This window comes from Theropithecus gelada, chromosome 9, assembly GCF_003255815.1.
Source record: "Theropithecus gelada isolate Dixy chromosome 9, Tgel_1.0, whole genome shotgun sequence".
In the NCBI taxonomy this organism is placed as follows: domain Eukaryota; kingdom Metazoa; phylum Chordata; class Mammalia; order Primates; family Cercopithecidae; genus Theropithecus; species Theropithecus gelada.
In genome coordinates, this window is record NC_037677.1 from 81379770 (window position 1) to 81451858 (window position 72089).

Below are 72089 nucleotides of genomic sequence, written 5' to 3' on the forward strand. Positions count from 1 at the left end.
TTTCGTTTATGCCACATCAGAAGATTGATTCCCACGTAAGTTTTAGGACTTCTCTTGAGTAAAGAGGCTATTAACTCTACAATAGTATTGAAAGAGGATTCCTGGAAGCAGAAAGGTGATTTAATTTTCACTTAGGTAGGTATCTTAGTCTTTTAAGAAAAGCCTCTTATTAGAATTATATTAGTTTAAAAATCTTTATCCTGGATCTTTCTGTTATTTAGGTCCTAAGCAGGTTTTGACCTTCCTTTTTATTTGAAACATTAAAAATAGCAAAATCACAGCTTTGATCAGAAAAATTTTAATTGCTAAGGTAATGTTAACTCTGGAAACACCAAAATAATTGTACTTGGGGAAAATATAGATAGAAGTTGATTTTTCAAAAACAAACTTGAAAACTGACAATATTCCTTCTCTTAAAATTGCTGTCTTCTAAGTAGGAATTCAAGGCGTCAGTCACCTTCTGTCATGTAGTATGCAAAAAGCTTGCCTACCTATTCCTACTTTGCCAAGATTTTTTTTTTCATCATGAAAGGGTGTTGGATTTTGTCAAATGCATTTTCTGTATGTGGTTTTTGTCCTTTATTGTATTAATCCTTTGTATTTTATTGATAGATTTTCGTATGTGGGACCAGCCTTGCATTCCTGGGATGTATCCCACTTTGCCATGGTGTATCCATTCCTGTATGTTGCTGGATTTGTGTTGTTTATATTTTTGTGTCTATATTCATAACACATATTGTTCTGAAATTTTATTTTTGTAACATTTTTGATTTTGGTACTAGGGTAATACTGACCTTATAGAATCAATTGGGAAGCATTTCTTCCTCCTCCATATTTTGGAGGAGTTTGTGAAGAATTGATAAATTCTTAAATATTTAAATATTTGGTAGAAGTCACCATGAAAGATCTCAGGACCTGATCTTTTTTATGTGGAAAGTTTTTAAAATTAAATTAATCACTTTACTTGTTACATGTCAATTCAGATATTTTTATTTCTCTGTGAGTTTGTTTCAACAATCGGTGTTATTTTAAGTTTCCCAATTTGTTGATATAAACTTCTTATTCATACTATGCCCTTAAAATCCTTTATTTCTATAAGTTCTGTACTACTGTCCTTTTATTCCTGATTTTAATATTTTGAGTATTCTCTTTTCTCGTTCATTTTAGCTAAAGGGTTGTTACCTCTGTTGGTCTTTTCACAGGAACAATTTTTATTTTGATTATTTTCTCTATTGTTTTTCTATTATCTGTTTCATTTACTTCATTCTCTATTCTTTATTATCTATTTTTATTCTCTAATCCTTATTATTTCCTTCCTTCTGCTTGTTTTGGTTTTATATTTTCTTATTTATCTAGTTTCTTAAGGTGAATGATTAGTTTGAGATCTTCGTCTTTTAAAACATATGTAGTCGTTTATAGCTATAAATGTCTCTCTAAGCACTACTTCAATTATACCTTAGAAGGTTTGGTATGTTGTATCTTTATCACTTCCATCAATAACAAAATATTCTAAACATTTTCCTTGAGATGCCACTTCACATCCACTGGGATGGCTATAATAAAGAAGACATATACAGTTGAGCCTCGAACAACACAGGCTTGAGCTGTGTGAGTACACTTATATATGGATTTTCTACCACATCTGCCATACCTGAGACAGTAAGATCAATCCTTCCTCCTTCTCCCGCTCCTCAGCCCATTCAACATGAAGACAGTGAGGATGGAGATCTTTATGGTGATCTACTTCCACTTAATGAGTAGTAAATATATTCTCTCTTCCTTATGATTTTTTTATATAACATTTTCACTTCTCTAGCTTACTTTATTGTAAGAATATATAATACATATAAAATACGTGTTAATCGACTGTGTAAATGGCAAGGCTTTTGGTCAAGAGTAGGTTTTTAGTAGTTAAGTTCCAAGGGAGTCAAAAGTTACATGTGAATTTTCAACTGCACAGGGGGTGGCGCCCCCAACCACCACATTGTTCAAGGGTCAACTGTATTAACAAGTGTTGCTGAAGATACAAAGAAACTAGAATCCATATCTTGCTAGTGGGAATGTACAATGCCGTAGTCAATTTGGAAAACAATTTGAAAAGTTGCTCAAAATGTTAAACATAGGCCAGGTGCACTGGCTCACCTTTAATCCCAGCACTTTGGGAGGACAAGGCAGGAGGATTAGTCTGGGAAACATAGCAAGGCCTCATCTCTACAAAAATATAAATAAATCTTATCTGGGCATGGTGGTGTATACCGGCAGTCCAAGCTACTTGAGAGGCTGAGATAGGACAACAGCTTGAGCCCAGGAGTTGGAGGCTGCAGAGGGCCATGATTGCAACACTGCACTGTATCCTGGCAATAGAGTGAGACTCTCTCTGAAAAAAAAAAAAAAAAAAAAAAAAAGATTAAACATAGAATTACCACCATATGATACAGCAATTCAATTCCAAGGTACAGATTCAACAGTATTGAAAACACACATCCACACAAAAACTTGTACACAAGTTTTCATAGCAATATTAATCATAATAGCCCATAGTGAAAACAACCCAAAAATCTATTAAGTGGAAAATGGAAAAACAAATGTAGTTTATCTATTCAGCCATTAGAAGGAATGAAGTATTGATTCATTCTACAACATGGTTGAATCTTGAAAACATAATCCTATGTGAAAGAAGTCAGCCAGAAAGAGCCAGATCGTATGTTATTATATTTGTATGAAATATCAAGAATAGGTAAATCAATAGAGATAGAAAGTAGATCAGTGGTTTGCCAAGGGCTGAGGAAAAGGGTGAATGGGAATGACTGCTAATGGGTACAAGGTTTTTTTGGGGTGATAAAAATATGCTGGAATTAGATAGTGGTGATGACTGCATCATTTTATCAATATACTAAAAACAACAAAACTGTATGATGCAAATAAAACATCTACATTTTGACTTCAGAGGAAAAATGAACGTGGAGAATCACATGTAAGTGGTATGTAACGGGCCAAGTCTGTAGGTGATACAAGACTCCAGTTCACGCTCCATTGACTAGAACAAAGTCACATGGCCATCTCTAACATCAAAGAGTGCTAGAAAATGCAGTTGAGTTCATGAACAGCAAAAAAGAATTAGGTTTTAAAAAGACCCATCAGTTGGGCTCCGTGGCTCACATCTGTAATCCCAGCACTCTGGGAGGCTGAGGCGGGTAGATCATCGGAGGTCAGGAGTTCGAGACCAGCCTGGCCAACATGGTGAAACTCTGTTTCTACTAAAAATACAAAAATTAGCTGGGTGTGTTGGTATGTGCCTGTAATCCCAGCCTCTCAGGAGGCTGAGGCAGGAGTATTGCTTGAACCTGGGAGGCAGAGGTTGCAGTGAGCTGAGATCATGGCACTGCACTCCAGCCTGAGCAACAAGAGCTAAACTCAGTTGCCCCTCCCTCCCCCCAAAAAACCCTGTCATTTTAGTGAGTCTCTGTCATAAAAATCAAACATTTCCTAATATTCTTACCAATTTTCCCAGACTGTTAGCTCCACAGTGTCAAAAGTAAAAGTGGTTTTTGTTCACAAAGAATAATATGACTGGGGCTCTATCTCATTTTCTGTCTCTCAGCTCTTATTCTACCTGTTGCCTTCATTCTCAAAAAGGCTTTTTCAAAGCAGCCAGAAAGATGGTCCTGTTAATCTCCAGCCTGCACTTTCCTTACAATCTCTTTCCCTGGGTCCATGTAATGAATACCAGGAAACACTCCCAAAATACACCCAATCACTAAAATAATCATGGTGATCTACGAGCAATATACAGGCTGGACATGAACGCATATCCTTCTTTCATGTGGTAAAAGGGGGAGTAAATCAGCTGAACCACATAGAAACAATTCACAGAAAAGGGGGATTCATTTACTAGAATCAGATGGAAAGAGATTCTGGAGAATCAAAGACATCCAATGCCCAGTACATGGAAATCTGAATGGACTGTCCTGCCAGGATGAATACTGATGGAGTTCATTTCAGAGTCACAATAAAAAAATAAGCAATAAAGAAGAGCAATTAATTTAGACTAGATTGTGGAAGAGCTTGGGAATCATCATGCTTATATTTTGCACTGCTTTTTAAAGGAGTAATAACAGTGTGTGATCTAGTTTTGCTCTGTGTCCCCACCCAAATCTCATCTCGAATTATAATCTCCACATGTCAAGGGAGGAAGCTGGTGGGAGGTGATTAGATCATGAGGGCCATTTCTCCCATGCTGTTCTCATGATAGTGAGTTCATTCTCATCAGATCTCATGGTTTAAGTGTTTGGCAGTTCCCCTCTCCCCTCACTCTCTGTGCTGCCACCATATATGATGTACCTTGCTTCCCTTTTGCCTTCCACCATTATTGTAAGTTTCCTGAGAAAACTTTCAATTGACTTACAATTTCACAGTTACATGGAACTGTGAGTCAATTAAACCTTTTTTCTTTATAAATTCCCCAGTCTCAGGTAGTTCTTTATAGCAGTGTGAAAATGAACTAATACAGCGTGCAAGGTCTACAATGGGCAGATTCATACAGCAGTGGAAGCAGAACAGATGGCAACAAGGACCAGTGAGGGAGGATGAGCAGATGTGTCAGGGGCTACTGCAGAAGTCTACAGGTGAAGTAACAATGCCTGAGAAGAGCTTATGGATCTACAAATAAAGCAACAAAAACATATGTGAGATGTCGCAAATGAAAAATCAACATGACATTTTAACATTTGGATAAAAGAAAGAAGAAAAAATATTGGTAGAGAGACTTTGAGAAAAGTAATTAGAACTAGCTTGAATTGAGTTATGGGGTGGGGGATTTTTAACTTTCCCCCTTTTTATCAGGCACCTGAATGTTACTGTGATGTTACAAAATGAAGGGCCATCTAGGATGGGTAATTTTTACTTTTTGTAATTCCAGCGAATAGCTCTAGGATATTCCTGTTATATCCAGCAATTCCACATATATACAGCTTCTGAAACTCCTGGCTTGTTTCATATGTGAATTTTTTGTAACTTGGTAAATTCAAAGCTCTGAGATACAAGAAATCTGGAAAGTCAGGCAATATTAGCAATATCTGAAAATAACTTAAGACGCTGAAAGAAAAATATCAAAAGCCCTGGAATATTTTGGAATGTGGACTTACAGACTTACTTAAAAAGAGAAGAGCCTCGATAAGATTTATTATATATATATATATAATTTATATGATATAAATATTAAACAATGCTAGATTATATGTAACTACAACAACAGCAAGACAAAAAGCATTAAAAGATAAAATAAAACTTCATTTGGTAAAAGAAAGTACAGACCAAAAAGTATACCTAATTTAGGCCATGTTCTACCCTGGGATGGGTCCTTCCTACCTTCAGGCCAATGTTACAAATGCTGAGCCAGTCATGGCATCCCAATAGGACAGAAACTCCTTCCACGTAGGTGCTATTCAGATTCCCATGCAGCAGATGAGAAAACTGAGGCTCAGAGAAGTGAGGTCACTACTGAGGATGACCCATCTCGGGAAAGAGCAGTGCTGGCCAGGGGCAGGTGAGGTCACTTCTGGAGTTTCTGGAGGTCACTTCTGGACCCAGTTCCAGAGGAAGCAGGCCCTGACATGACTCCCAAATTGGCCAAGGAAATGATGATCCAGTGGTTTCCATTTCACTCTTCCCTCACTCTCCACCTGTTTGGGGCCTTATATCATCACTTTTGGCTCACACTTAGCTCCTCAGGGTCTTCCTAGCATCAGAAAGAACCCGGATTCCAGGGTCCATCTCTTACTCCAAAGTCACAATCAAAGAATCACATGATAAGGCTTGAGCCTATGATTCTGAAAGCACCTCCTGAGCTCAGAAGGCAGAGAGGATCTGCTCATCAGTGAACAGAACAGAGCCCACAACCTGCAGCCCACACTCCAGTAACCAGAGCTTGATCAAGGAACCTGCAAGGAGTGGATAAGATCAGGGGCCACAGCTAAACTCCCAGCTCCAACCTTTACATAGTACCAAGGACAAAGCCCAGAAAAATAAGCTGACACCTTAAAACCCAGGGGTCAGCAATCAGTGTCAAGCCAGTGCCCAGAGACAGAAGGCTGAGCCTGAAGCACAGCTAGTGTCCAATGCAAAGGATCCCACATGCAGAGCCTGAACTGTCTCTCCTGGGAACCAAGATCAGAGTCCAAGAATAATGCAGGGTCCATCCCAGAGGCAGCGAGTGGGACATCCTGTTACCACAGACATACGGGGACAGAGAATCAACTTGGGCTGTACAAAGCAAAGCCATGTTCACAGTTTCTCCTCCTATGGACAGTGGCTTTGGGCCCTGGGTTCTAGGAGCTGGGAGATGCCCTGCATTGTTAACAGGTGACTCCTTCTTGCTCTGTCATTTCTGGCTTTCTGCTAGTACCTGTTCTGTGCTAGGGCTGTACTGGCTGGGCACAGTGATGAGCAGCACTCAGCCCTGTGCTGAGGAGTTCACAGTTTGGTAGAGTGAGACCTCATCACTAGATGAAAATGGCTATAGGTTTTCCCAGCAGCACTCCCGGCAGATAATCACAACTGAACCTAGCATGAGTTTCCACAGAACTCTCCTCTTCTGTTGTGTCCACAAAGAAGCCCAGAGAGTGATCTGAGGAAACCTGGTCGACTGATAGCTACAGGCCGAGCCCTGTAAAGGAAGTTTAATCCTCTGGACTCCACCCAGGAGTCACTTAATTGGCCAGGAGGGAACTTCCCTCCCTGGCTGATCTGATAGGAACAGTGTAAGGTCTCATGCTGCCTCCATCTCAGGCCACCCTACTCCTCTATGCCCCCACTGTCAGTCCCAGTCCTGCTTGTCCCCATAGGCCCAGCTCAGCTCTGCATCCATGAGGAATCCTTACTCTGAATGATGACCAGGCCGAGCACATGCGGGGGCCCATCCTCAACACATCACCTTTGTTGTAACATTCCAAGAACTCTGAGAGGCAATTTCCACGTTAAGGAAGCCACTTTAGTGGACAGAATCTTGGTGCCTAATAAAGGAGTATCACTGACTCCAGGTGACCCAGCCTGAAAGTTCGGCAGCCCAGTGCAAATGTCAGTAGGTCCCACTCCACAGTGTACTCATTCAGAACAGCTTCCTTGACAACCCTAACCCTTTCCTCCAATCAGAAATACTTCAGCCACTGCCCAAGGTCCTGGGACTGCTCAACTCAGTCCATCAAACTGTAAGGCAGAAGCCTCAAGACCTGGGAGCCTAGCAACTTCTTTCTCTCCCAAAGGCGAAGTTTCTCTACTGTCTTCCCAGTTCCTGTAATCATTCCTGAGGACGAGGTTGATCTGCCTCACATGAGCATGTAGACACCACTAAATCACATCACACGCTGTCACCTGGCTTCCAGACACCTAGGTGTTCAAATGACAGGTCTCAGCACATGCAGCCTGAGACAGCATTGTGAAGTGGGGGTACCACTAGGAGAGGCCCACCAAGCCAGATGAAGAGCCTGGTGGTCCTGGGTCTGGTCCCCCTTGTAAAGAAGGCAAAGCTGAGGAATCACAGCCAGAGCTACCTTCCTGTGGCTTTCACAGCTAAGCCTCATCCAACCCCATTCAGGACCCTGCAAAGTCAGATCATCCAGGGCACCAGACCTGGATGGGATCAGAGTTCTCTGGGCCCTCCTGGAGTCATCACTATACACACTTCTCCCTCTAGTGAATCCTGAGGGTTAAGTCATTGCTATGTAGTGAACGTTTGTGTCTACCTAAAATTCGTATGTTGAAGCCTAAATTCGCAAGGTGATAGTATTAGGAGATGGGGCCTTTGGTAAGTAATTAGGTCATAAGGGTGGAGCCCTGATCAATGGGATTAGTGCCTTTATAAGAAGAGACAAGAAAGAGATAATCTCTTTCTGTCTCCACTATATGAGGATACAATGACAAAATGGCCATCTGCACACCAAGAGCAGTGCCCTCACCAAGCATCAGATTGGCCAGTGTCTTTTTTTAAGACTTCCCAGCCCCAAGAACTGTGAGAGATAATTGTCTGTTGTTTAAGCCACCCAGTCTGTGGTTTTCTGTTATAGCAGCCCAGACTGCCTAAGACAGCCATTCTCTAAATCAACTAAAAATGTATTGAGACAAACACCTTTCTTCTTTCTGAAAGGTAAAGTGAAGGTATAGGACATCCTGGAAGCTGAGCAGAGAAGCATGCAGCCATTCCATCCCAGAGGAAGCAGCACCCCATGCCTATGGGCTGAGAAGCAAACGCTACCTGCTAAATGTTCCATCACAATCAACAAATACAAGAGGATCCACTGCTAGAAACTGGAGTTGAATTTCTCTTTCCCTTGTTCTTTACCTCAGATCTGCAACCTCCTGTCTGGTGAGGATAAGATTTTGTTCAGCTTCCCAAGCTCTCAACCAATTACCATTAGCTTTTAGTTCTAAGGACAGAATCTGTCCCTGAGAAGAAGAAATGGTATTTCCAGCTTTTATTTGATATCTTGCAATGTCTTCTGTAGATCTCTAGTTCATTTTTATGACTCATCAGGTCTTTGGCTTCAAAACTTCCCACCTCTTGCTGTTAGTCATAATCTACTCTGACAGTAATAACCAAGACACGGACTCCATTTCTTTCTGCTGACAGAGTTCACTCATTTCATTTCCTCTCTCCTCTAAGATGTGGATCTGACCTTTTGATTCAGGCTTCTTCAGTTTCAGCCCCTTTCAGAGGACTTGTCAGTTCAGCTTTTCTGTACTCTTCTACAGCAATGTTGGCATAGAATTGAATTTTCCTCTATTTTCAATGTTTAAATGTCCAACTGCCTTACAAAATCCTTCAGTTTCCTCTAGGATCCTTTTGCCTGGTTATCAATGTGATCTCCATTCTCTGATTGGACATGATCACCAATGTTCTCCTCTCCCAGGGAGGTTGCCAGTTCTTTGGTTTTGAGCTCACAATCCTGCAGAAACTTGAACTTACTCTTCACATGAGTGCTGGATCTTTATGTGGAAATGACGAGACTTTTTTCAGTTTTCTGTGACAGGTTCAAGTATATGTGTATTGGCGTTTTCCACTTGTGTTGTGATGAATTGGATTTCTTCGTCTAGAGCCTGTATCTTTCTTTTAGGATCAGACACTGATTATCCTTGATCTGAACACTGAGGCTTCTCATAACCCATAGTTGACTAGGATGTGAATGCAATTCTGTATTATTCACAGAGCTCAATTTGCCCAGAATACAAAGCATGTCTGGATTTTCATATTCTCTGATCATAGGCTGACGTTTCATGAGATACAGAGTGGTTGCCAGTCCTCAAGAGTTTACCTGTGGTGGAGGAATGCAAAATACTCACAAATCATCCACCTTTCTGAAATATGTGTCCTGAAGGAGGGGAAAGAAGCCATGAGAAAGAAGAAGGTATAGTATCCCAGGCAGTGGGCCAGACTGCACTGAGGCAGAAGCAGGAACAGAGTTTGCCATGTCGAAGAAGTGAAAGAACAAAGGCAGAGCAGTAGGCCTGCGAAGGAAGAAGCAGAGGTTTTCTGCAAGAAAAGGATGTGAGGGGAGTTTCGGAACTCACAGCAGACCAGTCACACTCTAGTGGTGACATAAAAAGGCAGGTGTTGGCAGTTGGAGCCACAGTCACACAGAATATTAATTGGGCTGAGGGGAAAATAATGGCTTTAAAAGCTAGCAGACTTTAGGTCCTATTTGCAGTTCTTCCTTCATCTGAGAAATGGGGATATTGACTCTGACCCCCACAGGATGCCTGGAGAGATTAAATGCCATGCAGTCTGCAATTGGCTTCCTCCAGACTTCACCTCCTGCACCTTTTTCCCCTTGCTGATTTTGCTTTGCACCTTTTCAGTATAATAAATTATAGCCAGGGCTAGGTGCGGTGACTCATGCCTGTAATCCCAGCACTTTGGGAGGCCAAGGTGGGTGGATCACCTGAGGTCAGGAGTCTGAGACCATCCTAGCCAACATGGTGAAGCCCCGTATCTACTAAAAATACAAAAAATAACCAGGAGTGACTATTTTTGTGGTGGCACATGTCTGTAATCCCAGCTACTTGTGAGGCTGAGGCAGGAGAATTGCTTGAACCTGGGAGGCAGAGGTTGCAGTGAGCCATGATTAAGCCACTGCACTCCAGCCTGGGCAAGAGAGTGAGACTCTGTCTCATATAAATAAATAAGTAAACAAATTATAACCACAGGCATGACTATAGGCTAAGTCCCAGGAGTCCTCCTAGTGAATCATGGAACCTGGGAAGGGCCTTGTCACCACGACACAGATGACATACTGTATGCCAACTCAAGGTGTTGTGTGAATTAAGTGAGGTATTACCTACAAAGCAACTAGCACACAGAAGCACACATTAGTTACTCAACAAATGCCTGTTCTGTCTCCCTCCCTTTGTCCTTCTACATCTTTCTAAGTTTTCTCTCATAGCTCATTACTCTTTTCTTCATTAACAAATGTTTGCTATGGTCCCACATGTTCCAGGCAGTGTGAAAGATACAGGACAGGAAGACCACAGTGAGCCTGACCCTCTCTCCTCATCTCACAGTCCAATGTGTGAGGTTGTCTGTCTCCATTTCTGTGTTTGTATCTGGGCTGGCCTGAGACATCAGGGATGGGCAAGTTTCTGCATCTCTTCAAGATGTGCCTGTGGGTCCTCGATCCTCCCAGGACAAATCTTTGGCCAGACCCATGTTTCCTAGGGCAGTTTCTCAGGAGAAAGTGTCTAGGCAGGCCCAGCTCCCTGTGTATCTGCAAGAGCCTCTTTTATGCTTTACAAGATGCAAGACCTGCTGCCTTTGTTCCCAGCCTGGCATGAAGAATCTGGCTAAAATCCTAACCCTACAGCCAAGAGCAACAACCTCCAGAAGGAGTGACCTCAAATGAAGCACCAGCCAGCAGAGCACAGAGACACCTGACCTGGAGCAGATCCAGTGACTTGTTGTTCAGGGCATACAATATAGACTCCTGCCTATCCAGAGGGTAGAGAGCACAATGTCGAATGCAGCCCAGAGTTCATCCAAGTAGCACAAGCCCTGATCAAGGCCTTGGTGTCCTGATTCCCAAGGTCTAAGTTCAGAGATCAGAGCAAAGAGACCAGGAGCTCTGATCTCCTAACCTTCAGGCATGATCTCAGAGAACCAAGCCCAGAGACAGATGGATTGAGCCTAGACAGTCAGGACAGGGACCAGACCCCAAATTTAGAACTCAAGTTTCAAAGAAAACATTTAGGTCAAGGCCCTGGGGTCAGCCTAGAGAGCAGCTCCCAGAACGAGGAGACCAGAGTCCAGGCCCAGAATCTACATCCCAGAGTTCATATCTTGGAAAGGGAGGAGGGGAGATACAGCACTGCTGTTTGTGAGATGCCTGGCACCCTGAGAAGTTCAGGAGACCTGAGTCTGGATTGAGTCTTTCAAATGCCAAGATCTTTACTAATTTGCAATGCTTTTCTTTCTCCTTGAAATGTACTTCCTCCTATTTCCATACTTTGGGATCCTTCCTATTCCCCAGCGAGGTTTTCCCTGACCACACAATCTTCAGTGATCTCTCCATTATTATCTCTTTCAGTCCCTCATTTGTCATCTTTGTTGCAACAATTGTATTAATATACATTTGTGTCATCTTTCCCCATTATACTGGGAGCTCACAAAGGCAATTATGTTTTCTGTTGTCTCCTCAGGTTCCCTCCCAGAGCCTAACACATAGTAACTTTCCAGAATTAATGTGTAGAATGAGAAGACAGGTGTCAGGTGGCAAGGGGGCGGGCGGGGGACAGGCAACCCCTGATCTCTTAGGGTATCCCTTGGCCCCCTGCAGTCCTAAGCATGGCCACAAGATGGCAGGGCTGACCCATACTTTCCCTGCGGGACACAGCAAAGTTTGTTCTTCCCTCAAGTGCCTTGGGCCTTCAGGGCCCGGATAACCCCCATCCCTCAGCATGGCCCTGGAAGCCATACAGAGCCGCCTGAGAGGAATAATCCTCCCTCTCCACCATTCTATCGCTGTTTAAACAGGGGAGTCAACTTGGGGCCAAGTATTTCCGGGTGAGTCTGACCTCGTTATTCTAGGTCTGCATGTGTCTGTCCGCACCTATGTCAGAAAGCAATCCGTCTTAGTTCTCTTTCTGTGACAAGAATTTTTTTCTTGTTTTCTCAGTGGATAGAGCCTCCCGATTAGCACTCTTACATACTTACCATTACTAAATGCTCTCCTTCCTCCCATTTACAGCTGAATAACTGAGGCTCAACAAGATGAGGGCATTTGTCTAAGTCACAATCCTCAGGTCAGTATGGAGTGGAATGAAAATGAGATATGTGTACATTTGTCTGTGATGCCTTCCTGACCCCCTCACTTGTGGGGTCTGGCGGCTGGGTACCCGACTGTATGCAGAGGGGAAAGGCAGCTAGTCTGTAGCCCAGCCAGCCCTGTGGAACCAGCCTTTCCTTGACCCTTCTGGTAGAGAAGGTCTTCCTTAACCCTCCCCGACCGTCCCCCCACCTCCAATTCAATAGGCAGTTCATTCTCAATCAGTTCAACTCACTCTCCTCCAGGATCTCTACTTTTCTGTCCAGGACAGACTCACCTGTAACTCCATCTTCCTATTCTGGAGAGGTGGTTGTGGGGATTGGTTGGGTTCCTCTGAGGTAAGTGGGTCTCTTAAAGCTGCACTGGGCTGGGGGCCAATGTGTTGTGCCTGGGGAGGGAGGGAAGGAGGGGAAGAGGGAGGGAAGGAGGGGAAGAGGGAGGGAAGGAGGGGAAGAGGGAGGGAAGGGGGGAGGAGGGAAGCAGGGAGTGGACAAGGGAGACGGGGATGGGAAGAGGGAGGAAGGGAGAGAGGGGAGAAGGTGAGAAGAGGAGGAGGGAGGCAGGGAGGGGAGGAGGAAAGGACAGAAGGAGGGAGGCAGGGAGAGAAGGAAGAGAAGCAAGGAGGAAAGGAAGGAGGGAAAGAGGAAAGGAGGGAAGGAAGAAACAGGGAGCCCAGCCTCAAGCCTCGGGGCCCAGAGCCGGCAAGGCCCACCCTTCTGCCTTCCTTTGCTGCTCAGCTTTCCCGTGAGGCCGGGCTGGAGGGACTCTTCATGTTACATCTGCAGACAGAGGGAGCACACAGGGCCTGTGGACTTACCGTGCACACGACGATGCGGACACACCTACTGTGCCAGGGCATCAAAGGACTCTTAGCTCCCAATTTACCCTTCGAAGCATGCTCTGTGATAAACCACAGAACTCCTTTCAGCGTTTTTCGAGTGAGCACGATGCAAAGCTTTTTCAGTAGAGGGCGCTAGAGAGACCTCTAGAAAGGTCTAGAGGTCTAGAAAGAAAAAGGGGGCTCCTGCAGTTTCGGGAGGCCCTCTCGGGGGTCGGCCTGGCGGATGAGAACATCTGGAGGCACCGCGGTTGGAACACACAATCTGGCCGCGAATCCGGGAGCTTGCCGTCGCGCCCTGACCTCGCCACCAACCCCCTGCAGCCCTTGCGGCAGGGACTCCGGGACCGAAGCTTCCTGCTGCACCTCTGTTGTGCTGCCTCTGCTCGTCCCTCTTCCCCTAGGTGTGTCTCCCGCAATCTTAGGGAAGCAGTGGTCCCCCCGACAGGGTCGTCGCGCTCCGGGCCTTCTGCTGCACCTGCGCCCCACTACCGCTGCGCGACCACTGCGGCCACCACCTGCGGCTTGCCTGGCCCACCTGTGCTCCGGAGGAGGGCTGATGCCTGCTTGTCCCAGAACTGCAGAGAAGCTCTGGTCCAAAAACCAGCACAGCCACCCAGTGGGTTCAACTACCCTTTCTCCAGTGAGGTCTGAACCACAGAGAATGTCTTACATTCTATAGTTACTTTTTAATCAGGGTTTGATAATTATTTATATTAAACTACCCCTGGTTTGAACACTGTGTGATGTCTGTTTCCTGATTGGCTCCAGAGTGTTAAACCTTTTCATCCTCGCAAAGCTACAGGTGAGTTCATTTAGTCACAGGTGGGGAGACAGACTTTAAGAAATGGCACAGACTCACATTCAGATACTCCCCCCCACACACACATACACAAGTATGTGTACACAAGGGCCTGCACACGCACACACCTAGATGCGTAGAGGGTGAATTTTTGTCCGAGTGTACGGTGTGGGATATTAGGTAAACTAATGATGCAATTAATCCGTTAATAACGCAATTAATCTACCATTAATCTACAGCTGAGCTTTCTGTGTCTGGTCCCAGGGAGGTACAAAAGAGCAGGAAGGGTACCAGGAAAGCTGCCTCATGATATTGGAGGCTCTTTGGGGTCACTTACGGTTTTTTCCCGCTTGTATCTAGGCTTGGCTGTTGCATGCAGCTGATCACAAGAATCAAGTGAGATGGTGTTGGGAAGAAGAGTGTTTCTGCCCAACTCCCTACATTTCTGATACTGCCGTAAATACCTAGATTTTTAACTGTCACAGGGAAGGGGGTTTGGTTGTCTAATTGGTTAGAGCCCAAGCACTCACTGAGCCATGGCTTTCGGTGATCCTCAAAATGTGAGCACCTCTCTGGGGTATCCTCCCTGTGTCCCCCATTTCCGGCCTGGGGAGCTGCCATCTCTGTCTCTTCCACTCCTCCTTGCTGGTATCTGTGTGACTGGGTTGGTTTAGATGCAGGAGTACCATCTCTCCAACTCCGTTTTGTGTGTCAGAAAGCTTTGCTCATTTGTCTTTAATACTCCGAATCTCCCATTTCCAACCCCCTGACTTCCATTTCTCCAGTTTCCCAGTCCTGCAAGAGTCCTTTGCTCTGCTCTCCCAGTTCCTCGGTGTGTTCTTCAGCAATATCCACCCTGGTGGTTTGCACTTTCTATCGTGTTTATTATTCCAATGACTAATGTCCATGTTAATATTTCTACTTCATTGCTTTCCTACTGCCTCGTGCCTGTGTCATACGGGCAGTATCTTCACTGATTTCTCTATGGATATTGATTATACTTATTTTAAATTACTGGTATTCCTTTCCAATAATGTTGCAGCCAGTAGCGTGTGCTTCTGGTTCTTATCTTTCCATTGTGCTGACCGTGCCCCTCTCAGCCCTCTCCTTATCGTAGCAGTGAGAAACCTCCTTTTGGGGGTGTAACCTGTCTGGTCACCTCTGCCACATGCTGCTCTGGGTCACCCAGTGAGCCAAAGCAGAGGCAGAGAAAGTGTCACTGCTTCCAGAAACCTGTAAATGAGGGTCACCCACCAGGAAATTCCTGGGTTTTTTTTTTAGACAGCAGCTGCGCCAGAGTGAGGACACTGGTGGAAGGAATATACCAGGCCTGGGAGTGAAGGGGCAGGAGGAAGAATGGGAGCAAGGAATGTCTGAGGAGACCCTGAGAGCCACATGTGTTCTGATTTCTGCGGCAAAAGAGCAGGTCTTTGCTATCTTAACTTCTAAACTTCCCTTCACTGCAGCCACCCTGTGTTCAAGGCCATATCACAGATAAGCATGTCTCTATCACATGGGTAGATATGACACCCTCGGACCACCCACACTGTGGCTGTAGGGGGCTAAGGTAGTCCTTGCCAGATGCTGTGGTTCTGTGTATTTGTGTTGGTTAAATGAAGGCCTATGACATTTACACGTTCTCAGAGAATTCATGAGCAAAAACAAGCAAAGAAAAAACAGCGGGACTGGAACACAGGACAGTACAGGATGAAAAGTATGGAAAGGTCAGGCCTTAGAGTTACAAAGGACATTGCTGACAACCAGAAAGCAGCCTACAGCTGTCAGCTGTCTCTCACAGCCTGTCTCTCACGGCCAGACCATGGTATTCCCTGCTGACCATGAACACTTCCACAGAATACCGGTGTACAACAAAATTACTCCATTGTAAGACCCCAAATCATTCCAAAATCATGCCTTCAGACAGACAAAAGGTTTCTCTGTGAACCACAAAAACAAAAAACATGCCCCTCTCCTGCTTAACATAAACATTTGCCACTCTTTGACAAAATACAGCTTCGCCTTGCTCTGTTCTACTCATCTCCTAAATAAAAGATGCACAATCAGAATTGCCCAGCTTATGGACAGCACCCTATCCAGAATAGATTCCTCCTTCTTAAACCCTTCCCCCAAAACCACCTAACACAAAACCAAGTCTTACAGAAATCCCCTCCCGACACCCTGTTGCTGAGAAACCCTAGGGTACACCATTGTGCTCAATATTCCTGTTGAAACAAATGGAAAAAAAAAAAAAACCCACTAAAATTAATAAATCCATTTTATCTGACTATAAGCATATTCCTGATGGTCCTCGCTTGGAGAGCAGTAACATTCTCATTCCTAGTGTCCTACTCACAGCATCCCAGTGGGAAAGGGAATGGGGTTCAAAATCTGATTTGAAAGGTATAAAACTGAGGTTCAGCCAGAATATGGAGTCTAAGCTCACATTCATGAGTCAAAACCAAGCCTTCTGGTTCCAAATCTCAAACCATGCCTCCCACATGAAGCCACCCAAGAATGCTGCTTCCCATGCTGAGTAGACTCTTGAACAGTCACCCTGGAGGGAATGAAGGCCTTTCTTAAGCAGGCTGTCGTGGTGAGCCATGTGCCATGCACTCTGATTGTGGACCAGTTAAGGATACACCAATCTACAGTCATGGCAGCGGTGCCCTCTTTCCCAGATGAGGAAACCGAGGACATGAAGGCAGTGGAACTTGACTAAGGTCACACTGTTGGGAAGTGGGAGAGCTGGGATTTCACCCTAGTCTGTAAAAAAGGGGATGTAGGGCACCAGGCAGTCCTCCTGCAGGTCAGAGGGGCAGTTGTCTCTGCAGCCTCTTGGGGTGAGGTGGATTTCTTGTGGTGCTGCCAGAGTGGAAGCAGTGTTGGGAAGAGTTTTAAAGTCCAGAACAAATGCACACAGTGGCCTTGTGTATGGAATGGACTGCAGAGTTGGCATTGATGTGGAGAGAGACATTCAGGCTGCAGTATGTGGAGAGGGGCCTCTCCTGCTGGGAAAGGCCTTCTGGAGAGCAGGATGTAACTGGGCGACACTCCAATCTGTGGCTTAACTGCTAGATTGACTTTCCCTCAGATCCCCCCACCCTCTGAACCCAGTTCTAGGACATTTCAGGGTCTGGAGGGCAGTTTCCTAACCTCTGGACTAGGTAAACAATGAAAGCAAGCACTGTGATTAAAGCCAGCACCGCCGGTGACCTGGAGTCAACTACCTTGCCCCACCTGCTGCTACTGGAGCAGGAGCAGGGGAAGCTCTGGCTGCTAAAGAATAAGAAGGGAAACAAGTAATCTACTGTGTTCTTTAGGCCCTGGATCTCCTGATATCCATTGATGGCTTTAGGCATGTGGTTCTGTACCATCCTGGATTTTTCCAGGCACAGGGGACAGGTCAGCAGGAAATAAGGAAGCCAGTCCCTCCACAAGCCAAGAAGACTTCAATTGGAAGGGACCTGGCAGTGCATCTTACTCACATTTCTTCTGGTGTTTGGAGGCCTCCATAGTGTCCCCACCACATGGCCTCGCAGCCTCTGAACTTCCCATGATGGGCTCCCCAACACCCCAAGCTACGTGGCATTTTTCTGAAAGCTATATTGGAAATGTAGTTGAGAATCAAGTGAACTATGCTTCATAAAAGTATTCTCCCATCCCTTCTAGATTGTCCCCATTAATCACAGGAACATGGTTCAAGCCGTTAACACTCACGATACTGATGATCTTGTACTGCCAAGTGCTGTTCTTTTGCTTCTTATCTCAGCTGAGCGGCCCCTAGATAGTCAAGTCGTAAATGTGTGTGCCCATGAAAACTTCTTATTATCGCTCACTATTGTAGCTAATTCTCAAGTGCAATCAATACCTCCTGTTTCTCAAATGTGCCCACCTTTATAATCCAGCTGCCATTACTCCAACCCAGGCCACTGTCTTCTGCTACTTAGATCACGGAAAGCACTTCTTTTTAGATCTGCTTTTCTCCAGTCCTGTTCCCCTCAACACTATAGCCAGAAAGGTGCAAAATTCACATTGCAAAATTCAAATGTGATCATCTCTCCACTATCGCAGTTCCCCTAGTGACCCTTGGAAGGAAACCCAAAGTCTTTAACACAGTTTACAATTCTTATTGCAAGGATGAAACTTGAAGACATTGTGCTAAGTGAAGTAAGCCAGATACAAAGGAGCTATTGTATGATTTCACATATATGAGGTACCCAGAATAGATGAATTCAGAGAGACAGAAAGTAAAACAGAAGTTACCAGTGGCTGTGGGTAGGGGTAAATGGAGAATTCTAGTTTAATGAGTTGAGAGTTTCAGTTTGGGATGATGAAAATTGTCCCATGATGTGGTGATGATAGCACAACAATGTGAATGTACTTAATGCTACTGAGTTGTATGCTTAATAATAATGGTCAAAATGGTATGTCTATTTTAGCACAATGAAAAAATGGAACAGTAAAGTCAATGACTATAATATCATAAAGTGTAAGTAGCATGAGAGAAAATAATTCAGGCTAAGAGGATAGAGACTGCTAGGTAGGACTATTTTAGAATAAGTGATCAAGGTACTTATTTCTCTGAAATTGGAATGTTTGAATAGAAGAGAAAGAGCTAGCTGGCAATGCCCGTAAGGGGTCCAGGCGTGGAGACATCAAGTGAAGAGTCTGAGGCAGGAATGACCTTAATGCATTAATGGCAGCAAGAGGTCTATATGCTTTCATGGATGGGTGTGTGCACACATGCACGTGTCTGTGTGTGTAGTTGGTGGGCATGAGGATATGTCTGCATTTGTGAGTATCTTTGTTTTCCTGTTGGAAACAAGGAACTCAACATGACTAACCAGGTTAACCTAGTTATGGTAGTTCAGCAAGGAGATTTCCCAAAATGGATGGCAATTGAAAGAGAAATTTTACTGTATTAAAGCACACAGCTGCCGAGCACTGTGCTGGAGGCTCCTAAACTTCTCCTAGTCCCGAGAAGAGTTGTTTATTAATCTGGAGTTGAAGGCCAGGCCCGGGCTATCCTTGTTCACAAGGTTGATTGGGCCCTACATTGCTGAGCCTAGCCTCCTCCCTCAATCTGAGGCATCTGCCAGAGCCCCAGGCTAGAGGGCCAGCGTCCTTGTCATTGAGTCCCTGCTCTGCAGAAACACCAGTACGTCATTTCTGGTGAATAAATCTGGGTTCCCGGATCAAGGGTTTGGGGAGTTGACATGGCCCTGGAGGTACGGAGGAGTCTTTCTAGGGGTGGGGGAAGTGGGATGAAAGGCAGAAATCAGGTTGAGGATGTCTCTTTTTCTGCTTCTGCTGGAGCACCTGTGACTTTCCTCAATTATCTGTTCATCTGCAGTGGAAACTATCTTTGTTTCCAAAGGGAGCCTCGAGGACCTAGACCTATGGGGCTGGGCTGCTGAGGATTCTTAGTGGGGTAATAGCTGGAAGAAAGCTCTGAAGAACAAATGAAAGGTTAAGATTGAGAAATGGGAGGGGGATTCAAGGCAAGTTGTCTAATTGCCAGTGGTTTTGACTCACAGAACGGGGGAATTCCTGCCAGAAAGTAGAGAGGGATTTAGCACTCTGCCAGGTCCAACATAGTAAGAAATTTTCAGAGAAAATGCTTACCCAGGCAAACCTGTCTAAAACACCAAGGGGAAGCAAACTCAAGTTAATTCTGGGCTGGGCTGGTGACTAAGATTGAGGTTGATCTGAGGTTGAGACCTTCCTTATTGGATCACCAACCTGTAGCCTAGGGCCTGCCACTGAGTAAATGATAGTTAACAGGCCCTGGAGAGGAATCAGCTGCCCAGATACAAAGATAGGATTCAGGTGGCAGATGGACTCAAAGGGGATGTGGAGAGAAAGAGGAAGCTCCTACAGACACCTGGGTTTCCACGCATTCTTATTCCCTAAGCTAACGGGCATGAGCGAGGTGACAATGCACAGTCCCATTTGTTCTCACTGCCATGGAAAGTATCTTTATAGTCTTTCAGCAGCAACACCAGGGGCCTAGGCACAGAAGAACCCCTCCTTAGGATCCCCACTGCTCATCACAGTGCCTACCTTTGTTAAAGTACTAGTCACGCAATGTCACAAGGATGTTTACTTTTCCAAATCCCCAACTAGAGGCCAGGGAGGGGTCATCTATTTCTATATAGCCTGTACCCAGGTTGTAGAACAGAGGGCATGTTCAATACATATATGTTGATTAACTGAGATAATCTTCCCTGATTTTTCTCACACCAAGGGGAGGACCATGTCCCTGTTTCCATCACTCACTCTCCTTCTCCTGAGTGTGGTGGCAACATCTTACTCAGAAACTGTGACCTGTGAGGATTCCCAAAAGATCTGCCCTGCGGTGATTGCCTGTAACTCCCCAGGCATCAACGGCTTCCCAGGCAAAGATGGGCGTGATGGCACCAAGGGAGAAAAGGGGGAACCAGGTACAGGTTGGGCTGTTCTGTCTCTGCGATTCTTTACCTTCTAGAGAAAACTGCCTGGGGATATGAGGAGACTGATGTCCTATTTGAGTATATTTTTCTCAACTATACTCTAACTCAAAACAGAGATTCAGCTCTCATTCTCTGGCATCTCAGAGTTCCACACAGCAGTTTGTGACTAACAGTTGTCTTGCCTGCCCAGAAAAGTGGCCCACAGGTCAGGCCATCGCATGGGACACAGGATGAATTTTTCTTCTCTGGGTCATAGTTATTGTCATGTCAGACCCCTATTCACTTCAATAGGGATGGCACCAGGTTCAAGAGGCCAAAGTAGAGACCTGGAGCCAGCAAACACAGGTTTTACTGGGGGAACCTATTTACAGGGAGATCCAGCAGCAGTGGGCCGGACAGGAGAACCACAACTATTTGTAAAAAACATGCAGTTAATTTTCACTTTGCACCCTCCCTGCAGCAACCTCCATATGGCAACTCTATTTCTTAAGTTATTGCTCTCAGGTGCATACCATACAGTTATTGAGAGCAGTGCTCAGAAAGGTCAGTCCTGGGTCAAGGTCTCCTTTCTCCTGAGAAGGGACTGGGCATCCAACCCTTGAAGAGAAAGAACATAGATATTAAGTCACATTTCCTTTTTCTTCCAACAGGCCAAGGGCTCAGAGGTTTACAGGGCCCTCCTGGAAAGTTTGGGCCTCCAGGAAATCCAGGGTCTTCTGGGTCACCAGGACCAAAGGGCCAAAAAGGAGACCCTGGAGAGAGTCCAGGTAAGGACTCCAGCAAGGTCCGAGCTGAATGCACCCAGGGTTCTGAGACCTTGAGTACCTGGTGTGCCCCTTCTCCTGTTCCTTCAAAGGAAGATACCCAAATCTGCTTTCTGACCCAGTGCCCTCAGCCCTCTTTTCATTCTTAGAGCCTTAGGGAATTCCTATAAGTGCCTGAGTACAGACTTACAAACTTTTCAAGACAACTCCCTCATCAGGCACTCCCTGTAGCAGCTGAGCCTGGGTTCTCCATCAGTTGAAATAGTTCAATGTGAGGCCCTGGTCCTAGAGGGAAAAAATAGGCCATCTAAGTGTGGGCTTATTATGTCTATTTTTACAAAAGCATGTAACCATGGTATGTCATATTTTACTTCATAAGAAACCAAGCCAAAGCTTAATAGCTTACAAACATAGCCGTCAATTTAAATCACAAGTCTGTGGGTCAGCCATGTGATTTGTCTGCTGGTTTAAGCTGGGCTCACTCATATATGTCTGTGGTCAGCTGATGGCCAATAGTCTCACTCATGTGTCTGGCTGTTGTTTGAATGTTAGCTGGAGTGATGAGGGTAATTGAACCACGTCTCTCATCATCCAACAGGCTAGCCAGGGCTTCTTCACGTAGCAGTGACTACAGGATTCCCAAGAGTAGAAATAAGAAAGGCTTTAGGCTTCTTGAAGACTCAGAGCACATTATCATTTCTGCCAGACTGTATTGGTCAAAACAAGTCACAAGGCCAGCCCAGATTCAACGAGTACCGAAATAGACTCGTGTCTAAATGAGAGGAGCTACACCCTATTGAGGCCATTTTTGCCATCTACTACAACAAGTGGTTTGCTCTTGCCCTCCCCACTTGGATAATGGGCAACTCACAAAAATCTTGGTTTCCTGACTAATAGAACAAACCTGGGAAAAACAAAAACAAAATAAAAGACAACAAAAGCAAAACCTCTCCAAAGACAAAAACCCTGTAATCTTTTTAGTCACTCTTCACCAGGTCATAATAGAGTAATACCTCAAGAGATTTCTTTTCAGTTTTGATAGAACAATTTGTTTGGAAAGAAATAATCTGTGAAGAACCTGGCCTATGGATTGCTAAGTAATCAGGGAGTATATGTGTGCATGTGATATGTACGTGTACTTTGGGATACAGTAAACAGACAAAGAGTGACGTTTGGGGTTGGATGAAAATAGAGATTTTTCATTCTTTTGACTTTTAAGTATTTTTTATTTTCCTTTGAAGTGTAAACATCAATGTAAAATAAGCTTCTTTTTCAATTTGAAAAAGATACTCTACTCTCGTGTATATGCACAGTTCCGAGGCTCCTTCTCAACAATGCTTCTTTACTTTGTTCTAATTTTCTAGATTGTGAGAGTAGCCTGGCTGCCTCAGAAAGAAAAGCTCTGCAAACAGAAATGGCTCGTGTCAAAAAATGTAAGCTTTTTCTCTTACTCTCCAGGCAGCTTGAAATTTGGGAAAAAATAGAATGCTACAAATATTTATAGAATGCAACAAATATTTATTGAATGCATATAATTTTCTGTACCCTGATAGGCATTTCTCATATTCTGACCTCATGGAATTCTCACAACATTTTGGTAGAAATGGGGGCAAAGGGAAGTTAAATTACTTGCTCAAATGCACAGAGCTAATAAATGGCAGGGGTGCTTTATAGATGGAAGTCAGTCTAACTCGAGAGACCCTAATATTTTACCCTCTGATATTGCTCACTGAAAATGAGACTTATATCCCTTTGTTGCACTGGTATTGAGACATGGACATGGGGTCTAACCTGCCTCGGGCAAATATTTTCAGACATTTTTTGTTTGGTCTCAAGTTAATAATTTATAATTTGGAAGTCCAAATTATATATCTTTTAGAATTCTGATCTGAAAGCACAGAGAGGCCTTTGTACCAGTCTGTCTGTTCACATTTGGGTTGCCATGTTTAACAAAGAAAAAGACAAAGCACCAGTTAAATTGGATTTCAGCTTAAAAACATTTTTAGTATAAATATGTCTGAAAAATTATATAGGAGATATACTAAAATATTCATTGTTTGTCTGAAATTCAAGTTTAACTGGACATACTATATTTTATCTGGCAACTCTCCTCTAGAAGACTTTTTCTTGAGAAATACCTTGAGTTGGGCTTAAAGATAAGCCAATTTCACCCACTTTTTCACATTTTAGGGCTGACCTTCTCTCTGGGCAAACAAGTTGGGAACAAGTTCTTCCTGACTAATGGTGAAATGATGACCTTTGACAAAGTGAAGGCCCTGTGTGCCAAGTTTCAGGCCTCTGTGGCCACCCCCAGGAATGCTGCAGAGAACAGAGCCATCCAGAATCTCATCAAGGAGGAAGCCTTCCTGGGCATCACTGATGAGAACACAGAAGGAGAGTTTGTAGATCTGACAGGAAATAAACTGACCTACACAAACTGGAACGGTGGTGAGCCCAACAATGCTGGTTCTAATGAAGACTGTGTATTGTTACTGAAAAATGGCAAGTGGAATGACATCCCCTGCTCCTCTTCCCATCTGGCCCTCTGCGAGTTCCCTATCTGAAGGGTCACATCACTCAGGCCCTCCTTGTCTTTTTACTGCAACCCGCAGGCCCACAGTCTGCTTGAAAAGATAAATTATATCAATTTCCCCTTATCCAGTATTGTTCCTTTTGTGGCAGTCACTAAAAATGATCACTAACAGCACCAACAAAGTAATAATAATAGTAATAGTAGTTAGTAGCAGCAGTAGTAGTCATGCTAATTATATAACAATGTATTTTTAATATATACCACAAGACCCTATCTTTTGCATCCTACGTTAATTATCTAGTTTAACTAAGCTGCAATACTTTCAGTAGCATTAACTTGCTGCAATACGAACATAAGATGGATTTATTTTTCCATTTACAACAAACACCTGTGCTCTGTTGAGCCTTCCTTTCTCTTTGGGTAGAGGGCTCCCCTAATGACATCATCACAGTTTAATACCATAGCTTTTTAACAAGTTTCAGGTATTAATAAAATCTATTTTGTAACTTTATGAACTCTGTTTTCTTTTTAATGAGATATTAAACCATGTAAAGAACATAAGTAACAAATCTCAAGCAAACAGATTCACAAATTCTCACTCACATACATACCTATATACTCACTTTCTAGATTAAAATATGGGATGTTTTTGACTTCCTAGAAGCCCCTTTATAAGTCCTTCTAGTGTTAACTTCTAGGAAAATACTGTTCTGACCTCCATGACTGCCCAGTAATTTTGTCTGTTTATAAACATTGTGTAGTTGGAATCATACTGTGTGTAATGTTGTCTGTCTTGTTTACTCAGAATTCAATCTGTGAGATTCATTCATGTCATATGTACAGAAGTTTCATCCTTTTCACTGCCATGTAGGGTTCCCTTATATTAATATTCCTCAGTTCATCCATTCTATTGTTAATAGGCATTGAAGTGGCTTCCAATTTTTGGCCATGAAGAAGAGAACCCACGAACATTCCTGGACTTGTCTTCTGGTGGACATGGTGCATGAATTTACCTATCCAGGAGTGGAACTAGTAGAGAATGAGGAAAGCATGTATTTAGTTTCAGTATATACTGCTGGTTTTCCTAAGTGATTGTATGAATTTATGCTCCTACCAGCAATGTGTGGCAGTCCTAGATGCTCTATGTGCTTGTAAAAAGTCAATGTTTTCAGTTCTCTTAATTTTAATTATTACTGTGGATGTAAAGTGATATTTCTCCATGGTTTTAATCTGTATTTCCTCAACATGTAATAAGGTTGAACACTTTTTTATCTGCTGATTGGGTACTTGGGTATCTTCTTTTATGAAGTACCCATTCACGTCTTTTGTATTTTGTTTAAATTACTTAGCCAATATTTTTCTTACTGACTTTTAAGCTATTTTTACATTCTGAATATGTCCTTTGTAATGTGTATTACAAATATTTTGCTAGTTTTTGACTTGCTCCTAATGTTGAATTTTTATGAACAAAATTTCCTAATTTTGAGAAAGTCTTATTTATTCATATTTTCTTCCAAAATTAGTGCTTTTTGTGTCATGTTTAAGAAATTTTTGCCCATCCCAAAATCATGAAGATATTTTTCCATTTTTTTCTAATAGTTTTATTAATAAACATTCTATCTATTCCTGGTAGAATAGGTATCCACTTGATACAGCACTATTTGTGGAAAGACCATTTTTCCTCCATTGAATTAGGGTGGTGCATTTTTGTAAGTTAGGTAACTGTATGTGTGTGTCTGTTTCTGGGCTATCTATTCTACTAGTCTATTTGTTGATGCTTGTGTCAAACAGTACCCTGTTTTAATTACTGTACATTTATAATTGTAACTATAGTCCAGCTTTGTTCTTCTTCAAGTCAAGATTTCCATATAAATATTAGAAACAGCTTCTCAATTTCTGCAAAAGCCTGATGAGGTTTCCATTGGGACCACACTGACTCGATGAATCAACTTATGCAGAACTGACAACTTACTACTGAATCTCTAATCGATGTTCATCGTGTATCTCTTCATTTAACTAGAATTTATTTAACTTTATTAATATGTTTTGGCATTTTTAGTTTAAAAACCTTATATATCTTGTTTTGGTGGTTTTAGGGATTTTAAAAATATATTTTTAATATTTTTTCTTTTCTATTGTTGTAGACAGAAATACAGTTAAGTGTTGTATGTAGTCTTACGATGTTTAGTAACTTCAATAAGTTTATTTCTTTACTCTAGTAATTTGTAGATTCTTCTGGATTTTGTATGTGCATAGTCTTGTAAGCTGAAAATATGGCAATACTTACTTCTTCCCAATTGCTTTACTTTTTTTCTTACCTTATTGCACTGGTTAGCAACCCCAATACAGAGACCTCCAGAACAGGCATAGACTCCTGAAAGACAATATAATGAAGTGCTCCAGTCAGGCCTATCTAAACTGGATTCACAGCTCTGTCACTTAATTGCTACATGATCTGGAGCCAGTTACTTAAACACTCTGTGTTTCAGCCATGTATTTGCAGCTGGGAGAAAATAATGATTCCTATTTCATGAAAATTGTGGGGACAATGAAATAAGTTAACACCTTTAAAGTGTGTAGTAAAGTATCAGGATATTATATTTTAGGTCTCAATACACACAGTCATGCCACTAGATATAAGCTTTTTAATGAGATAATGTGATATTATAAATAACATGCATTGATTTTTACAAATTAAGTCAACCTTACTTTGATGGAATAAACTCCATTTAATCACATTTAATCTTGTGTATATATTATTGGAGTGGAGTTATTAATAGTTTGTTTAGCACATTTACACCTATGTTCATGAGAGATACTGGCTTTTTTTCCCCTTCTTAATGCACTTGCTAGGTTTTGGTGTCAAGGTTATGTAAGCCTCATTAAAATGAGCTGTGATGTGCCCTCATGCTCCCATTATCTAAAATAATTTGTGTAAAATTATACTTTAATGTTAGATAAATTCACCAGTGAAGCCATCTTGGAATGGTGTTTTCTATTGGGAAATGATTTTAATTTCAGATTTAATTTCTCATGATCTAAACTTATTCATGTTTTCTGTCTTTTGTTCAGTTTCAATGAGTTATATTTTTCAATGAATGTGTCAATTTCCTCTGAATATATATGTATTGCCATAAAATTGTTAAAATACCTTCATATTTCTTTTCAATATAAGTAGGATCTATAGCAGTGCCTATGTATCTGTTATAATTATTTGTATTTTATCTCTTTTTTTCTTTTTTTTTTTTTTTGAGACGGAGTCTCACTCTGTCACCTAGGCAGGAGTGGCTGGAGTGCAGTGGCACGATCTTGGCTCACTGCAACCTCTGCCTCCTGGGTTTAAGAGATTTTCCTGCCTCAGCCTCCCAAGTAGCTGAGATTACAGATGCCCACCACCATGCCCAGCTAATTTCTATATTTTTAGTGGAGACAAGGTTCCACCATGTTGGCTAGGCTGGTCTCAAACTCCTGACCTGAGGTGATCTGCCTGCCTCAACTTCCCAAAGTGCTGGAATTATAGGCGTGAGCCACTGTGCTTGGCCTGTCTCTTTTTTTCTTAATCAATCTTGCAAAGGATTTGTCAATTTTATTAATTTTTTCCAAAAGCTTCTTTTTGGTGTTTTCTCTGCTAACCTCTATGATTACATGTATTTATATCTGTTCCTATCTTTATCATTTTCTTGTATCGATCTTCCGTGGGTTTAATTTGCCATTCTTTTTCTAGCTTCTTTTAATTGACATTTAGAGAACTGATTTTCTTCCTTCCTTCTTTGCTAATACAATCATTTAAAGTTATAATTTGTATTTAAGAACTATTTCAGTTGCATACCACATGTTTGGATGTGTATCTTTTGTCACCAATTCAAAATATGTTTTTCATATCCAATTCAAATTATTTTATAATTATCATTGTGGCTTCTTTGACTTATGGTTTATTTATAAGTGTATTGTTTAATTCCTAAATATTTGAGCATTTTAAAAAGCTATATTACTGTAAGTGATTTCTAGTTTAATTCCACTGTATCCAGAAATATACTTTTCTATGAGTTCAATCTTTTGAAATTTGTTAAGATTTTATGATCTAGGTTATGATTTAGAATGGTAAATGTATTATGTGCACTAGAAATAATGTGGTTTTTACAGTTGATTAGTATATCATTAGGTCTTGTTCATATTTTCTATATTCTCACTAATATTTTGCCCTTTTGGAAGGAAATAACAAAGATCAGAACAGAAATAAATGATATAGAGAGTAGAAAAGCAAATAGGCCAATGAAACTCAAAATTAATTTTTGTGAAATGATACAATTTCCAAACTTTAGCTAAAATAAGAAAAATACAGAGAAGACTCAAAATCAGAAAAAAGAGAGGAGACATGACAACTGATAACATACAAGTACAAAGGATCATAAGAGCTACATTCCTTTCTGTTACATTGTTTTCTATTTACATTCTGGCTATCTCTTGCTAGCTCACTCTCTTAAAGTTTTATTTCATAAGAGCTAAAAAAATCTAGGTTTAAAATGTACAGATATACTTTGTAACTTAGCATTAGGCAAAATTGTCTTAGAGAACTCAATTATTATTCAAGTAAAAATGATAAATTGAATTTCATCAAAATTAAAGATTAACTCAGTTTGTTAAACATTAGGAAGACAGGCAAACCATGACTGGGAGAAAAAATATTTGCAAATATTGGCCTGTATCTGTCAAAGGATACAAAGGATACAGAAACAACTGCTATAAGCCAGTAATAAAAGACAAAACTGGGAAGGCATGGCCAGGGACCAGAGGAGAAAGGAAACACATGACAGACCACCTTCAATGTCCTTGATCAGGCATTCCCATTCCTTAATGTGTACTAAATAGTGTCGCAAAAAAAAAAAAAAAAAAAAAAAAATCTATGCAAGTCCTAACCACCAAGACTTATGACTGCACCCTTATCTGGAATTAGGGTCTTTATAGTTATGATAAAGACAAGATGAGGCCACACTAGATTCGAGCTGGCCCTAATCCACTGACTGGTATCCTTATAAGAAGAGGGAAATTTGGACACACAGTTACACAAGGAGAATGCTGTGTGATGAAGGAGGCAGAGATTGGAGTGACACATCTTTAAGACAAAGAATGCCAAAGATTGTGGACAATACTGGTATCAGAAACTTCTGCCAGCTTCTTCTGAAACATCTGCCTACAAACTTGGTTTCTACTAAAATCTTCCGTTCCATGAGAAAACACAGAATATGATGAACCATTCAGCCAGGAAACTGCTGCTAATTCCTCAGGGCTGTTTACCTACAATGGCCTATATCAGAAGCTGGGAGTGAGGTATAGAAGAATATTCCTCAGAGCCTCCAGTAGGAACCAACCCTGGTGACACCTTGATCTCAGACTTCTAGCCTCCAGCATTGTGTGAGAATAAATTTATGTTGTTTTAAGTCACCCAGTTTGTGGTAGTTTATTATGGAAGCCCTAGAAAATGAATACACTTAGCAACAGAGACTCCTGTTGTGTATACTACAGTAGACTGAATTGTTCCCTAGAAAACATCCTTCTGAGCTTCAGTTTTATGAGGGGGAAGACAAAAACAGAGAGAGAGAGAGAGAGAGAATGAATGAATGAATGAATGAGCGAATGAATGAATGAGTGAATGAATGAATTGAGATATTCTCATGTGCTTGCCAGGACCTCCATAAAAAGTCACTCCTGGATCTGGGCTCACATCCCCACTGGGGGATTCATGACGAGGGACTGGGCTACTGTGGTGTGTGTGATTCAAGGACTGGGGCCTGCCTGCACTCATGAGAATAATGATGGCTTCGATGTTGACCTCACAGGAAGGTGTCTTCACAGTACTGAAGGCCAATCTGGGCAAGGAGCTGCAGGCCACCCTCAGGCAGACACCAGGCTTTTAGCTAAGGGTGAGGGGGAACTCTGGGGCCCAGTGAGCCCATGTAACCCACAGCAGGACTTTGTCACTGCAACCTAAGTGAGTATCGGGGAGCTGGCTGGGAGAGGACCACGAGTGAGCTAGGTATGTGCACAGGTTGGGTGCCATGTGATTTAAATCTTTACAGGAGAATCAGTGGAATAAGAGGTGAAGAAAAACTTGTAGAAGGGGTTTCTGAGTACCTGTTATGTGCCACTTAGAAACTTTGCACCATGACCTCATAAAACATCATTTTACAAATGAGGAAAAGAGAACCTAAGATGTTGGGATACTTGCAGCAAGCTCACAGTTCATGTGAGGTAGCTTTAGAAAGTTGAAAATTCACAACTATCTCACTCCAAACTCATGTCATCAAGCATATTCTCCATGTGTTAATCCATACTCCAAGTCATAAATAGGTTCAAGCCATTCCTCTTGTTCTTCTCTCCCAGTTTCTGGACAGTGTTATGTAACCTAGCTTTTACTTTCAGACTTGTCTCCCCTTAACATCCCACCTGATGAGGCATCACTTACAGACGAAACTGCCGAGGACAGTCAAAAGAAGAAACTGCTGAGGACAGGCAACCACTTTCACAATGAAGGACAGAATTATACATAAAAAAAGATGATGAGGCAGTACCATACCCCTCCTTACACACTACAAACACCCAAGAGACACACAAAATAAACACTTATACAGCAAACATACAAACACTTATAGATGCATAGAAGCCAGACTCTACTCAAAGGTCTGACTGTGATCCCTCTCTTCTCCAGCTCTGATCTTGCAGGAATCCATCATCACAGAGAGAAATAGGGCCTTTGCCAGCAACAGGCAGTCATTTGGCCGCCCATTGAGAACTCTGTGTCCATGAGTCCATCACCACCCTCATGGACCTGAAGAACACAAGCCTAGTATGTCTCATGAGGAAAGTAACACACCTACCTGGGCCTAAGGGAGGCCCCAGACCCAGGAAATTCCCCTACCTGAATGAGACCCCTGTAACTGTACATTTGCTACCCAGAAGGGCCTGATGGATGAGACAGAGGAAAGTGTGGGGAGATGAACCGGATGGGAAATGGAATAACATAAACTTTGTGCAGTCCTGTCTCACTATGTGAGTTCTGCATGCATCACCAGGAAAGTCAGGAAGATTAATGCTTGATCAGGAAAAGGGATTGCTCCCTTAGAGCACCCTTCTGGGCACCAATATCTGAATAGTAATGGTTAGTTTGGGCTTACCAGTTTGACCAATTTTATATGAAAAGTACTGTTAGCTGAAAGGTAACCTCTAATGATACATTCATATCCTAATCTCTAGGACCTGTGAATATTACTTTACAGGGAAAAATAGTGCATACTATCTTATACGTTATATGATTGAGGATCTTGAGAGGAGGAATTACCCTGGATTATTTGGTTGGGCCCTTTTTTAGCCATTTCAGTTTGCTATAACAAAGTATTGTAGACTGGGTGACTTATAAATAGCAAATTTATTTCTCACAGTCCTGGAAGATGTAAGTCCAAGATCAGCATGCTAGCATGGCCAGGTTCTGGTGAGGTTCTGGACCTCTTCCAGGTTCTAGACAGCTGACTGCTCCTTGTGTTCCCACATGGTAGAAAGAGACTGATAGAGCTCTCTGGAGTCACAGACTCCAATAATGGCACAGACTCTATTTAGCAGGGCTCCACCCTCATGACCTAATCACCTCCAAAGGCCACAACTTCTAATACCATCATATTGAGGGTTAAGATTTCAAGATAGGAATTTTGAGAGGACACAAACATTCAGTCCATTGCAGGCCCTAAATAAAATCACATGTATCAAGATGGGCAGGGGGAGTTTGGAGACAGATGTCCAGAAGAAGAAGAGGAAGGAATGAGGAAGCAGAGATTGAAGCAATGCAGCCACAAGCAAAGAAACATCTGCAAACACTGAAGGAAGTAAAAAGAAAGCCGAGGCTGAAAGAGGCAAGAAAAAGATTCTCCCCTAGAGTGTCTGAAGGGAGTGTAGCACTGCCAATACTTTGATTTCAGACTTCTGGACTCCAGAAACTGGAGCAAATGAATTTCTGTTGTTTTAATCCACCTAGCTTGTGTTAATGTACTACAGCCATCCTAGGAAACTAAAACAAGTATGCATGGAGGTTTTTCCTCAAGACTCATGAAAAACCACAGGCTCCTGAAGGAGTCATGAACCTGTCATTTGGACAATCTCTATGCTGTGGCCACCACCAACAGTAACACCCTTCTCCTGTAAAGGGTGTCTGCGGGTAATGAGGCAAACTCCAGTCACTCCTCTTTCAGGATCCATGGGGTCACCTTTTCATGGAGAATGAAGAATGTCTTGAACTCATGAGCAACAGAATTCTGTCATTCCTGGAGGCCCCTGAAAGGCTGATTCTTCTCTGTGTCCTTTGATATATTTGTCCCACTCCTGTCTGCTCTAAGACGTGGTCTTTTTTAGTGCTGGCCCCTTAAACTCTGCAGCTGTGGATGTCCATGCCCAATTCTAAGTCTTTCGTAACAGCATCCTTATCAACTACACGCACCAAGGGTCTGTTTCCCACTCTTGTCTGCAATCAGTTTATTCCAACCTCCCTCCCACCAAGAGTGGCTTCTCTCCCCACATTTGTTAACCCAGGATCTCAGTGGGTCTCTCTGCTCCTATCCATGATGTGGTCTGTGTCAGAAGTCTCAGCTGGAGAGTGGCCATGGGAAGAATGACAGGAAGTACTCATGAATGATGAGATAACTTGTGGAGTGGGGCTGGAAATGGATATATGAGCCCTGTCCCACACACACACATTCACAACCACACACACACACCCCTCCCACACTACGTTTGGCAGATAGATAGTCCAGTTGAAGCTTCTTGCATAATATTAAGCTCCCCTTCCTGCTTCTGACCCCTCACATTAGAAGGAATATTTTAGAATGCAACCACTAAATCTTTCAGTAGCAGCAGAGGCAAGGCACAATTTCCAGTACATCCCAAAGCTGACACCCAGGCAATGACGCTGTGGGGAGTGGAGTATCCTGCCTCTGGGTGCTGAGCTCCCTGACGCTGTCAGCATGCAGGAGGTTCAGGAGCATCTTCTACGTGACAGCTACAGAGCAGTGGATGTTTCTACTTGGCAAAATTAAAGACAATTTTATTTCAATCAAAATCTTACATGGAACACAAATACACAGAAGAGGTTAAAGAACAATTTTATCAAAAAGTAATTGTTTAATTCAAATTTATTCCCTTACATGAGACAGAGTGCTCTAATAAACATAAAAGTTTTGAAAATCCAGTCATTGATGATAACTATAGTCTCACGTAAACCCTAGAATTCAGTTTACCTTTTCATATCGGGTTTGGGTTGCGTTAGAATACTGAGTGACGTGCATATATGCTTACAAATGACAGCCAGGTACAACGTGCACTCTGCCATCTTCTTAGTACAACTATGCATTTAGACTCGTCATAGGCCACACTTAGTCCTGGATTCATTTAGAAGGATAGAAAGATAGGAAAGGGAACACAACCTGCCATCAGGACAGCACCAAACATTGTTGTGCAGTGAGAGGAGGCCTGACAGGAGTCACACAGCAGTCTAGGGGCTGCTCTCTGCCCCTCCAGGGAGACTTCAGGTGTGACCGAGTTAGACCTACACAAGTAGGTACAGTAATGGGTGAGAACTGACCCTGGCTTGAAAGCCCCTTATTCCTGATAGGAGCCAATATATGTTATGACAATAGCTCCATAGGCAAAGTTTCCAGGTCTCCACAAGGGACATATGTGACACAAGAAGCACCGCACTTCAGAAAGTCCAAAACTGTGGTTCAGAAACTGATATTTTTATTTCATTCTGTCCTCCCAGTTTGAAGTAGTTCATGATCCGATCACAGGTCATTTTTGTAAGCAATATTGCTCATTAACACTGCTGGATTTCCACCCTGATCAGGGTTCCAGGCAAACAGAACTAGAAAGTTAACCCAAGGTCAAATTTCATAAATGGGAGAAAGGGTTTTGCTAACGCTTTATTCACACAATGTCATTTCCAACACTCTTCTGTATCAAGCTATTCTACAAAAGAAGAAACCAAGCTTACAATAAATTGAAAATGACATATGACACAATATAAACATGCTTCTAATGTTATGGTTTCACTTGACTATTAGGATCATGACAAATACAGGCACTGGCAAGCATGGAATGGACTTTCCACAACCTTGTGTAGTATTTAAGTGAGCTCAGCCTGAGTTCATAGTACCGAACTGACTTGAACCACAGACAGGGAATGGAATTTACCATGCTGAATTTATAAAGTCACCAGTGTAATGATGAACTTTCTGGTACCCTTTTTTGAAAATTGAAATGCACGGATAAATCTGTGGGGATAATTTTGTTCTCCTCACCTCATTTCTTTCTGGAACCAGACAACAGTACTTCTTGAACTTCCTAGGACCATGTAACCCTTGAGCCAATCATCGTGTCACTGCCCCTCACTATCCTCTTGTCCTCACTTTCCTCCTGCACACTTAGGTGGCAAGGCTAATTATTATAATCACTCTTTTGCAATTTCCACTTCCTTTAATAATTCCCTCCCTCTTTTAAGTGTCTTGGGGGACAACAATTTCAACCATGTCAAAATTCTACTCTCCATTTACTCTTTACCCGCGCCTGCAAAGCTGACCTTGGTTGTAGAAAAATATACAACCATGATGCCTCTCTCCCTGTAAATTAATGACTTCTAACATCAAGTAACCCCAAGTGCTACCCAGTAATCCTGCTGCATTTTCTCTCCCTTACTCTGCCATGCCTCCAGATACTAAGTAACTTTAAACCTTATCCTCTTTTCTTAAGCCTGCCACACTTTCCAGTCTTTACTCTTGCCTAAAGATCTTGCTTTTTACTTCGCTGCAAAATCGAAAATGATCAGAAAATAACTTCCTTTCTCACAACCAAATGTCCCAATGTGCCTCCATCAGTGACCACAAACTCTGGCCTCCCTCCTCTTATCATGGATGAACTGTCTGTGTTCTCCTCTAAGGCCAAACAAGTTACTTATGTTCTCAACCTCACCCTCCTCTCAGTGACTCAAGGATATCTCTCCAGCAAGTAACCCAATTTGCTTTACTGGTTTTCTTTCTCTATTTCATCCTTCTCAGCTGGATGCAGGCATGGTATAAGATATCTCATCTGAAAAATAATTTACCCTCCACCCAGTACCTCTTCAGCTATCCTCCATTTCTATGATCGCTGTCCCCAAAGAGCAAAACCCCCTGAGTGGTATCTTCTCATACACTATGGCAGAAATGGGGCTTCATTTCCAGCACCATTTCCTTTCCTTGGGAGCACAGGAAGCAGTATTTCCCAGAATCCCTTGCAGTTGGGTTGGGTTGGGAGCAAGTGATCTGGCTCTAGAAATGCAAATGTGAGCAAAAGTGATGTAACACATTCAATCCATGGCCCTTAGGTATCTCTAGTGCCTAATCCTTCCTTTTTTATCTCCCTCCTGAGTGTAAGAACCACATGTGTGAAAGCAGAACTATCAGATAGGTTTGCCCTAGCAGGATCTGTGGAGGAGAAAAAATCATAGAGAAAGGCTTTTCATCAGTCATGGATCTAAAAGCACGCTCGGTAATGGTGGACTTCAGACAGAGATAGAGAGATCCCAGATAAGCCATCCTGGGATGCAGGATGCAGTTCAATTTTGATTTTCCTTAGATTCTATCCCCATGAATCCCTCCCCTCCTCACCCTTTTAGCTTTGATGATGCTTCTTTTGTTCTGAGAATGCTTGGCTGCCTCCTCCATTCCTACTCATCAGTAGAAGCTTGTCTTAGTGTTTCATTTTCAAGGACTTCTTGATATAAACTACTGTCTGAAGGACATTCTGTTCCTAAGTGGGACAGGAGCAGAGCCTGGGCTGCCATGACTCAGTTATTCCTGAGAACTACAAGTGAGAAAGGCTGGAAAACTGGGTCAGTTCAAGGTCTCTAAAAGAACCATCCTGCAGCTATCGGGAGGTATGTCTGTCTGTCTCTTAAGTAGAGAAGGCAGAAATTAAAAATTAAAAAGGATTGGAACAACAAAGATATAGAGGAAAATAATTTTGGAAACTACCTTTGTAAAATCTGTAGAAAGATGTAGAGAAGAGGAGCTGGTAACAGCCATGTCTGGACTCCCAGTCACCCTATTACCACAATCTGTTACCCCGACCCATCACCTCACATAAGAAGCCAAGTTCATGCTAGCCTAGAAGCCCATTTCCTCCAAGAAAATTTCCATCAAGGCCAGCCAGGTGGCTCAGCCCAGACTGAAGCATGGAGGATGTGCAATGTGACAAAGCACAGACTGAGATGATCATGCAGAAAAGATTTTGTATAAGAAGGCTGGGGGCCACCCTTGTAGCCTTGTTTTCATAATACTTTCCTGTGTCAAAAAAATTAATGAAGTTAATTTAGAATGAGAAATGATAGATAATGCCTATAGTTATCTCCAAGAAGATTGCTGCAAAGACTAAGAGGATCACAGACCTTTCTTCTGGAATGTTCCTGTTCCTATCTGTAGGACGAATGAGTGAATGAGTGAATCAGTGACTCAGACAAAGCCACTGTTGCATAACTGTATGCATGCACAGTGAACTCTGCAGACTCTGTGGATGGTTCCTGTAAATACAGCTTAAAACCGCAGTGGAAAAGCCACATGCTCCTGATACACTTGTGGGGACGTAAAGGGAAACCCACACACCCAAGGAGGCGGACTCTGGCCATGCAAGGCTGAAGGCCCAGTGTACTGACATGGAAACTGAAGCTCAGAGAGAAGAGGCGATGTTGCTTTCTTAACCACTGGATTTGCAGTGCTGTGGTTCTCAGGAGAGGCCAGGACAGGTTAACCTACTCGCTTGGGAGGCAGGTACCCACATTTCTCTCTAGCTGTTACCTCTAACCCTTAGTTCCACCAGTCAAAGAAGATATTTTGTTTTGCCTTGTCCTTTGCTACAGTGGTGGTACTTGTTTACTTTCTCTCTGACAGAAAATGGCAGTTCTGGTGGCTCCCTCCTCCTGCCAATTCCTGTTGTTTTTAGTCATTTTAATTTTAGCCTTCTTCTTGAAGGTGTGAGTGGTATCTCAGCATGATTTCCTATTTCCCTCACGAAAAATGATGCCAAATGCTTTAGAGTTTCTTCTTCAAACTTTTATGTTTCCTCCTTTGTACATTTTCTATTCAAGTCCTATGCCTACTTGAAAAAATTTCTTTACAATTTTATTGATAAGTTGTAAGCATTTCTGTATAAACTAGAGGCAAGATTTTTTCAGTTGAACGTTATGAATATTTTTGAATAGTATCCTCATTTTATCACTGGTGTCTTTTGATGAACAGAGTTTTCATGTTTGATGAAAAGTAATCTATACTTTTTTTTTTCTTTTTTCATTAGCATTTTAATTTGCAACCAAAACATTCTTGACTACTCCTATTTCATGAAGCTATTCTTCTGTGTTCTTGTAAATGACTCAGCATTTCACATTTTGACTTAGCTTTTACATTTCTTGAGTTAGCTTTTACGTTATGCTCTTATATTAATAGTGAGTTAACTTGCATTGATGGTGTGTGGCAGTATTGAATACAGATTTTCTCTTTTAATAAATCTACAGTGATTTAAGCAATATTTGTTCAAAAGTCTTTCCAGTCTCCATTAAAGATCATTTATATCTATATGGAAGTTTAAAAGACCACTTATATGTACAAATGTATGTATGAATTATCTATTCTATTCCATCGGTTTATTGATGCATTCCATTCCAATTCAACACTGTTTTAATTGCTGTGTCTTATAGTTTGTCTTGAAAATATGAAGTATAATTCCTCAGATAATACACGCTATATCAATTGTAGAATAAGCTGGATATTTTCTCTAGAATTTTGATTAAAATGGAGTTGACTCTAGAGATCATGGTGTTGAGAACTGACACTGTATAATACTGATTCATCTATGTTCCAATGAACTGTTGCTAAAAGTATAGAAATAAAAATGAATGTGTATATTCCCCTTAAACGTAAAACCATGCTAATCACATTCATTAGTTCCACAGGTCTAAAAATACATTCATTTAAATGTTTTCATATCAATTCATGTCTTTGGTAAATAAGGAAGTGCTACTATTTTCTTCGCAACATTCTGCCTGTTTTCTCTTTTGTTTGCCATGTTGCATTTGCTAAATATTCTATCTAAAGTTGAAGAGAATGATGAGAGCTGATATTCTTGCCTTGTTCTCAATCACAGGGAGAAATGATTTCCACGTCTCACACATTATATTAGGTTAATTTTCTTCATTGGTGTACCTTATCATGTGGAGAAAATTCCCATCTATTTCAAATTTGCTGGGATTTTTAAACAAAATAAATAGGTGATGAAATTTGTGAATTAATGTTTCAAATGTATTGAAGTGACACAACTATGTCTCCCTGATTTAATTATTCCATTGTGCGTTTCAAAGTTACACACTGAAGTATGAACTTGCAATTCTGAATAAATGTCACTTGGCCATGATGTTCTATATTTGTCATACGTTATTGGTTTGACATGTTTATATTTTATAATCAATTTTGTGAGCAAGATGATAGGCTATATTCATCTGTCATTTTATTCTGGACACTGTTTTCTATTATGGGTAGCAGAGTATTGCTGGTATCTCACAATTTCACATCAAGTGTTTCTTCTTCCTGTATGTTCTGATGGAGTTTCCATAAGTTTGTTTCTTCCTTGGAGTTGATAGAATTCACCAAGAAAGCCATTTGAACTTGAGATGGACTCTATGTGAATAAGTTCATTTTGTCATACAAATGTGGGACTTTTCAGATTTTCTGTTTGAGCCTGTGTCATTGTGGTGAAGTTCAATATTCACTGAGCATCAGGGCTTGCCCTTGTCTGAAAAGCTGCACACTTAGAGACCACATCTCCAGCAGTTCCTCTTCCTTCACACATTTGTCCTCCAGAATCTGCCTGATTTAGTTGACTCTTCAGCACCTTCTATGAGGTGCTTTCTCAGAAATCATTTGCCCATACTGAATCATTGGTGTCTGTGGGAAGGTGACACTGATCAGCCTCCTCCACAACGACCAGAAGGTGGAACTCCCCAGCACCCCATGGCAGAGAAAGGAAAAGGCCCCCCCTTCTCCTCTCCGAGCCCACAGCTTCTGCCCCAGAGTGAGGAGCAGTTGCAGGGCTATACTGCTGGTGCATCATGATTTCAATCCCGAGCCAATCTCCTGATCTCAGTTGGCAAAACTTGCAGACCACGAAAAAGTGAGGCATGCAGCAGGACCACACCAGAAGGTGATGGAGGTGAAATGTCTCACAAGTCCTTTATTCCTCACCACCTGCCCTTGATCACCTGGCCAGTTCTCAGATTTCTTCTACTAGCAACAAAGTTTCAGATACATGTCTGGAAGAGAAGAAAGCCCTACCTTTCTTGGATGTCTATGATGTTGGCACATACACACACAGACATGGAGGCCAGGGTTTGATAGAGTGTGCAGTGAGCCATCCTGGCCTACCATGCCCATCACCTGCAGACATCCTGCACAAGGCCAGGCTCTCACAGGGCCTAGAGACCACCTTTATCAAATGTATTCAAATAGCAATGAAGAAAGAAAAATGGCAAGACACGTGTTAAGGAAAAGAGAGAGGAAGAAAGGCACGAAGGGCAAAGAAGCCAGGGGCAGTGAGCTGTCCAATGTCCTAATGACTTCTGCCAAGCAGAGGACAGTTCTATGAGGGGCATTCAGGACAGGCTTTTTTGGGCACCTGGTGAATGTTTCCCCTGGCAGACCATATTCAGAGCAAATGGTCATGATTGCCCACAACAGTGTGGTCATCTCAAAATCAGGGAACAGAGGATCAGGAGGCAAGGCACATCCGGGCAATGGCTAGGTCAAGAAAAGAGCCCAGGCCCACACCCTTCCCTATACCTTAGTTTCTCCAGCAGCTCTGTTGACTCTTGACCTTCACCTAGACCTTCCAAGAAGCTGAAGAACAGTGAAAAAGAAGTGGACACCTGTGAGCCACACTGCTTATAGGTTGGCTTACTGATGGGACACATGGATGCTGGTCAGCCCAGTGCCAACCCCCACACGGCCACAGGGCACGTGGCACAGCTTCGCCATCATCCTCACAGTTCTCATGACCATGTTCCATGGCCCAGAGCCAAGGGATAAATCTGTACCCACAGCTCACTAGGTACCTAGATCAGAAGGTTGGAACACAAGGCCTGTGACCTGCCCAAGGATGATTTGAAACTAGAGATGAGTGTCTCTGCCTCACAGATAGAAACAGCCAAATCAGACAAGAACAAGGAAATGAGAATGACAGGAACTAAAACAAAGCCTAGAGTCCCTATTCTGCGATGGAGAGGAGAGCAGAGCAGTTCCCCTCCTCCAGTCAATGCTTTCGACTAGAGTTGACTCTGAAGGGTGGTCTCTAAGTGTGGGCTCTCAGGTAGAAATACATCTATAAGGTGTGCGGGTACAAGACCCGCTTCAATCCTGGGCCTCTAAGTCTGAGTCCCCCTGAATCCTTGCTCCTACCCAAATTCTCTGTTTCCCTCACCAGATGATCTGATCAATACAGAATGAGTCAGCACTCATGATGGTTTCTGGCTTCTGGGAATGCCTTGGTACTTGTCCCATGCCTTTTTGCCACTGAGGCCTGGCTCACAATTGCATCCTTGGGGAAGTTTTAGTAGTAACTTCTGTCTATTCCTGGGTATGTGCCGGGGGTGAGGGATCAGGGAGACCCATGACTCCTATTGGAATCTTTCAAGGACTTTTTGTAGGCAGTCGTGAATGTTGGACCCATGTACAGCAAGAAAGCCTGAGACTTGGTGATAGTCAGACAGCCTGCAGGTACCGGAACTCTGTTACACACCTTGGTCACACTGACACCACAGATCTAGGACATGACTCTGTTGAAGACTCTGACAGATGCTTTACCAAGTAGAGCTGTGACTCTGAAGCAGGATCTAAGTGAGCAAAGCCTTTCCTGTTTTTCTGTGTGGTAGGATTTGCTTGGGCTGAGACCCAAAACTCTTGGTCTAAGAACCCCACAGCTGTACTCTTGTACCGACACTGACATTCTCCACTGTCAAACCTGAAGACATTCTTGGCCCCTGTCAAATCAACTGCTCGTCAGATATGTTCCATAGGCCATATTTTCAGACAACGAAGGATTTGGCACATGATGCCATCCATGACATTAACATAGGAACATGTAAATGGTATTGTCAAGAGGGGTTGACATGGGCATAGGTTCTTCCATCTACATGAAGAGTTTGAAGGCTGCAGTGGCCCAGGTCTCCTAGGGGTATGGGATAAAGGTGAGGAGTTATAGGCTGGCCCACCACCCTCTTCACTGAGTCTCTAGCCCTGAGTCTAGCCCCTTTCAGAGACCTATAGTACCAGAAGGCAATAGTTATGAACAGGTCCAGCCCTACTGGACTCCCCACATCACAGACTGCCCTCTCCACTAAATGAACAGAGGGGAGCCAATCTTAAATTCAAGTCTAATGTATTGAAACTCAGAAGTAAAGTTCACCATTCTCTTTTACCCTGCTAGACTGAAACATTAAAATAGAGAAAAGTTTTTCTCTTTCAAATGTCTCTTCAAGCTAAAGTGCTCAAAAATCATATAGTGTTTTTCAAAGAAAAGCAGGCTGACTCATACAATAAAAACCTACTGGAGGGCCAGATGTGGTGGCTCATGCCTGTAATCCCAGCACTTTGGGAGGCTGAGGCAGGCAGATCACCTGAGGTCCGGAGTTCGAGACCAGCCTGACCAACATGGCGAAACCCCATCTCTACTAAAAATACAAAAATTAGCTGGGTGTGGTGGTAGGAGCCTGTAATCCCAACTACTTTGGAGGCTGAGGCAGGAGAATTGCTTGAACCCGGGGGACGGAGGCTGCAGTCAGCTGGGATCATGCCATTGCCCTCCAGCCTGGACAACAGAGCAAGACTCCATCTCAAAAAAAGAAAAAAATAAAATCTACTGGAAACATATTTTTCTAGAGTATACTATCATAAGAATAACTTCCAATAATCTCTATTTTCTAAATTTATCCTGAAATCTATATGACTATCAAGATTCTACAAAAAAACAAAAACAAAACAAAACAAAAAAAACCACTTGTGTAAAAAACTCTACCATAAATGTAAATATAGAGGGAGAACAGAAAGACATTTTGAGGATCAAATATGAAAACTTGTGACTGAAGACCACTGTGTGGTTTCAGAATTTGGAGGACAAAGGTCCCATGGAGGTTGAATGAAACCGAGAGATAACACACACCATTTTCTAAATTAGAATGTCCAGGGGAAAAAACAGGCTATGGCAGATGCAAAGGAGGAGAACCCTACTTTTGGGACGAAGAAGTCTGGCATGAGTGCAACAAGCCTTCTTGAAGGAGGTAGCAGAAGAAGATAGCTTCTTGCCAGAAACTCCCTATTAAGACTCAGTAAACATCTTATTGGGGAAAAGGAAAGAGGAAAGAAAAAGTGAAGGTAATGGAGACAGAGGAGGGGGAGTGAGGAGAGGGTCATCAAGGGAAGCATCTAAGTAGAAGGGCCAGAGACTCTGCTATCTCTGAGAAAGTACCACTTCATATCCAGGTATCAGGGCAGAAACCCTAATCTCAACCACATGCTCCATTGGGATGATCAAATCCATGAAGATCCACGTGTAGAAGCTGGAGCTGAATGGCTCTTTCCCTTCTTCTTTGTCCTAGGTCCGCAACTTCCTGTCTGGTGATAATGATGTTTCCTTCAACCTCCTGAGCTCTCAGCCAGTCATTGGGAGCTTGGCACCTGATTAACAGAACCTGCCACAGCCTAGAAAAAAATGATTCCTTCCAGCTGTCATGTCAGATCAGGAAATAGCTCTCGGGAATTCTCCAACTCTTTATTTCATGGCTCATCAGGTCATTGGCTTCAGAACTTTCTACCACATGCTGTAAGTCAAGATCTACCTTGACAGGTAGCACCCCCACACACTCCACTCTTTTAGACTGATGTCATTTAATCATTTCATTTTCTCTCTCCTCAAGATGTCAATCTGCTCCTTCCATGGAGGCTTCTAGATGCTCTTGTGTTGACCTCTTAGTGAGCTTTCTTCTTTTCTTTGGTAATATTGACATGAAATTGGTTCTTTCTCTTTCTCTTGAATATTGAAGTGGGCATGAGACCTGACAGCATCCTTCAATCTTTTCCTGGATCCTTCTGCCTTCTTAGGAATATGATCACCATTCCTTGGTTCTCCTAATCCCAATTTCTCACTCAAGTCCTTTTCTTAGGGCCAAGCTGCCGCTTCGTTGATCTTGAGTCTGTCTTCCTGCCAAGACATGGCCTGACTCTTCATAGAAGACATAAATGTCGCTCTGGTCAGCTTCAATCTTTTTTCAGTTTCTCCTGTTAGTTTGAAGTGTGCTTTAGCTTCTTGCATGTATGGCTCAATGGCTTTTTGTGCCTGGTGTAAAGACTGCATCTTTCTTGCTGTCTCAGACATCAGCCGTTTTTGTTCTGAACAATGAGGATTTACTTTTCCTGTGTCTCACCACAATGCATACGAAGTTCCTCTTCACAGGCTTGAACCCATCCAAGTCATCAGTTACTTCTGACTCTTCCTTTTCCTCCACCCCAGGATGAAACTTGCCAAGATCATTACATTTGACTACTGCTAGTGCTAAATTGCTACTGGCAGGTCCCTTGTCTCTTGATCAAGAAAGACTTCTTTGAATTACTAAACAATTTTGCCTACAAACAAGAGAACTAGGAATACCTGGACTATCAAAATACACTCTTCCATCTCCCACTGATATACAGGGACAGTGAGATTTGCTCTCACATCATCAGGGACTTCTGCGATGAAATCCTCCAGTGTCTCATGGGTTGGACAAGAGTACACATCCCAGCAGAATGAAGCTTCTCCATAGTGGCCCAGTCTGATGCAGAGGTACCTAGGGCCACCCCGGCCAGTAGGCCCACACCACACCATGAAAATGATGCTTCTGGTTTTCACTCAGAATCAAACCTGCACTGGGCAACCAGGGCAAACCATGTCTGCTGAGGGTGGGTGGGCAGACCCAAAGCAATCAAGAACTCTCATATCCTCCCTCATATCCTTGGCTCTTTCTTTCATTACTTCAACTTCTTTATCTGGAGCTTAACAAGGACTCTAATATATTATGCACACTGTTTACTCAGTCTGGAAAGCTGCTCATAACATTTGTCCTATGTGGGGCACATCCCTGTCTTGTGACCACAGTTCTCTCACTCCAGCGACTCCAGTGGCCTCGGTTGGGCCTGGCCGTGATGAGCTGCACAGTACTCCATGCGTATTTGTGGACGGAATCGGTGAACAAGCATTAGAATCAATGGAAGAAGGCCAGAGTTATCCCTTGCCTTCTCTGGAAAGTCACACCTAATGCTCTGCAGACCCAGCAAACAGTTTACTAGAAAAATTGCATTCCGGTGGAGGCAAACAGAGTAACGTATTTGAAAAGCATGAACTAATGGTGAACATCAGAAAACCACAAGCAACTGCTGCTTCTCTACTAATTATAGCTTTAGCCCTCTTTGGTCCTCTCCAGTTCTAGAAAAAGAAAATGGCATTCAATCCTATTATCCCTGCTTCCTGACAGCACCCAGACCAGATCAGACTTACACTTTCTTCAGTGCCCACCTAACCAAAATCACAAAGCACAAGCCCAAATTCCATACAAGTTCCCTCCTAACTAACTATGACTGTGTGGTCCCGTGGTTCCTCCTGTGGTATAGTCTGCCTTGATGCAAGTACCAGGAAAATAAACTTTGCTTCATGACAGGTGTGTTCACAACTGAAGGTGTTTGATTGATGGTCCCATTTTCACTGTCTTTATCTTCCTCACAACATTTCTGGGGAAGCAGCATGGAGCTAGAAAACCTATTTTATGCCAGTACAAGTGGTTTGTTCAAATTCACATAGATACCAAATTCACAGTTATGAATCAAAATCTCTCAATCTCCAGCTGTTTCTTCAAGATGGGTCAGTCCATGAAGGCTGCATCCCAGAGAAAAAGGAAGTAGAGATAATTGCAGCTGAGACCAGCAGACTCAGAATGGAGTGGGGACCATGAAAATCCTGCAAGAAAGGGTTGTGGGAGGGGAGCAGAAACAGGCCAGGTTGTGAAAAATGGGCCATAGGAGGAACAGGTAATCATCTTGCAGGTTGGAGAGGCAACTGATTCTGCAGGGAGGTGGATAAGTTATATGGGGTGGATGTCTGGGAGGAAGAAGCAGTGGGCAAGGTTTAAGGTCCTAGAAGCCCTGACAATGACTATAGGGGTGGTGTGAAGGTGCTCAGAGAAGATAAATGACAATGAGTTAGCAGAGTCTGTTTGTTGTACTTGTTAGGAGCTCACCATTGTGACTATGAGCATTCAGATGACCATTGCTCAGCATTTTAATAATTACAGCACCAGAAGTCAACATTTTCTGGAAAGAAATTGGTACTTGCTTCTTGAAATGCAAAGTTCACAATTGCTTGGTGGGGGCTTTTGGGTTAGAGGTACTAACAAGATGGAAAAGAGTTTTGTGCTCTTAGGCCTGTCGGGTGGGGTGGGTTGCCCTGGTCTGAGGATAGCAGGAGGGCCAGGTCAGTATATGCCAGGGTCAAGGTGGGAGGGAAGGATGGGGTTGAGAAAGTTTATTTCTACCCTTGGCCATCAGAGAGCAGGGCTCCTCTCTGTGCCCCTGGTTGGTGGGAAGCATTCTCCAGATTGTTTTCAGGAGTTCTCACTAGATGGCTCTGGGACTCAGAAACCTGGGAGGAGTCTCCATCTTTCAGACAGAGTTGCAAATGCTGAACCAGTCATGGCTTCTCAAGTGGACCGGAATTCCTTCTGTGTGTGTTATTTAGATCCCCATGTCATTAATAGGGAAACTGAAGCTACGACAAATAAGGTTAGGGTTAGGGCTAGGGTCAGCTCTAAAAAGGAATAAGATCATGTCCTTTGCAGGGACATGGATGGAGCTGAAAGCCATTATCCACAGCAAACTAATACAGGAACAGAAAACAAACATCACATGTTCTCACTCATAAGAGGGAGCTGAACAACAAGAACACATCAACACAGGAAGGGGAACAACACACACTGGGGCCTGTCAAGGGGGTGGGAAGAGGGAGAGCATCAGGATAAATAGCTAATGCATGCAGTGCTTAATACCTAGGCGATGGGTTGATAGGTGCAGCAAATCACCATGGCACATGTTTACCTATGTAACAAACCTGCACATCCTGCCTATGTATCCTGGAACTTAAAACTAAATGAAATAATAGTAACGACAACAACAACAAAAAAAGAGTAGACTTTCAAAGTTATTCTAAGAGGAGAAAAAAAAAAAGAAAGTGGGAGTCTGATCTGGTGTGGGTGCTGTCAGGGAATAGGGGTAATACTACTGGATGTGGTAAAGAAAAATTCAGCTGAATTAAATTCAAAGGAGTTTAATTGAGCAATGAATGATTCATGAATGGAGCAGCCCCCAGAAACACAGCAGATTCAGAGATTCTGGGGATGCCTCATGGTTAGAACAAATTTAATGACAAAAAAAGGAAGTGTTGTACAGAAATCAGAATTAAGGTACAGACACAGCTGGACTGGTTACAGGTTGGCATTCTCCTTATATGATCAGCATTTGAACAGTCAGCAGTGTATGAGTGGTTTAAGTACGGCTGCTGGGACTGACCAAGACTCAGCTGTTGTTACAGGTGCATACTCCTAAGCTTGGTTTTCAATCTCATATACCTCTCAAGTTAGGTTACAGTTTGTCCACAGGGACTCAAATACAGAAGTACAGAGTCCTTCTCAGGCCTTTTTTTTTTTTTTTTTTTTTGAGACGGAGTCTCGCTCTGTCGCCCAGGCTGGAGTGCAGTGGCCGGATCTCAGCTCACTGCAAGCTCCGCATCCCGGGTTTACGCCATTCTCCTGCCTCAGCCTCCCGAGTAGCTGGGACTACAGGCGCTCGCCACCTCGCCCAGCTAGTTTTTTGTATTTTTTTAGTAGAGACGGGGTTTCACCGTGTTAGCCAGGATGGTCTCGATCTCCTGACCTCATGATCCGCCCGTCTCGGCCTCCCAAAGTGCTGGGATTACAGGCTTGAGCCACCGCGCCCGGCCCTCAGGCTATTTTTAGTTTGCTTTAACAGATGTCAACTTTTTTTCTAGAACTGGGGAGGAACAGAGAGGACTAAAGCTGTATTTGACAAAGAAGCAGCAGTTGCTCATGACAGCCAGAAGAGGGGCCTCTTGGCCATTTTTGTCTTGTGCATAGCAACCTTTTTTGGATTCTCTAACTAATGTTGAATAGAATAGTGGCAGCTACAGCTGGTATCTTTGTCTTGTTTTCAATCACAGGGAGTAGTTTTTTTCTCTTTCACCATTAAAGATCACGTGAGCGCAAGGTTGTTCTTAGACATACTTTATCACGTGGAGGGAAATTTGCTGATTTTTTTTTTTTTTTTAATAATGAATGTGTGATGAGTTCTGAATTGATTTTTCAGAATCCGTTGAATTCACTCTCAGCTATGCCTCCTTGATTTGTAAATATGATGGATTTCAAAGTTTAATATTTCAATATTAATTGCATTCTTAAAATAATCTTTTTCCAGGCTTACTCATTGATGTCTGTGGGAAGGTGGGACTGACCAAGTTTCTCCATCGTGACCAGAGGGTGGGATTCCACAGCACACCGTGGAACATGAAGGAAATGGTCCCTCTCCCCCTCTCCAGGCCCACACTCCTGCCCCAGGGTGAGGAGCAGAGAGCAAGACACAGAGTTTTCTCCTATGTGCTCCGATACATTCAGTCAACATCACTCACTGACGGCTTCATCCTGTCCTATGAGTCGCATGTGACAGTTATGACTGACATCCACATCCACATACTGGATGTAGTCTAAGTCCCTGTTTTGAGAAGTTTTCTATATTCTTAATCTTTCAGTCACTTTTAGTTTCCTATTTTATTACTGACACATTCTGAACACCTCATCTATTTCTAGAATCCCTAGGTCCACAGAAACCCATACACAGAACACAGCCTTTTCCCTTGAATTCCCCACAATCCCTTCAGGAGAGTCGCGGTGGAGTGGGCTAGGTTCCTACTGGCATGACCAAGACAGTGGCAGAGAGTTCTCAGCTGAGGACCAAATACCAGACACACAGTTTCTTGACGGATGCCGAGGCCCTACCTGTAACTGAGAAATATTCACCAGGACATTTTTCTTCTTATAACCACCCCAGGGATCCCTTTACCCTCAGAGAAGCTTTGAGCACAGAGGCCGATACACACAACCCTCCAGTGTCAGCCTGGTCTGTCCTCCTGCCCAGCCTCCCCTGGAGCTCAGTCCCTGAACGTCTCTGAGTCAGCCACATGAAGCTCCATGAAGTTCTCTAGATGGTCTGCCGCATCCTAGTCCCAGAGCACAGACATACTGTATTCCCCCTTGGTGGAAGGCCTTTCTATGCATTTTCCTGTATTTAATTAGTTGCTAATACTGTATTAATAGATGAAACACTGAGGAACTCTAAAAACATTTCAGGAGCCCAAGGCCTTCCTGATAAAGGCCCATAAACCTTGTCTTCGATATTCTTTGAAGTTGAAGCAACATCTCCTGAGGCCTGGTTTTTCAGTTTGATAGGGGCCGTGGCACTGGATTCAAATTCTAAAAGTTCTGAATATCCAACAACGTATGAGTCTGTTGAAACTTCAGTTTAAAGTGAGGACACTTGGACAACTCTCCCAAAAAATGGGATAAGGAAGGAGGTCACAACACAGCCCACCTTGCTCCCTCAGGGCGTCCTGTGGCACAGGGTGAGCCTTGGGCGCTGGAGTCATGGCCCTCAGTGAGGAGGCTTGCTCTCATCCTTGTCAGTAGGTTGTGGAACTGCAGCCCTCAAGAGGCCGAGTGACCTGGGCAGTGAGTCTACCAGTGATGCCCTGGGACAATGGGTTTTAGAACATTGTTGTCCAATAGAAATATGGAGTTAGAAACACATCTAATTTTAAATTTTCTAGCAGCCGCATTAAAAGGGTGAAAATAAGTAAAATTAATTTAAATAAAATTTAACCCAGCATATTCAAAATATTATTTCAACATGTAATCATGTAAACGCATTATTCACCTAATTCAGTTCAGCCATTTGTTTCTCATGAAATCTTTAAAATCCAATGTACATTTGCATGCAGAGCATGTCTTGATTTGGAGTAAGCCTATTTCAAGTATTCACATGTGGCTAGCAGTTTTCTATTTGGGCAGCGAACATCTAGGGGTCAATCTCTGTGTATCCCACAATCAGGGAATGTGATTATTAATTTTTCACATCAACTTGGTCTAGCTACACTATCCAGCTATTGAATCCAACACTGACCTAGGTGCTGCTGTGAAAGTACTTCGTAGATATGGTTAGCATCCACAATTAATTGATGTTAGGTAAAGGAGATGACCCTCCATCATGCGGTGAGACCCCATCTGACAGTTGAGGCTTGAAGAGGACAAATAGGTTTCCTGGAGAAGGAGAAACTCTGCCTCAAGGCTGCAGTAGCAACTGTGACCTGAATTTCCAGCCCACCAGCCATACAGATGGCAGACTTACCAGCCCTCACTGGCACTTGAGCCACTTCACACATACACACAATTATTTGTCTGTTTCTCTTTAGTACCTTAATCGATACAGGGAGCATCCACAACAGTGACTGAGACTACACTTGATGGCTTTCCTGAGAATCACACACATATTTTTGAATCCTGAGGGAAAGATGTGTCTATCTACTAAACAGCCAATAAGGAGACTAGAGTCCATAGACATTAGTTTTCTTTCAGCAACCACTTCTATGAAAATAAACAGCCAGGCACGGTGGCTCACACCTGTAATTCCAGCACTTTGGGAGGCTGAGGTGAGTGGATCATTTAGGTCAGGAGTTTGAGACCAGCCTGGCCAACATGGCGAAACCTCATTTCTACTAAAAATACAAAAAAATTAGCTGGACATGGTGGCGGGTGTCTGTAGTCCCAGTTAATAGGGAGGCCGAGGCAGGAGAATCGCTTAAAACCCTGGGAGGCAGAAGTTGCTGTGAACAAAGATCACCCACTGCACTCTAGCCTGGGCGACAGAGCAAGACTCTGTCTTTTTTTTTTTTTTTTTTAAAAAAAGCAAAGCATGCACAAATCGGTGAGACTGACCTCTACCCAGCCTCAACTTAGTAGAAATTAATTCCAATGTAAGTAATGAAAATACAGATATGCTTTGCCCTCACCAAGTGTCACTGAGTGGTTCATACTTGTGCTTCTTTATGCATCGGGGTAGGTCTATTTATGTCCCTATGATTCTTGTATGTCTGTGCTTGCCCTGTGTATTCCTGTCTGTGTGAAGCATGTCCAAGTGTGTGCAGGTGGTTGTGTATGTATGTGTGTATATGCACTGGTATTGGGGAAATATGTGGATGTGCACAGATGTACAAGATGAGGATGATCTGTAACTGATGAGGTTCAGGACTATAAAGCCCCTGTCTGGCCCGAGGGCAGCTTTGGGGTTCTTCCTTGCCAAGTGGCAATAGGAAGAGAAGAGGCATCCCTGAACCCTCCTCATCCTCTTATAAGAAACAGGGTGAAGGAGCAGCACTGGGCACTATGTTAGGGTGCCGCTGAACAAGAAAATAAAGATGGAGAGGTTGAATGAAACCATGGCAGGGCATGACTGAGGATCCTCAGCAGCTGTGTCCTAGGAGGCTTCATCCAGGGGATGGTTTGCAGTCCTCCTCCAGCAAGAAATGCATTTGAGACCCCAAAGAACTGACTCCTAGTCCAGATGAGGCTGATGCAGTCATGAATTTCCCCCATACCTCCCACCTATTTTTCCAGCCTACCAGCCACTGGTCTGATAACAGGAAGAGGGGAAGACAGTGGATGTGCATAGACCAGATGCCACTGCATGCCACACGCATGCTCTGCCCTTCACAGAGCAGTTACTTCCCACTGACACAACTTGCTGGGCCTCCGCTCTCACACCTATGAAACTGGCAAGTGGACAGCATTGGCCAACAGAATGTTTGCTGTGAGCATCGTTTGAGATAGCATTTGAGTGTGTGTTCCCTTAGCCTGAAGAAAAAGGTCTTCCCTAAGATCTGAGCAGGAAAAAGCCCTGCCCTGCGATATAGGAAGCTGCAGATACTCAGAAGCCCACAGAAAGGTGGTTAGACTAGCCAGAAATACCTCTCCAACAAGACTTTCCTCTTCACAGAGATGCAATAATGAAAAAAGCTTCTCCGAATGGCCTCTTGGAGCCAACAAGAGGGGAAATGCTGACCCCTCAGGGACCCTGTAGGATAAGCAGAAGCCCCTGAGAGGCAGCCCCTTCTACGACCAGTAGGAAAAGCATGTAACAGTTCTGCCCTCTGCTGGCAGCATTTAGAACTGCAGTGGGCCAAGGGGATGGGCCCAAAGATCTAGCAGGCCTTTTTGAGGACTGGACATGACATCTAACATGAGACCTGGGGAACACCATGTAGAAATGTTCAGGGAAGGGAAAGAGCCTGGCTTTTGTGATGATCTGCAAGTAGATCAAAGGCCTGCATCCTCTCTAGCATTGAGAATCAACATAAGAATCATGTGCAGCTCCCAGCTGTCACTTCTTTAGGACACTCTCCTCCCAGGTACAGAGTTCTGGTCTCTGGATCTCAGGGTCCTCGGCTCTCAGCTGCAGACTCTGGGCAGTGGTCACAGCCTCAGTGATTGGGTATTTGAGCTCAGAAAAAAGAATTAGGATTCTAAATCTGCTCCGTCCGCTCTGGTCACTGAGCTTGTGGCCCTGGACTCTGCAGTCTGGGCCCTGGGTCTTGGTTGCAGTGGGTGGGATTCACCCTCTGCTGTGCTTGGGCGGTGATCCCAGTTTTCCTGAGAAGAGGCGGCTTCAGGCTCTGTGTGTTGGATCCTGAACTAGGGGTCATGGGCTCTGCTTGAAGCCTGGACCTCTGGCTCTGGGCTCTTGCTTGGCATCTGGCTTTTGGGTTACAGGAATTGACCGTATATTTCTGGGCTCTACTTTGGTGATCTGCAGGGCTGTAGTGCTACAAGCTTAAGTGAGCCCCTAAATCTTGTCTTCTCCTTGCAGGTTCCTCATTCAGGCTTTGGGCACTGGGCTGTGGGCTCCAGGCTCCAGCTCTGCCCATGTTGCTGAATCTTTGGGCTATTTACTGCTCATTGATGAAAAAATGGGATTCCATTCCTGTCCTCTGGGCAAAGAGGTGTCCTGGATCCCATGCTGTAAGTTTGGGATGTGAGTACTCTAGTCTGGCTTTGGGGTTCCATGCTGGACCCAAAGATCTTAGTTCAGCCTAATGCTGAAGGAATCCTGCCGAGGGAAGGAAAATGGGGTGATTAAATTTGAGACAAAGGTGGTGATTCAACGTTCCAAACCAGAGAGGCAATGGATCAACCACAAGACCAGCATCTGCTTAGCAGACATGGGGGCCAGACAAGGGTCTACTCTCTCCTGAGCTCAGTGACTTTCACAAGTGGCCTCAGCTGCCTAAGGAGAGGCTCTTCTCTTTACTAAGTGCTCACTTCAGAAGTGACCTCATTTGGCTGAGCCTCGGTTTCCTTATTCCTGATATGGGGATCTGAATAACATACACATGGAAGGAATTCTGGTCCAATTGAGAAGCCATGACTGGCTCAGCATTTGCAACTCTGTCTGGAAGATGGGGATGCCTGCCAGGTTTCTGAGTCCCAGAGCCATTCTGTGGGGACTCTTGAAAATCTGGAGAATGCTCCCCACCAGTCAGGGGTAAGGAGAGGAGCCCTGCTCTCTCATGGCTAAGGGTAAAACGAGCTTTTTCAAGAGCACCCCATCCTTCCCTCCCACCTGGACCCATTCAGCATATACTGACCTGGTCCTTCTGCTGTCCTCAGGCCAGGGCAGCCCACCTCATCCCACAAGCCTGAGACCACAAAACTCTTCTCCATCCTGTTAACACCTCTGACCCAAGAGCCTCCACCAGGGAAATGTGAACTTCCCATTTCAAGAGGCAAGTACCAGTTTCTCTCCAGAAAATGTTGACTTCTGGTGCTGTAATTATTAAAATGCTTAGCAATGGTCATCTAAATGCTCATGGTCACAATGCTAAGCTCCTAACAGGTACAACAAACAAACTCTGCTAAATTGTTGTCATTTAGCATCTATGAGCACCTTCACACCACCCCCATAGTCATTGTCAGAGTTTCTAGGACCTTGAGCCTTGTCCACTGCTTCTTCCTCCCAGACATCCACCTCATTCAACTCATCCACCTCCCCACAGAATCAGTTGCCTCTCTGACCTATAAGATGAGTGCCTGCCCCACTCGTGGCCTGGTTTTCACAGCCTGGCCTGTTTTGGCTCCTTTCCCACAACCCTTTCTTGCATGATTTTCATGCTCCCCACTCCATTCTGAGTCTGCTGATCTCAGTTGCAATTATCTCTACTTCTTCTTACTCTGGGATGCAGCCTGTGTGGGCTGCTCCATCGTGAAGAAACAGCTAGAGATTGAGAGATTTTGACTCTTAACCGTGAATTTGGTATCTACGCGAATTTGAACAAACCACTTATACTGGCATCAAATAAGTTTTGTAGTCCCATGCTGCTTCCCAAGAAATGTTGTGAGGAAGATAAAGACAGAGAACATGAAACCATTAATCAAAGATCTTTAGTCAAAAACCATCAGGAACACAACTGTCATGAGGCAAAGTTCATTTTCCTGGTACTTGTATCAAGGAAGATTGTACCACTGGAGGAACCGTAGAACCACTCAGTCAGTTTGTCAGGAGGGAATCTGCATGGAATTTGTACTTGTGCTTTGTGATTTTCAGGTTGGGGGGACTCAAAATTATGTATGAGTCTGATCTGGTCTGGGTGCTGTCAGGAAGCAGGGGTAATAGGATTGGATGTCATTACCTTTTTCTAGAACTGGGGAGGAACAGAGAGGGCTAGATCTATATTTAGTAGAAGCAGCAGTTGTTCATGCCAGCTAGGAGAGGGGCCTATTGGCCATTTTTGTTGTGTGCAGAGAGTCTGAGAAGTCTAGATTTTGTCTAGACTTGTTAAGAATTTGTACCAACATGTTTATTAGCAGTATTTTCTTGGAGTATCATTTTCAGGTTTTAATGTCAGGATTATACTGCCTTCATCAATGAATCAGAAAGTGTTCCGTATTCCTTCTTCCTTAGAGAGTTTACATAGGATTTACTTTCTTTCTTTCTTCATATTTAATAGAATGCACCAATGAAACCCCATCTGGGCCTAGAATTTTCTTTGTGGGACAAGTTTTGATAACAAATTAATTTTCTTTGGTAGGTAGAGAGTTATTCGATTGTCTATTCTATCTTGTCTATTCAATCCTGTCTATTCGAGGATTGTCTATTCGATCTTGTATCATATTTATTATATTTTAATTTTTAAGGAATTTAACTTCACACATTTGTTGACAAAGTTGTTCACAATCTTTTTTTATGCTTTTGATAGCTATTAGGATCAGTTTTGATAGTCCCTTTTTATTCTTGATATTGCTAATTTGCATTTTTTCATGTTTTCTTGATCTGTCTTGCTAGATATTGAAAAACTGTGTTAATGTTTATAAAAAACAACATTTGGATTTATTTTCTCATTTTTTTCAGCTTTCTATACCATTAATTTTTGCTCTGATCTTTATTTCCTTTCTTCTGCTTACTTTAATTGCAGCATATTTTTCTAGTTTTGTAAAAGGAATAATTAGATAATTTATTTCATGTCTTTATTCCACTCTAATATAAACATTTAAAGCTATAAATTTTCTTATGAGAACTGCTTCAGCTATGCCTGTCACCAAAATTTAAACATTTCCTTTTCATTATGACTCACATAAAAATAATTTCTAATTTCTCCTATGACTTCTTTGTGGGTTTTCTGCAAGTGACTTGCTTAAATGTGAAAAATATCATCCTGGCACCCAGTTAAGTTACTTGGAAGTAGTTGGTTTTTTCTCAGGTCTTGCTTTTATGTGGAGATCCAGAGCACTGCTCTGTCTAGAGCTCATGCTTCCCCTCTTTTGAGCAGTGTCTCCAAAGCTCCATGAATTAAGAACTTTTCTAGCTGGTTGGTTGGTAAAGGCACTCTTCTCAGCCTTGTGTGATTGCTGGACACTATTCACTCTAATCTTTTCAGACTTTTTTGTTCTTACTTTGGGCAAAATCTTCACAAACCTGCACAAAGAGTTTTGAATACTCAAAGATCTCTAGGATCCTCTCTCTGTATAGTGCTCTCTGCTTTGGCACTCTTTTCTATAAACTCTAAACGCCCATGTCTCCAGGATCTCCCAGCTCTATCCCCTCAACTCAGGGCATCCAATGCACTTCACCTCATTTTTTATCCCTAAACTTTGACCTGAAAACTCTCTCAGGGAAGTGAGCTGGGGGTGTCTTAAGGCTCCCTTAGTTTGTTTCTAGTCTCTCCATTCTCCTTAGCCTAATGTTCAATGTCTTAAAAACCATCGTTTCATTGGTCTTATAGTTTCAGTTGTCAATGAATAGTAGTGGTTGTGTACAAATAAACTTTTTCTTTTTACCAAAACTGGTGTGGACTGCATTTGCTCTGTGGTCTGTGGTTTTCCACCTCATGAACTACAGCAACCTTAATCTAGTTTATATATTGGATTCTCAAGAAAGATCGTTTTAGAAGAATAGTTTTTATCACTACTAAATTGTTGGAAAATATCCGTCCTATCTCTTCAGATTATGTCTATTCTTTAGAGGTTCAAATAGACAGCAGACATTAATAAATAGTTATTAAGATTAGAAAAAATTAGAAAAAAGAAATGGTACTAAAATTCAGAAGTCTATCACATAATCTTTTTTTTTTTTTTTTTAATTATGCTTACCATATAAAATTTTTTTGAGGGAATTAATTTTTTTTTAATACAGAGTCTCGTTCTGTTGCCCAGGCTTCAGTGTTGTGTCATGATCATGGCTCCTTGCAGCCTTGACCTCCCAACTTTAAATGATCCTCCCACCTCAGTCTCCTGAGTAGCTGGGACCACAGACGCAAGCTTTTTAATTCTTTGCAGAGACAGGGTCTCCTTATGTTGCCGAGGTTGAGTAATTATTTTTGAGAGTCTCAGAGAGTGTTTTAAATCAGGTTATAGAATCATATGAACTGTATTGAGAACTGTATTGATCCCACACAAAGGCCTCAGGGGAAAGAAAAACTGGAAGAGAAAAATAAGATATAAGCACAAAGAACATGTATATTTTTTTCTCCATAATCCCCATGATACTGGGTTTAAATGAAAAGTTGACCATGCTGTCATACCTTGATTTTATTTTTATTTGCCATAACTGGTAACTGGAAAAATCGAAAATGCAGTTATGTCTCCCCATTTGTGGTGCTATTTCTTGTCAAGACAGCAGAGGGTGCTCTTCTATTAAGATATTACACTCTCTAGGCGATCTGTGTAAGATGTTCACTGGGCAGGAGGAAACATACTTTAATAAAATTACCATATGTATGATTTTATTCAATTTGTTGATTTTCCAAGGAGGTCGTTTCTTGAATGTAAGTATTATTAGTTGTATTCCTGTTTATTCAATCATCTTTGAAAACATAATGAAAGCTACAGACATTCCCAGAGAAACAATCTCTTCACATATACATAGAAAATTGGTAAAGACTACAAGGAAAAACATAAAACATCAATTTAAATCTTACTCTTACTAAAATATGGGAAATGATTTTGCAGAGCCAGTTGAAATAGTTTTTCTTTTGGAAAGTTTGAAACATAAAAAAGTAGAGAAAATAACATGATGAGCTCAGGAACCCCTGTCACTTCTTCACTATTTTCTCTCCCCTTTCCCCTAATATACACTGGATGATTTTGAACCCAGTTCTAATCCTCATATTCAATCCTACCATAAATTGTGTGTGTATGTCAAAAAGATAAGAATATTTTCAAATATCAAGTTATCACTTTCTCATAATTTTTCATGCTGATTAGTTCAATGAATCTAGAAAAAAATGTACATATTACCTTGATTATTATGTCTCTGGAGTCGCTTTTACTTTATAGAACACTTCTCTTTGTTTTCCTTGCCTTTGTTTTATTTTGTTGAGGCTTGTCACTCAAAGTGTGGTTCATGGACCAACAGTATCGACAACTACTGAGAGATCATTACAAATAAAGAATTTCAAGCACTATCCTACATTACTAAATCAGAATCTCTATTTTTACAAGATCCTTGGGCGATTTATATTCGTGTTAAAGTTTGATAAGCGTTCCTGTAGTTTCTTACAGTCTGGATTTTTGCAGATTGCAACTCTGTAAAAGTCATTTTGCATTTTCCTCTCTTTATTTTCTGTTCACTGTTATCAAGCCTAGAGGATTGATACAATTCAAGTTTAATTTCTTGGCAGAACTGCTTCCTAAGTGTTTTGTGTACTTTCACTGGGAGGAGAACAATGTCTAGTTTTATATCTTTTTATGATATTATCGGCCATTGATGACTACTGCCTTTGTCTAGTATTTTTTAAGGTTTTTTGAAATAGTGATATGCTAATTCTATCATCCTTTCTTCTTTTATTTACTTAATTTTATGAAGATAAAAATTTTTCTTATCTACCATTTTATTGCATTTGAGCTAAAATTCATACAGAAAATATAGGATACAATTTTAACCTCCACCCCTTTTTTTAACCAGTTTCATTGGGTCCTCAAGTATGTTACAAAGGTTCCCTAAGGATTTTGTTTGTTTGCTTTTGACGTGTAATTATAAACTTGTGGGATTTTTTAAACGCTTGATAGTTTTAATTTATCACAGTTGTTATTTTTGCCAGTTCTCAGTTTGTCTCATCTTTTACTGTTGGGATGCATTTCATGCTGGCTCCTGACTTCTTTAGACATGACTGCGACCCCAATAGTCTTTAGTAGCTTTCTGTTTTCAGAAAATATTCCCAATTTATCTTGTACATTTCTTCTACCAGTCCTGGATTCAACCATTTTCCAATAACCTTTGGATTGATTTAGTGGGAAATGGTATTTAAAGACCAGAATCATCTGTGCATTAATGGTATTCATTGCTACTGAGTAATCATTGGTCATTGTGTCTAGGATGTCTTAGTGAACACAGCTAAGAAATGCATATATATCATGAGTTTACACCCATAATTTCAAGTTCAAGTTTACAAATACAGAATTTTGGGTTAACTTCTCTGATTTTATGATTATATCCCTTTTTATTATGAAAATCTTAATTCCTAATATAACGATAATCTCATGAGTTATAGTTTTATCTTACTATGCTGAAAATCAGTTTCAAAATAACAATACCAAATTATTACTAATGATATAACCAGTGAAAACATTTTTTAGGTTTTTGGGGGACAGTTGGTTTGCAGTTATTTGTTCTTAAGCTATATTTTACTAAGAGTATACAACTTGTCAAATTACCCTGTTTCAAAGTAACCTGAAAAAATTCCTGTTTATGTGATTCATCCAACAACTCAATTCAGAGTTACATTTATTTGTTTCATTTTACTTTCTATTTTTAGGAAATTTTAAATATTCGTTTTGATGTAATCTTATTTTATAATTACATATACTAATTATTTCACAGTCAAATCTACAAAATGACATACATTCTGAGGAGTGCAACTGTGAGAATCTATTTTTTTTATTTCAATATGTTTTTGGGGAACAAGTGGTGTCTGGTTACGTGAATAAGTTCTTTAGTGGTGATTTCTGAGATTTTGGTGCACACATCACCTGAGCAGTATACACTATATTCAGTGTGTAGTCTTTTATCCCTCACCCCTCTCATACCATTCTCCCCTAGTCCCCAAAGTTCACTCTATCATTCTTGTGCCTTTGGATTCTCATAGCTTAGCTCCCAGTTATGAGTGAGAATATACGATGTTAGATTTTCCATTCCTCAGTTACTTCACTTAGAATAATGGTCTGCCATTCCATCCAGGTTGCTGCATATGCCATTATTTCATTCCTTTTAATGGCTGAGTAGTATTCCATGATATATGTATACACACACACACATATATACACACACACACACATATACACACATATATATGTATAATTTTCTTTATCCACTCATTGATTTATGGGCATTTCAGATGGTTTCATATTTTTGCAACTATGAATTGTGCTACTATAAACATGCTTGTGCAAGTATCATTTTTGTATAATGACTTTTTTTCCTCTGGGTAGATACCCAGTAGTGAGATTCCTGGATCAAATGGTAGATTTACTTACAGTTCTTTAAGAAAGCTCCACATTGTCTTCCATAGTGGTTGTACTAGTTTATATTCCAACCAACAGTGTAAAAGTGTTCTCTATTCACCACATCCATGCCAACATCTGTTTTTGTTTTATTATGGCCATTCTTGCAGGAGTAAGGTGGTATCACATGAGGTTTACATTTCATTTCCTGATTTACATTTCCCTGATAATCAGTGATGCTGGACATTTTTTCATATGTTCATTGACCATTTGTATATCTTCTTTTGAGAACTATCTATTCATGTCCTTAGCCCACGTTTTGATGGGCTTGTTGCTGTTGTTGTTGTTTTTCTTGTTGATTTGTTTGAGTTTGTTGCAGATTCTGGATATTAGTCCTTTGTCAGATGTATAGATAGTGAAGATTTTCTCCCATTCTGTGGGTTGTCTGTTTACTCTGCTGATTATTTCTTTTGCTGTGCAGAAACTTTTTAGTTTAATTAAGTCCCATCTATTTATCTTTTTGTTGCATTTGTTTTTGGGTTCTTTGTCATGAAGTTTTTGCCTAAGCCAGTGTCTAGAAGCGTTTTTCCGATGTTATCTTCCAGAATTTTTATGGTTTCAGGTCTTAGATTTAAGTTCTTGATCCATCTTGAGTTGATTTTTGTATAAGGTGACAGATGAGGATCCAGTTTCATTCTCCTACATGTGGATAGCCAATTATTCCAGCACTGTTAGTTGAAAAGAGTGTCCTTCTCCCACTTTATGTTTTTGTTTGCCTTGTCAAAGATCAGTTGGCACTAAGTATTTGGGTTTATTTCTGGGTTCACTATTCTGTTCCATTTGTCTATATGCTTATTTTTATACCAGTGCCCTGCTGTTTTGGTGACTATGACCTTATAGTATAGTTCGAAGTAGGGCAATGTAGTGCCTCCAGATTTGTTCTTTGTGCTTAGTCTTGCTTTGGCTATGCTGGCTCTTTTTTGGCTCCATATGAACTTTAGGAGTGTCTTTTCAAGTTCTGTGAGGAATGATGGTGGTATTTAAATGAGAATTGCATTGAATTTGTAGATTGCTTTTGGCAGGATGGTCATTTTCACCATAATGATTCTACCCATCCATAAGCATGGGATGTGTTTCCATTTGTTTGGGTCATCTATGATTTCTTTCAGCAGTGTTTTGTAGTTTTCTTTGTAGAGGTCTTTGACCTCCTTGGTTAAGTCTATTCCTAAGTTTTTTGTTTGTTTGTTTGTTTGTTTGTTTGTTTTTTAGTTCTTGTAAAAGGGGTAGAGTTCTTGATTTTATTCTCATCTTGGTCAATTATTCCTTCAAATACTTTTTCCAAACTTTCAGATTTCTCTTTTTCCTTGGGAACACCAATTATTTTTAAGTTTGATCAATTAACATAATCTCAACATTCTTGGAGGATTTTTTCATTTTTTTAATTCTTTTTTCTTTGTCTTTGTCAGATTGAGTCAAGTTCTTTCTTCTATTTGTACAATTCTACTGCAGTCTTTCCAATGCATTTTGCGATTCTCTAAGTGTGTCCTTCATTTCCAGAAGTTGTGAATAGACGTAAATTCTATTTACTTCACTGGAGATTTTTCCATTTATATCCTGTATTTTTATTATTATTATTATTTCTTTAAGTTGGACTTTACCTTTCTCTGGTGCCTCCTCAAATGGCTCAATAGTTGAATTTCTGAATTCTTTTTCTGGCAATTCAGAGATTTCATCTGGGTTTGGATCTATTGCTGATGAGTTAGTGTGATCTTTAGGGTTGTTAAAGAATCTTGTCTTGTCATATTACCGGATTGTTTTTCTGGTTCCTTCTCATTTGGGTAGACTATGTCAGAGTGAAGATCTGGAACTCAAAGACTACTGTTCAGATTCTTATGTCCCATGGGGTGCTCCCCTGATGCAATGCTATCCCCTTCCCCTAAAGATGGGACTTCCTGACAACTGAACTGCAGTGGTTATTTCTCTTCTGGAACTAGCCACCCAGCGGAGCTACAGGGCTGTGGGCTGGTACTGGGGAGTGTCTGCAAAGAGTCCTGTGATGTGATCCATCTTCAGGTCTCTCAGCTGTGGATACCAGCACCTACTCCAGTGGAGGAAGTAGGAGAGTGAAGTGGACTCTGCAAAAGTCCTTGGTTTTACAGTCCTTTGTTAAGTGCGCTGGTTTAGTGTTGGTTAGCCTCCAGTCAGAAGGTGGTGCTTTCAAGAGTGCATTGGCTGAATTAGTCGAGGGAGAAACAGGCGGTGGGGGCCCATAGTGCCTCCAGGAGATTGTATCCTTTGTCTTCAGCTACCAGAGTGGGTAGAGAAAGACCATCAGATTGGAGAGGGTTAGGCTTGTCTGAGCTCAGACTCTCCTTGGGCAGGACTTGCTGCGGCTTCTGTGGAGGATGGGAGTGTAGGTCCCAGGCCAATGGAGTTATGTTCCCAGGGGAATTATGGCTGCCTCTGCTACCTCACACAGGTTGCCAGGGAAGTGGGAGAAAGCTGCCATAGGCCTTACCCAGCTCCCACGTAGCCCACAGCCTGAAAGGCAGGTCTCACTCCCATTGTGCACCCTCAACAGCACTGAATTTATTTCCAGGTAGCTGGTGAGCAGAGCTGAAAATTTACCCCAGGCTACCAGCCTCCTGGTTGAGAAAGCAAGCAGACGCATGGTTCCTCAGCTGTCCCATGGAGCCTGTAGCGGCCATCCAGCTCCTTCAAAGGGTCTGTGGATTCTCTTAGCTTTTCTGTTAAGTTCCTGCGGTAGTTCTTGGAACAAAATTCATGATGTGATCTCCATGCTGCTTTGTCGGTCTGAATGGGAGCTACAAGTTACTCCTGCCTCCTATTCTACCATTTTCCCCTACATTTGGGGAATCTATTTTTTAAAATTATACCTAAGTTGATTTCACAACACAGAACAATAATCAGGTGAAAACTGTACATATTATAAGACAAAATGCAGCCAAAATAGAAAACCTGGCCTTTATTCTTACTCCCTTAAATGAGATACAGGATAGTTCAATTTATTTTCTGTAATATAATTTATTGATTTTAGGAATGCTTGTATGCGTAATTTATACATGGTCCTTTGCTAAGTTGCACACAAACTATTGCACTTGTCGTGAACAATCCTACCACATTGTCAGGCATCTAATTCATGAAGGGAAGAGAGATAAATGTATATATTTTATTTGGGGCAAATGATTTTATCTTGCCTTTTTATGCTTGGATAAATTTTTACTTAAATAATAATAATTATTATTATTGTTATTATTATTGAGGCTGGGTCTCACTTGTCACGATGCTGGAGTACAGTGGCATGAACACAGTTCACTGCAGCCTCGACCTCTCAGGCTCAAGCAATCCTCTCACCTCAGCCTCCCAAGTAGCTGGGACCACAGGCATGTGCCACCATGCTCAGCTAATTCTGTTTATTTTATTTTATTTTTTGTAGAGATGAAATATCACTATGCTGCCCAGGCTGGTCTCAATATCCTGGGCTCAAGTGATCCACCTGCCTCAGTCTCCCAAAGTACTGGGATTACAGGTATGAGGCCATCATATCTAGCCTATTTTTAAAAATTATTTTTAAAGTTGTTATTCTTTCATTTTTCCTGTCACATATTGATATGGTTTGAATCTGTGTGGCCACCCCCAGATCTCATGTCGAATTGCAATCCCCAGTGTTGGAAGTGGGGCCTAATGGAAGGTAATTGGATCATGGGGGTGGTTTCTCTACATCATCCCCCTTGGTACTGTCATTGTAATAGAGAGAGAGTTCTCACAAGATCTGGTTGTTTAAAAGTGTGTAGATCCTCCCACTCCCTCTGTTCCTCCTGATTCTGCCATGCAAGATGCCTGCTCCCCCTTTGCCTTCCACCATGAGTAAAAGCTCCTGAAGGCATCCCCGGAAGCAGACTTCCGGTACAACCTGTGTAGAACCAGGAGCTACTTAAAGCTCTTTTCTTTATGAATTACCCAGTCTCATGTATTTCTTTATAGCAGTGTGAGAATGAAGTAATACACATATTATATGTGGAAATGTTTGCTTTATTTTATTTTATTATTTTTTATTGTGGTAAGAACACTTAACATGAGATCTACCCTCTGAACAGATTTTTAAGTGCACAATACAGTATTATTAACTATTGGCACATTACTATACAACATATCACTAGAACTTATCTTGAAAACTAAAACTTTATACCTGTTAAATAGCAATTCCTCATTTCCCTCCTTTATCCCCTGGCAACCAGCATTCTACTCTCTATTTCTATGTGTCTAACTCTGTTAGATACTTCACATAAGTGGAATTATGCTGCATTTGTGTGACTGGCTTGTTTCACTTAGCATAACGTCTTCCAAATTCATCCATATTGTTGCATGTGGCAGTACTTCCTTCTTTTTGTAAGTTGAATAATATTCCATTGTATGTACATATCACATTTCCTTTCACCATTCATCTGTCAATGAATAGATTTAGGTTTAGGTTGTTTCCAGAACTTGGCTATTGTGAATAGTGCTGCAATGAACATGGTAGTACATATATATCTTCCAGATTTGGATTTCAATTCTATTGAATATATACCTAAGGACGGGATGGTCAAATCATATAGTAGTTCTATTTTTACTTTTTTGAGGAAACTTTATACTATTTTGTATTGCAGTTGCACAATTTTACATTCCCACCAACAGTGCATATGTTCCAATGTTTCCACATCCTTGCTAACACTTGTTTTAAATATATATATTAATTAAAATTAACATATGTGTATTTTAATAATAGCTATCCTAATAGATATGAGGTGATATCTCCTTGCAGTTTTAATTTACATTTCTTTGATAATTAGTGATATTGATAATATTTATATATACCTGTTGCCGTTTGTATCTCTTCTTTGAAGAAATGTATATTCAAGCCCTTTTCCCAGTTTTTAATTATTTGTGTTTCCTTGTTTCATTTTTTTTGCTATTGAGTTACAATGATTTCATGGATATAACATAAAAACACAAGTAGCAAAAGTAAAAATAGGTAAGTGGACCATACTAAACTAAAATGTTTATGCACAGTCAAGGAAATAATCAACAGAGTAGAAACCAACCTATGAAGTGGGAAAAAATATTTGCAAAACATATATCTGACAAGGAGTTAGTACTCAAGATACACAAGTAGTTCCTACAACTCAACAGCAAAACAGCAACAAATAATTCAATTTAAAAACAGGCAAAGAACATGCACATACTGGAGATATGAATATTTTCCATACTAGAAATATGAATACTATTCATACTTGAATAGCATTTATGAAATAGTATTCATACTTTTAGTAATTGGATTTTTCTCCGTTAAAGTGAGAAAATGTATCAGATGATCTTTCGGGTTCCTTTCAGCACTGAAATCCTCTTCTGTTTCACATGTGGTAGGTAGTTTCCAAAAATGGCCACCATCGGTTCCTTCTCTCTCTGCACATGCATGCTGCTCCTCACACTGAGATGGAGTCTATGCTTCTCTGCCTGAATCTGGGCTAGCTTGACTTTCTTGGCCAACAGAATATGGCAAAAGTAATTCCTGGAACTATTAACTCTAGGTCATGAGAAACCTCACCACTTTCATCTATATTTCTTGGAACACTAGATCTGAAGGAAGCCAGACTTCATATAAAAAGCTCAGTTATCCTGAGGAAGCCCAAGCAGGCTACACGGAGCAAACACATGGGGAAAACAAAATACCCAGCCAGCCCAAATCTGTTCCTGCTCTCTCAGCCAAAGTATCACAGATTTTAGTGAAAAAACCTTCCTATCAATTCAATCAAGGCTTCAGGTGACTCCATTCCCCACTACGATTTGATTGCAAACACATAAAGGAATTGTTCACCTGATTCTGGTCAACCACAAAAACAGAAGAAATAATAATAAATTGGTGCTTTAAGCACTAACATTTAGGGTGAAATCTGTACAACAGTACACAGCCAAAATAGTATGCAATAATTGCAATCAGAAAAGTAATAAACACACAGAAGAAGGCAAGACTAATTTTGACTGCAGAGAATGATGACTTTTTATTGGTAAAGTGTTTGAGTTAGGTCTTAAAGGATAAGAAAACACCTTGAAGAAAAATATGGGGCCAGGAATATATATACAATGCCTGAGGAGAGCTTATTATCAAGAGCATTTTAATTTATAATTTAAATATGAAATGAATATTTCATATAGTTTCACTTAAAAGAAGGTATTAAAATAAAAAGTAAAACTCAATAAAGGAAATATAGTCTAATTACATATGCATATCCTTATGGTGGATGTGACATTAACGAAGAATGGCATTTGGAGTACTGACTGGAGAGGAATCTCTACATAACCTTCAAATACTTTATTCATTTGTAGTTTCCTCTAGCTCCTCCCTTTTATGTGAGTCAACAACAGAAACTCTTTTTTACAAATTTTAATTTGGCTGGGTGCGGTGACTCATGCCTGTAATCCCAGCACTTTGGGAGGCCCAGGCAGGTGGATCACCTGAGGATGGGAGTTTGAGACCAGCCTGACTAACATGGAAAAACCTCATCTCTTTGAAAAATACAAAATTAGCCGGGTGTAGTGGCGCATGCCTGTAATCCCAGCTACTGGAGAGGCTGAGGCAGTAGAATTGCTTGAACCTGGGAGGTGGAAGTTGCAGTGAGCTGAGATTCAGCCATTGCACTCCGGCCTGGGCAACAAGGCGAAACTTCGTCTCCCAAAAAAAAAAAAAAAAAAAAAAAAAATTGAATTTAAGTTCTGGGATACATGTGCAGGATTTGCAGGTTTGTTACATAGGTGAATATGCGCCATGGTGGTTTGCTGCACTTATCAATACATCACCTAGGTAGTAAGCCCAGCATTAATTAGCTATTTTTCCTGATGCTCTCCCTCTCCCCACCTCACCCTCCTGGTAGGCCACAGTGTCCATGTATTCTCATTGTTCAGCTCTCACTTATAAGTGAGAACATGCGGTGTTTGGTTCTCTGTTGCTGTGTTAGTTTGGTGAGGATAATGGCTTCCAGCTCCATCCATGTACCTGCAAAGGACATAATCTTGCTCCTTTTTATGACTGCATAGTATTCCATGGTGTATATGTACCATATTTTCTTTATCCAGTCTATCATTGATGGACATTTGGGTTGATTCCATGTCTTTGCTATTGTGAATAGTGCTGCAATGAACACACACATGCATCTTTGTAACAGAATGATTTATATTCCTTTGAGTATATACCCAGTAATGGGATTGCTGGGTCAAAGGGTATTTCTGGTTCTAGATCTTTGAGGAATTGCCCCACTGTCTTCCACAGAGGTTGAACTAATTTACATTCCCACCAACAGTGTAAAAGTGTTCCTATTTCTCCACAGCCTCACCAGCATCTGTTGTTTCTTGACTTGTTAATAATCACTATTCTGACTGACGTGAGATGGCATCTCATTGTAGTTTTGATTTGCATTTCTCTAATGATTAGTGATGTTGACCTTTTTTTTCATATGTTTGTTGGTCACATAAATGTCTTCCTTTGACAAGTGCCTGTTCATGTCCTTTGCCCCCTTTTTAATGCAGTCATTTTTTAAATTATAAATTTGTTTAAGTTCCTTGTAAATTCTGGATATTAGGCCTTTGTGAAATGTATAGATTGCAATAAATTTTATCCCATTCGGTAGTTTGTATGTTCACTCTGATGATGGTTTCTTTTGCTGTGCAGAAACTCTTTAATTTAAATAATCCCATTTGTCAGGTTTTGCTTTTTTTTGTAATTGCTTTTGATGTTTTTGTCATAAAATCTTTGCCCATGCCTATGTCCTGAATGGTTTTGCTTAGATTTTCTTCTAGGGCTTTTATGGTTTGGGGTTTTACATTTCAGTCTTTAATCCAGGTTGAGTTAAATTTTGTACAAGGTATAAGGAAAGGGTCCAGTTTCAATTTTCTGCATATGGCTAGCCAGCTCTCCCAGCACCATTTATTAAATAGGGAATCATTTTCCCATTGCTTGTTTTTGTCAGGTTTGTTGAATATCATATGGTTGTAAATGTGCAGTCTTATTTCTGAGGTCTTTATTCTGTTCCATTGGTCTATGTGTCTGTTTTTGTACCAATGCCATCCTGTTTTTGTTACTATAGCCTTGTAGTATAGTTTGAAGTTGGGTAGCATTATGCTTCTAGCTTTGTTCTTTTTGTTTCTGCTTGAACAGATACTCTTCACACAGGTCTGAAGTGCAGGGACTCTAGGTTTGCATGCTTTATAAACCAGATATGTAGATAATAAGTTGCTTATATTTGGGAAAAAAAATTGATGAGTTATTGGGGGAACCCACCCCCAATATTTCAACATAGGTTCTCTTTTCCCTAAGTGTCAGCTGGTCTGAGAAATAAAGAGAAAGAGTACAAAGAGAGGAATTTTACAGCTGGGCCTCGGGGGGTGACATTACATATCGGTAGGTCCGTGATGCCCACCTAAGCTGCAAAACCAGCCGGTTTTTATTAAGGACTTTAAAAGGGGCGGCGGTGTACGAACAAAGATTAGGTCACAAAGATCACATGCTTCAAAGGGCAAAAAAGGAGAACAAAGATCATATGCTTCTGAGGCCAATAAAGATCACAAGGCAAAGGGCAAAGCAAAAACTCCTGACAAGGGTCTATGTTCAGCTGTGCACGTATTGTCTTGATAAACATCTTAAACAACAGAAAACAGGGTTTGAGAGCAGAGAACTTGTCTGACCGCAAATTTACCAGGGTGGGATTTTTCCCCACCCTAATAAGCCTGAGGGTACTGCAGGAGACCAGGGCATATTTCAGTCTTTATCTCAACCACATAAGACAGACACTTCCAGAGTGGCTGTTTATAGACCTCCCCACAGGAATGCATTCCTTTCCTAGGGTCTTAATTATTAATATTCCTTGCTAGGAAAAGAATTCAGTGATATCTTCCCTACTTGCATGTCCGTTTATAAGCTCTCTGCAAGAATTAAAATATAGTTCTATTCTGCCCAACCCCGCAAGCAGTCAGACCTTATAGTTGTCTTCCCTTGTTCCCTGAAAATCGCTATTATTCTGTTCTATTTCAAGGTGCACTGATTTCATATTGTTCAAACACACATTTTACAACCAATTTGTACAGTTAACGCAATCATCACAGGGTCCTGAGGTGACGTACATCCTCAGCTTATGAAGATAACAGGATTAAGAGATTAAAGTAAGACAGGCATAAGAAATTATAAAAGTATTAATTTTGGGAACTGACAAATGTCTATATTAAAATGAAATCTTCACAATTTATGTTCCTCTGCTGTGGCTCCAGCCAGTCCCTCTATTTGGGGTCCCTGACTTCCCACAACAGTGAGTCTGATTAGGTTTCAAAAAAGACCATCCTATCTCTGCTTGTACTAAGATAGAAGAGAAAACTTTAATAATTTTCATTTTCTTTTATTTTAGCTTATCAGTATATAATGAACATTAAATGCTGTTATGTAACATGATTTATATTGGCTAAATATTATCCTATACCTGTGCCTTTATCATATTTGACCATTCTTCCATAGATATACATTTAAATTATTAATTTTTCTTTCTTTTAAATAATTTTTGGTGGCCAATCTTATAGTATATTTGTTGTTCATATTCAAGACTTTTTTGCTCAATAAATGAATAGGTAATCTTTATTGTACTTTTGAATCCTGCATATGATAAGAAATAGAAGAAATACAATGATGAAATTGGCTATAGCTGAGGATAGACAATTTAAGACATGTAACACCCTGATTTTCCCCTAATTATTATTTCTCTTCAACCAGGCTTCCAGTACAAGTACTGCAAATCTTAGGATAAGGAACAAATTTCAAAGAGCTAAATGTAAACATTTCTGGATTAGAGATGTCTATAATCTGGTCACAAATTTAATAGTGACCCTGAATTACTTTTAGGTAGCTTAGGCAAGTTATTCTAAAACTTTATTTTATAAAACCATCAACTGGATGCTTGTTTAAAGCCCAGATTCTTGAATTCAGATGTGCTAGTCAGCATATCCTTTGAGAACTACTGACATAGGAGCTAACTATAATGGAGACCTGTTATATGTCAATATAAGCTAAAATGTTTAAGTAAACTGTCTTCAATTATTATAGGCCATACACCTTCTTGGTATCCTCAAAATTGACGCTGATGATTATAGATTTACCAGCTTGTGTTTTATCTGTATAAACCAGGCAGCCTTATATGACTAAAAACAAACCATAAAACTTGACTTGCTGAAGCTGAAATGGCAAATTAGTCTATCTCTGAAGTCTGAGGAAAGACTGGATCACTAAACACCAGGAAGAATGTGCATCATCTGGGGTTGGGATCACCTGAAACCAGGCACTTCAGTGCTCCCGGATTCATTCTCCATTTTTCCCCTCAGGAGATATTTGGAGATAGTGATATCCATTTGTATCAATTACATATGATTGTTCCAATTTACTAATGAAGAATTTAAGGCAAGAGGTTTAAGTAAATTGCCAAGGTCATACAACTAGTGAGTAACAGACCCAGACTTGAAGCAAGACCATTCTGACTCTAGAAACTGAACATTACCCCTTTACCTCTCCAATCATAGCTACTCAGTTATTTCTTATTTTGCCACTACATAAGTTACTAACACTAGTCATAACTAAATACATTGATATGAATCTGTTAGTTATTATTGTTGTGTTTAAATAGAAATTGGTAAAAAATTAGTTGACAGCTTAATTAACTTCCATGCCTTAGACATTTTTTATCTTTTTTTTTTTTTTTTTTTTTTTTGAGACAGAGTCTCACTCTGTCGCCCAGGCTGGTGTGCAGTGGTGTGATCTCAGCTCACTGCAAGCTCCACCTCCTGGGTTCACACCATTCTCCTGCCTTAGCCTCCCAAGTAGCTGGGACTACAGGTGCATGCCACCACACACAGCTAAAATCTTTTTAAAAAATAGATACATTGCATTGAAACCCAACATCTGAAATGGAAAATAAAAATCAGTCATTGCCAATACTATATGCTAAATGTTATTTATCTTTATTTACATACTAGAAAAAGTAATCTTGCATTACCAATATGAACTTGCAGCTAAAAATTCAGAAAATAAAAGATTTAGGACTTTTTACAACAACAGTGACATCAATGAGAGCAACGAATTTCTGCTGATCTACCCAATGTTCCACAATATTATTCTGGTAACTTCACTCTTATACTAGAATTGACAACACCCTAACAATATTAACCTCTGTTAGTGTAGCAACATAAAATATAACTTTTAAATGTTTTGAAATTCATTTTTCAAAACCTTGTCTTATTATTTACCACTAATTTGGCATACTGTAAGAGTCATTAATCTAAAAGGAAATTTTGGGTTGTCTTTACCATTATCATTGTGTACTTTCATCAATAGTACTCATTAAGTATATAAGCTGACCTTCATTTACACTTAAATGTATTTTTATTTATAGGATTTTCCAATCTTACTGAGAACTAAGTTAACATAATGTCCTTCTTTCACGATATACAAATATATCCCAGAAAAGCATTTGTAATATACTTTTGTATTTGTATTACTGAAAAGTTAGTCGTATTTTCTTCTCTATTTTTTTATGACTCTTTAAAAATCAACTCTTGTTATAGTATGTGACAGATGTTAATAGAATTTTCCAAAGGTCTTTTCTATAAACTTTACATCTCTTATTATGATGTAACAACTGAAAGTCATGATATAATTTAGGAAACCAAGTTTCAAGAACTAAAAAATAAATTTTAAGAGACTCCTGCATCAAGAAAGATAGAGTTGAAGTATTTTTCCTCTATTCTTCCTGGTAAATACAGGTAAGAATCTGGAACATTATCTATAAAACAAACATAAGAAGACTCTGCAAGATGGAAAAAAGGATCAAATAGCTAAATGTTTTAGAATTTAAGCAAGAATACAACACTAAGTTTTTAAAGTTTTCTTGTCATCTTATATATTCCAGACTCGGCACTGGAGAAGGTGGCCACCTGCAAAACAAATTGGTGCAAAGAAAAAGTGCCCCAAGAGAAGCTGGATGCCTTGATCCAAAGGTCTAGGAGAGGAGCAGAAACTTTTAGCAAGACAGAAACCTTTAGATAGTAACTGCTCTTCTCCAACCAACATCACAGAAAAAAACAGAGGCCCCATTCCCAACTCCAGACAGCCAAGACTGAGTGGAAATGTAGATTTTATCCTCTCTAGGCACAAGGAGGTAACCCAAACTCCCTGCCAGAGTGGTGTCAGAGAAGATCCAGTAGATATCCAGGACTTTTACATCCACAGGGAAAGAGCAAGCCCACAAACGCAAGGGTGTTAAATGAGAAAACTGGACTTCCACTCTTACATTGCAGTAGAAACTCCCTGTCCCACTACCAGAGTGGTGTCATAGGAGGGCTAATGAAGAGTCAGAACTTTCGCCATACTCAGCAGTAATAAAGACCGTACTATCTCATGGTGTCAATGGAAAACCCTTGAGAAGTAGTAACAAGGCATTTCTGGCCCTCCTAGCCAGGCGGGTATCAGCAGAGGTTAACTGGGATGCCAGAAGTTCCACCTCCATCCAGCAGTAACCAAGAGGCCCTCCTGCAGTTGCAAATGAAGACTGAGTGAGAAATTTGGATTTCCACCCCACCTGGCAGTAAAAGGTGATGTCTACCCTTCTCTTGCCAGAATGATGTCAGAGGAAACTTGCTGAAACAAAACACTGAAAAAAAGACACAGAGTCTTATAATAACTTAATTGTCTAGATTTCAATAGAAAAATCACTCTGTATACCAAGAAACAAAACAATTTCAACACAAATGAGAAAAGACAATCAACAGATGCAACATCAAGGTGGCATAGATATTAGAATTATCAAGAGGAATTTTAAAGCAACCATAATAAAACATTTCAATGAGCAATACAAACACTCTTCAAACAAACTTTTTAAAAGAGAAAACATTGATAAAGAAATTGAAAGTTTCGGCAAACAAAATAAAGAAAAATAGAAGGTATATTTAAAAAACCCTTTAAAATGGAAGAATATGATAAAGAAGACTTTAAAAATAAATTCAATGGATGACCTCAACAATAGAATACAAAGGACAGAAGAAAAACTCATCAGAGAACTTAAGG

The 72089-nt window shown here is 41.4% G+C and overlaps 1 protein-coding gene across 1 annotated transcript; it reads left to right on the forward strand.

Moving 5' to 3' along the window:
- Nucleotides 1-20161: 20161 nt before the first annotated feature.
- MBL2 (mannose binding lectin 2) lies at nt 20162-24250 on the forward strand. The gene is made up of 4 exons (XM_025397440.1): nt 20162-20391; nt 21051-21167; nt 22529-22597; nt 23355-24250. Exons 1-4 carry the CDS (start codon nt 20205-20207, stop codon nt 23726-23728), a joined length of 747 nt encoding a protein of 248 aa, XP_025253225.1. The 5' UTR covers nt 20162-20204; the 3' UTR covers nt 23729-24250.
- Nucleotides 24251-72089: the final 47839 nt, after the last annotated feature.

Coding starts and splice junctions, on each gene's coding strand:
- MBL2 (XM_025397440.1), top strand. CDS start 20,205: ATGTCCCTGTTTCCATCACTCACTCTCCTTCTCCTGAGTGTGGTGGCA. Junction 21,168..22,528: donor AGACCCTGGAGAGAGTCCAG/GTAAGGACTCCA, acceptor CTAATTTTCTAG/ATTGTGAGAGTAGCCTGGCT. Junction 22,598..23,354: donor AATGGCTCGTGTCAAAAAAT/GTAAGCTTTTTC, acceptor TTCACATTTTAG/GGCTGACCTTCTCTCTGGGC.